A 65,526-nucleotide genomic window follows, 5' to 3' on the forward strand; every position below is an offset into this window, starting at 1 on the left:
ATTTTTCTGAGATGTGCCTTTGTCATTTGAAAAACATTTTCGAGGTTGCTTAGTTGTTGAATGTTTTCTTTTTGTGTGCTTTTTTTGCTGTCCATTTCAGGTGAATTCTAAACAATTGACAACATCAAAGAAGTGTCTTGCTTTTTTCTGTATTAGTTAAGTTTTAGAGTTTCTTCTTCTGTCCTACGTTCACAAGTTATTTTCTTGTAGAAGTCATGGGGCCTTTCTGGACCTTAATTTCTGTACGTTTTTTAGATGGAATAATATCTATCTGACATAATTTTTGAAAGTTTGCAGGATAAATCCAGAAGTGTTAAATAATACAAATTCTCTTCTTTTTTTTTTCCTTCTTCCTTTTCGTGTGTAAGTACAGTGCTTTATTTCAGCCTGATGTATCCAATTATTGCAGCAAACCTGGAAACCTTCTCAAAGTGTTGGTTGCCTAATTTCCAGGTAGTTAGGCTAGGTTATTAATCTTATTCTGTATATAACTGCCTTTCGGCACTTTCTAAAAATAGATTGCTGTTTGTTTAGTGCTGCTATTATTCTCAGTTGCACAAGCTTAGCTTTCTTTATGAAGATGGATCCCCTGGTGCATAACTAAGTCTGAAATCAGAAGTGTGCAAATCAGATGTATAATATCCTGTAAGGTTTCCTGCTGTGTTTTGCTTATCTTAAAAAATTCTTTCAGTGTTCAGAATTTGAGATCATACGTGATTAACATCACATACTGATTTGCCACAGAAATCACATTCTAGAATTCCTGTTTTAAGTGTCACTTTCCTTGAAATGACTTATTAGCCTTATATATGTATTTTCACATTTTGAGAGTAAATTGGTGGTTCAGAAATTGTCCCTAGCTTATCCTAAACCTTTTAGCCTCCAAATTTTCTTATAAAACAGGTAGCTATCTCTACTGTATTTGTCTTTCCTATAAAAACACTGAAACTTTGTTTTCTGTTCTGGATTTTTAGTATCTCTCCAGTCTAGCAATACAGGTCATAGGCAAGTATAGAATTACATACATTCATAATGTTAGAGATTAAAAAATTACTTTTTTGTTTTTCCTTCTTTACTGTTGGATCATGCTTTTGATGTAATTTTTTTTTTTTTTTTGGGAAGTTTGAGTGGGTGGCAGGCTTATGTAGAGAGAGAAGAGAAGGAAAGTGACAGAGGTCCTTTATTTCAGAAGTGTTTGTGATGATGGTGCGTTTGCCTTTGGTGATGCTTTGTACTGGATGGCTGGTCACTGACACTGGTTGGAACCATGTGAGTTGGAACCTCTTGTCCAAACCAAGCCCGGTTAGAGCAGGTTGCTCAGGGCTTTGTTTAGTCTCCATGACCTCACAGGTTAACCTGGTCTACTCTTGGGCACCCTCATGGTAAAAAATAAATTATTTAATTGAATTCTCTTTGTTCCAGCTTGTGTCCATTGCCTCTTGTCCTTTTGCTGTGCATCTCTGTGGAGAGTTTGGCTTTATCTTCTCTGTGCCTTCCCATGAGGTAGTTGAAGACAGCAAAAAGATCTCCCCTCCCCCCTTTTTAAGGCTGAATGAACCCAGCTCTTTTAGCTTCTCCTTATATGTCATGTACTTGATCCCCCTGGCTATCTTGACAGCCCATCACTGAATTTGCTCTAGTGTGTCAGTGTCCTTGTTACACTGCAGAGCCCAGACCTGAATGCAGTACTCTGGTTACAGTTTCATCTGGAGGTGCCATGTGGAGGGGAAGAGTCCCTTCTGACTGCTGGCTAACCTTTTGCTAATATGTCATGTGGTTGGCCTTCCTTGCCTTGGGGGTGCACTGCTGACCCATGTTCAATTTGCTGTCCACTGGGAACCCCAGGTCCCATTGAAGAGCTGCTTCTTAGACAGTCATCCCCCAGCCTGCACTGCTTCATGGGTTTATTTGGGCCCAGGTGTTGAATTTTGCCTTTACTTTTGTTGAATTTGATAAGGTTCTTGTCAGCCCATTCCTCCAGCCTGTCAGGCCCTTCTGAATAGCAGCCCTGGCTTCCAGTGTATCAGCTGCTTACCTCAATTTGGTATCATCTGCAAAATGGCTGAGGGTGGTTGGTCCCAACATCCAGATTATTAACAAAGACATTGAGCAGTTTTGGCTTCAGTACTGATTGCTGAGCGATGCCAGCAGCTGTTTTTGTACTGCTAGTCATCACCCTTTGACCCCAATGGTCCAACTGGTTTTCCCCTCACCTTCTTGTTCATTTATGCAATCCATGTCTCTCTAGTCTGGCTGCAGGGACCTTGTGGGAGACCATGTCAAAGCCCTTGCAGCACCTATTGCTCTCCCCTTACCTACACAGCCAACCATTTCACTGTAGAATACAGCTGGGCTAGTGGGGCACAATTTGCCCTTGGTAAATCCATGCTGGCTGTTCACCTTCTTCTCATCACGTAGCTGGGAATGAATTCCTGAAAGATGTGATCCATAACCTTGTCAGGGCTTGAGGTGAAGCAGACTAGCCTGTAGCTCACCAGATCATCTTTGTTGCCCATCTTGAAGATAGGTATGATGTTTTTCCCGTCATTTGGAACCTTTCTCGTTCCATGACCTTTCAAAGATAATGTATAGTGGCCTAACAGTGACATTGGCAAGGTCCCTCAGCACCATCAGATTCATCCTGTCTGATCATATGGACTTCTACATATACAACTGGCTTAAGTGTTCCTTAATCGTATCTTCCTCAGCAATGGGAGGTGTTGCATTCCTACAGATTGTGCTGGTAGAGTTGGATAACTGGGAAGGTCAGAAGGCAGAGCTTACTAGTGAAATCTGGAGGGGCAAAAAAAATGGATCAAGTTCTTCAGTTTTTCCTGTGTCCTTCCTTTGTCACTAGGTTCCTGTCTCATTGAGCAGCGAGCCTGTGTTTTCCTTGGCATTCCTTTTGCTGCTAGTGTAAATAAAGAAGCTCTCTTGAAGTACTTCTGCATTGCTCTCCGATGCTATCATAAGGGCAGCATCCTTGGGTGACACATCTACATCTCTATTGGGACAATCAATAGAAAAGGTCAAGAATTGCTAGTTGTCCATTGTGTGGTTACCACCTGTCTTACCAGAAAAACCTTCAAAGATATTACAAAGAAAATGTTTAACATACTTCAAAGCTCTATTGTCCTTTTATCCTCCTCTGTTACTCCTTGTTAATACTTAGAAAATGTTAAACACAGTCAGCAAATGTTCAAACTTAAGCAGTTCTGTGTTCCTGAGTCCAACCATTCTACATTATATTCTGCACTGTAAGCAACCCCATGAGTATGAAAGTCCTGAAGAAAAAAAGAAAAAGTCATTTATCAGAATGTGCAGAGGATTTTGCATCTTTAAACTACAGACCTCTTATGAATACTTGCTCTTTGCAAACTTTTTGTCCAGGAATGGATGCTCTGTATTTATCATTGGTTTTCTGTTGACATCGCGTTCTTGAAAGGCTGAGAAATTAAATTGCCTTCATATGTGAAAGAATGTCTGTACTTTGTATCCATTACACTGGTATCATAGAGCTTTACTACTGAACTCCATGATTCTTGCAATATCTCTCTTACTATCAATTTATGGTTACTGCCTATTATTGCAAGTGATTTTTGACAGATTTTTTTTGCATCTACAGCTAATTGGGGAAGAGGAAAGTTAAAGCATCTTTTAAGCAATAGATCTGTACCTATCAATGTAGGTTAGGTTATGGTTCCCTGCAGATTTCTTTGGTATCCTTAGTGCCTAAAACAATCTCAGTTCCTGGATGCCCCTTACCTCTGCTGTGCTGTGACAGTGGTGCTATGATGGTGTGGTTGAACAGAAAAGGGAACTGATAGGGTTGAAAAATAACTTTATCCCTCCCCTGCTGCTCAAGGTATTTTTGCCCGAGTTGGTTTCCTTCCCCAGGATTGCTTTCAGTGAAGAAACAGACACACGCAGGGTGCAGAACAGGAGCCAGAACCCCCAGCTTTTAGGAAGTGTGAGGGGTGTGTAAACCTGTTCACATAGTGCTGCATCAGAATGTGAAAATGCAGCCTCACTGTGGTGATGCGGGTGATGTACTGGAGCTGATGGTATCAAAGCTGCAAGATAAAAATCTATTTTGCATAGAAGCCTGTCTGAAAGAATAATTAAGCAACGGGGAAAGTAAAACAACTAAAAAATATTTCTGTGTCAGATTTTTATGAGTACTTGTATCCTCTTAACAATATATGTGATGACTCTTAATGAACAACAGATTAGAAAGCTCAGGAGCATTCTTTTTAATTTACTTAAATATGAGTCTGGATGAAGGCAGTGATTCTGAGTGCATTTGAATTAATTTGCATTTTTTTGTGTGAATGCTGCTGTATGTGGTAAGTTGATTGCAGTTGTGATGGTTTAAGCATTTGTAAGATGAGGCTTGTATTATTTCTTTCAGACCAGTTTAACTAGGGAAAAAGAATGTAAACTTCAGGTCCTCATGGAAAAACTCCTTGGTCCTGAACCAAACCTTGGGTTGATTTAGGTTTCGTGTTTAGGGTGGTTCTTGGAAACACAGAAAGAGATGGGATCTCAGTAGATGAAAGACTTGTAAAAGCTTCTGTGTGTTGTAATAGAAACATTAAAGTCTCTACTGCTGTATTCTGGGGGTGGTGGGGAGTTCTTCTGGCAATCCAGTGATACATCTGAAAAAGATGCTCTCCCAGAAAGGTTGTCCTTCATGTGGCCAGTAAATGCATCTGGCATTTGTGGCGAGTTGATCATGGCTGGATGCCAGGTGCCCACGAAAGCTGCTCTGTCACTCCCCCTTCTCAGCTGAGGAGGAAATATGACAAAAGCTGGGAGAGAAAAGGTGACAAAAGGCTTGTGGGTTGAGATAAGGACAGGGAGACATCATTTACCAATTACCATCACGGGCAAAACAGACTCAACTTGGGGAAATTAATTTAGTTTATTACCCATCAAATCAGAGTAGGGTAATGAGAAATAAGAAAAAATCTGAAATCTAGTTCATCTTTTTTTTAAATTGGCTTTTTAAAAATTGCATGTAACTGCTCACAGCTATATGTTAGATAGACCTGTTTAAGATGTCCATCTGCTTTCTAGGGCTCAGAATGGCTTATCCCCCTTAGTGAAACAGCACCGAAGGGAGCTTACAGTGAGAGGAAACATGATTTGTCATTGCTAGTGAAATCTGCTCCATCGTGCTGCCTTTCTTGGGCAGAGGCATAGCAATTGACTTCTGTTGGCTCAATATCTTTGGGACAGGTCTGCTTTTTTGAATGTTTTCACCTTCTAAGTATGAATGTGTCTTGCAGATTAAAATGGTTTTGGTAGTATACATAGTAAAAATTGCAACATAGAAGTTCCAGCTATAAAATAGAAACTTTGCCTGTGTGACAGATTACGTGTTATCCCTGTTTAAAAAAAAAAAATCCTGTCTAGAATCAGATCCCAAGTGACCTTTCTGATTAAGTAACTCGGGCTAACATGTTGGAATACTTCCAGAGCTGCATTTTTGGTAGGACCGAGAGTACTACTTGGAGTGGAGGTTGATCCCAAGCTGAGTGAGCAGAGCTGGGATGCTAAGACTATTCTTCCATGGACAACTGAGCTGGTCAGTAGCAGTGGACTGGATTATTGCAGAAATAGGTTGTTGAGATGGTAAACTTTGTAAAATATCTGAAGACTTGTAGAGAATGCAACAGAAGAGCTGGTAGCATTGGTGCACGTGATAGAAATCTTAGCATCTGAGAAGTCTTAGTAGGTGCAGGGCCACAAAAATGGACAGTTGCAATGTCAGAAAAAAATGTGCCAGGAAGATGAGTTAATGCCTGCAAATTCCTTCTTTAGAGAGGGAGTTCTGAGTGGTGGGGATGGATTTTTCTCAAAACGAAAACAGAACCAGTCTTGGAGCACCTAGAGGTGGGGGAGGCTGATACATGTGGCTAAAACTAAAAAAAATAAATAAATTTTAAAAAGTCCTGTACTGAAGTTGGTAAAACTAAGGTAGGATCTGATGTAGAACATCATGTACAAATAGTGTGATTTAAACAGAAAAAGAACCAAAAGAAGCCCCATAGAAAGAAAAGTGTTTGCTTTCTTTGTGTGAAGAAACCTAGAAAAATACTTAAAACAAAATGAGAGAACTGGAAACTGACAGAATTAATTAATTCAAAATTAGGTAGAAGAAAATCATTAGAGGGACATTATGACACATTGAGACTAAAGAGGGGCATTGTTGGAGAATCAGTTGTGTTGATTGAAGAAGTACCTCAAGTTCCATAGAATGTTCAAGTCAGATCAGGCTTAAAAAGCCCCAAAAATTAAATGAAATCCAGGTAGATTCAAGGACTATGTAAAAAATGTGTCATTGGAATTGCATTGCCAGTTACTTGACCAGGATGATGACTCCTGTAACCTCCTAAGAGAAACTCTCCGAGCTGCGGGGATAGCAGACACAGATACTGAGGGAAGTCTTGGTGCAACACTACTTTCCAGTCCTCCTTCTGGAGGAAAACATTGTGCAGGAAAAGAAGTGGCAATGTGCTTGGGCAGCTCCCTTCCATGTGAAATTGGGGCTCTGGGATGTGCTTGTCCTGCAACATACAGTGGGTGTTGTTGGAGAATCTTGCAGTGCGTTCATGAAGTGCGTAGTGCCCGGCGATAATGCTGAATTTCTAAACCTGAAGGAAATCCGTCTGATACAGAAATGCTTAATTCAAAAAAAGGACTACAGAAAATGTTAAGAAACTCTTTGAAAAGAAACTAAAAGATGCAGCCATAGTGTAAAATACTTGCAGACAGCTTGGGAGTTATTTAAAGAAGCTGTATTGGAGGCTTACAGGACTTGTGTGCTGCTTATTTAAATAGACTTTAAAAGGCCCCCGAAAACGGTGGCATGGCTAAACAGCAGGGTGAGAGGAGATGTCTTAAATAAAACATAATCCTTCTTGAATCTGAACTTTTGTCTGAATTATTAAACCTGTAATTCTAATGAGGCAGGCAAAAAAAAAGTAAAATTTGTGAATAACTCCCAACCGGCATAAAAACTATTAAATATTTCTTCAAAGTTAGCAGAAAAGTTTCTAGAGTATCTGTAGGGTCAGTAGACATCTGAATTGTAAAACGTGGCTTTGGAGAATTGCTTGCACCCACTTTGACAACACTTACAGAGGTCTTTATGCCAGAACATTTCTTCAGAAGGAATGTGATAGAGGATATGACTCAAAACAAAACATCAGTGGAAGAAATTGCAGTACCTTAAACAGTGAACAAAGCAGCAGGATCCTACGGCATTCATGCAAGTGTTGTAAGGGAATAAAGGAGGTAATGACTGTAGCGTGTTACAGTTAGCCTTGTCTTTCTGCTACAGGTAAAGAAGGGGAGCTAGTATGATACTAGCTTTTTAAAAAGGCAGTGGAGGTGTTTGAGGAACTTTAAGTAGATGAGCTTCCTGACCATACAACCCAAATGCATAGATATGATAATGAAGACCAGAATAAATTTCAACGTTTCCTCTGTAAAGTACTTTACCAAAGGCTTTTGGAGAGGCTAAGTTGCCTCTGGATAAAATGGAAAGCTTTGTAAGGAACAATTGTCAGCAGATGGAAGGAGAGGGCAGAAATAGTTCATTTGTTAATAGAAGGAGTAACCCATTGAATTCTGCAAGGTTCTGTGTTAACATTGGTGCACAGATATAAGGAAAAGGATTTAATAGTGAGGTGACAGAAGTTTGTAGATGTTGCAAACTGTGCTTGGGTTAGTATAATGGCTAGCTATTTAAAGAAAATTGCAGATGCTCAGGTTTTGGGTTATGTGGGTTGAAATCATATATGAAATTCAATGGAGGTAAATGCTGAGTAAGTGAATGAGAAGTAGGAAAGAGAATTGTTGTCGACAGTGATTGTCTCTGAACTAGTTCTAACCAACCATAAGTGAAAGGTGGAATTATCTGTTACATAAAGATCAATGCAGTTCTCCATAGCAGTGAAAAACAGCAAGACTTACTAGGAAAGGAATAAATAACAAAACATAAACATCATACTGCTTGTGTAGAAATTCATGGCATATGCATTTTGAATATTCCTCGTAGCGTTGGTATACTCTCCTCATCTCAAAAAAGGTGCAGTAGACTAAAGAGGTTCAGAGAGAAGCACTGAGAGTGATTTAAGGAAAAATAAAAAAGACTCGGCTTTTTTTCTTCTTCTGCCTGGGAAAAGAATGACTCTGAAAAAACAGAACAGTGATCTGTGCAATCATGAGTGAATAGTGAAGGTTTACTTATTACTCTCTTCCAAAGTACAAGAACTGAAGGAGCGAGCAGAGTACTATGTAGGAGCAAAAAATACCACATTGAATCAGGACAAACAAAAGGAGATACTTACTCATATAATGTATAATTAAGCTGAGGTACTATATGCTGCAAGATGCTGTTATGCAGTAAGTACCTCTGTGTGCACTGTTATATTTTGCTCTAGACATCTGCTATTGGTTTTGATTTTTTAAAAATTTATTTTCTGTCAAGACAGAAAACTCTGTAGAGTTAAAGTCATTATTTCTAAATGTATTTCCAACTACGTAAAGAAAAACATAGTAAGAAAAGACGTATTTAAATTATACCAAAATCAAAGCTGCTGCATAGGTTGTCACGTAGAAGTTGTGTGAGACAGCTCTTAGTTGCAATACTTAGGGCCCAGGGTGAAGAGTGCCTTGCCTTAATGAGTTCTGTCTCCAGGCTCTGGACCTCCTTCACTGAAGAATACCCCAATGCCATCATACTGTATGAAAATCACCTTACTGTTGGATGTTGAAGTAGATAAATCTGAAATTTGATGTAGTGTGACTGTTCTCAGGAAGTTCAGGTTTTTACTTAGCTGATGCTAACACTGAAATTTCAATTAGCATCAAATATTAATTCAGGTCAGTGTCAGATGTTGAATTAAAAAAAAAATGTGTATTATGTTGAAATTGTACTTGGGGCAGTTCAGAACTGTTGCTTTTATATGGAAAAATGAAATATGTGCTTGGGTACTAGGCATTTAAATAATAAATTTTAGGACCCTTTCTGCGTGTGGCACGTAGTTCATATCAGAGAAGGAACCCTTAAGTTTACAGGTGTCAGTAAAACAGTTGAAATCCTTGTAAACACACCTCACGTCATCATTTTTAATAGCTTGCTAACTTGTTGCATTAGTAATCAAGATGTTGACAGATACTCACCTGTATTTATTTAGAAAACTGTGTCACCACTGCATTGATGAACTTATTTTGTCAAATGATAGTTAAACATTGACATTAACAAACCAAATACTTGGGGAAAATATATACATCTGATTTACTCCTCTAGTTTGTGTTGACTAATAAACTCAGCTTGAAACCAAGACTTATCTTAACTTGTTCTCATTTCAGCTTTGGATAGATCACAGTCCAAGAGAGATGGAGGTTTTAAAAATAATTGGAGCTTTGATCATGCAGAAGAAAGTGAAGGAGATGCAGAGAAAGAGTAAGGATGCTTTTATCTAGGCTATTGAAAGTATAAGTGTCTATTTATAAATAAATACTTTTTTGTAATTTATTAATAAGAAACTATATAATATCTTAAAATTTTAAGTGATTAAGTAATTACTAAGTAATAAGTAATAACTAAGTAATAAGTGATTATTTTAAATAGTATTGTCATATAAAAACGCATTTTAATGTAAATTTAATTGTGACCATAGTGCTTACAACATGAGGCACAGCATGTTTCTGAAGTGTTGCAGTTGTGATCTAGAACTACTGTGTAAGTCTAAGGGCTACAGACAAGAAATATATTAACATGGGAAGTAAGGAAATGGAAAGGTGGGGTATCCGATCAGCTTCAGCTTTCCCTTTTAGTGATGACACTACTTAGCACTTCACAGTTATGATTAAGGTACTTCAGTAGCTGTAGGCCTACGTCAAGCTAAACTGAGCTTAAAAGACCTTAGCCTTTTCTCCCTCGTGCTTATCTCACTGAGTAAAGTCAAGGCTGTTTTTGTTCCCTGGTCATTTATTTCTTTAATTAGTATGTTTGGATTTTGACTCAAACTTACACCCTGTGAGTGTAGTTTGGTTACATACTTTGTCCTTGTGACATTCTATTGTTATTAATATGTTTTCTTGATATTAATGTATTTATTTCCAAAAAGACTAATGAATTGTTTAAAGAACAACAAGTTTCATGCATGAAGAATGCATATTAGGTTTATTGTTAGGTATTTGGAGAGCAGGACCTGCAAGTTTAAAAAGGATGCTATGGTTCTCTAAGAAGGAGAAACTGAATCCTGTGGTTAAGTGCAAAAATAATTCTTACATTAATTTACATCTTGACCTCTCTAATAGTCTAAATGAGACCACCATGGAGTTACACTTTTATTAGGCAGTATTGCTAAATATTGTGTATTGGAAGGGAGATGGGGAAGTAGACACATAAACACTTAAGTCTGTAGCAGTAATCTTAGAAAAACACTGAGAAATGTGATGTTTTAGTCTTTAAAAAATGAGTTCAGGAGTTCTTCAAAGTGTGAGGTAAACTTTTCTCAAAACAGGACTGCATCAGAAGTTAAAAGCACTTTTTAAAACGTTCTCAAACTTCAGGACATTTTAGTTTTATAAGATTAAGCATGTTTTAGCACTTTTGCATCCATTTCTGGTGCATAGTAATATGATTTAAGTATAGTGGCAGTACATACAATACAGTTAGTACTTGTGTTTTGCTTATCTTTGAAATAAAAGTAATTCACATTTGTAAGCATAGCAGCTTTTTTCTCCTAGTAATTTACTGCAGTTTTTTATCTGTCTCCAGCTGATGTTAAGAGCACAGAATGAGATAAGGATAGTGTAGTGATATTAAAAAGAAAAAAAGTTTATAGAACTGTTTATGGAACATCTAGTTTATATAATTTTATATGATATTAGGATGGTATTTCTGAGTGATTTTTCATTCCTTTCGAATATTCTGTATGATAAACAATTTTCATATAACCAGTATTGAAATTTCAATACCTGCTCGCATCAATAATTAATTTTTATACCTGTGAATTATGCAGAATCTTGTCTGGAAATATTAGATAAAAGAGTAGTTGAAAATTCCGGTGGAGATCTGGAGATCTTGCCTTTTTTGCTTACCCATCCTCTGATACCATTTCAGGCAACTTAACTGCCTCCAGACAGCTATATGTTTTCAGCTGCTCACATATTTAATTTCGGTAATACCTGTTTGATTTTTTTTTTTGGTCTTCATGTCTTTGAGCATTTTGAAATAATTTGTGTATTTTGCTTTTCTAATACATTTTTTCTTTGTATTACAAAATAGTGACAGAAAGGAATCTTTAGAAAACAAATGATTTGACAGTAAATTGCTCTTTCCTTCTAAATTCCCTTTGCCCTCAGCCAAACATTTCAAAGATTAGCAGCTTTAGTTAATAGAATTGTTTCAGCATAAAGCTTTGTGTCCCACCAATATTTTGAGTATACCATGCAGTAAGTGTGTATTCTGTTGATTTTAAGAAAAATGTCATTCTTATTTGCTGTGGTATGTGGATATTTACTAGCAGTGCATGTAACTTACTGCATTTCTGTGTGGAGAAAACTGTAAATCTGATGCATCTTATGCATGTTGCTGAGGCACTTGCATTTTAGCATCTGACCTTATCACAGCTTTTTACCCCCTTAATGGCAGACACACAGTAAGTTTGTTTTGAACTGGCCCAAGAATAACATTCCAGCACTTAAAGGATTGGCTGTATTCTTGTGTTACCATATGAGATCTGTGCTAATGTTGCTGCTCAGTACTGGATGTCTGCTTGGATTATCTTTCCTCAGAGAGACGAACACAAAATACGTGGCTATTGACCTCCTACCAGAGCAATTTTTGGAATAGGTAGATTATTTTAAAATAAGTGTGTCTTTTAACCTATTTGGGGAATTAGATGGGCTATGTCATAATGGTAAGGTGTCAAGTAATGAACACAAAAAGAGTAAAAAACTTCTGTAAACTGAGAAGATTTGTAAAAATTAATGATCATTAGTGATCACACTATATATATTTTAAAATGCTGCTAGGATTGATACTTGGCATGGAACCAGAGTTACGGAAATTCCAAATGGTAATTGGCACGTATCTTATGCCAAAGTAAATGCCTGCAAATAATCTTCTGTCCATTTGAAAGAATAAAAGTAATATTTTTGATGATTTACAAAATTTGATCTACTTAAGATAGCAATCAAGATGATAGCAAGCAGCTTGAGGCTTTTCTTGCTTTGTACTTGGACATCACACAGGAGAGGAACATGTAGAGTAATAGGGGAAAAAAACCCCCCCAGTTGGTCAGTTGAATACATGGAAAGCTGTGTAGACCATCACAGAATAAATTATGGAAATGATGTGTATCTTATGTAGCAGAAGACATGAAAGAATGTAAGTCTTATGCAAATAAAGTATTGTATTAATTAAATTGATTTCTGAAATTAACGTATTATAAGATGCTTTCTAGTTTTACAGATGATTGTTCTTGAAGTGTCCTGGATAATTTATATTTACTTTCTTTTTAATATCTGAGTAAATATTTTTGAAAGGTGTCTCAATATGCTCCACAGTGCTTTTGTAAACTGATGGACCTAGTTTTCTCTTGACTGTCATTCTGGGTTTTTTGTTGGTTTGTTTTTGGAGGTTTTTTCCCCAGTAGTCCAGAGTTGGGCCTTCCACTGAGGTTTGTTCAATAATAGCCTTATTAAAAAACTGAATACGAATACGTGGGTCTGATTATTTGCACTATGGTATCCTTCCTTCCTTAACTAACATTTTCTTTCAAAAACATTTTGCATTTTTTGCTTTCATTTTGGGGATAAACTGCTTGTTCCCTTTTATTCCTGACTGTGAAAGGAATTATACTTTTTTTTAAAATGCCTGTTTAGCTTTTTTTCAATACTTTTTTCCTTTTTATTCCTTCCTTACCCCCCCATGTTCATATAGATGTTTTATGCTTTTTTTTTGTGACCCTGTTAGTAAGACACTATAACATTTAAATTGGTAAAAACCTTTTTATTCAGAGCCTCAGTTCTTAATTTCTAGCAGTTTTACTTAAGGTTATTTAACAGGATAGCATTGTGCATGAGTTGAATAATATCACTGCTTCTCTTGTGCATCTGATATCAGGGCTTTTTTTAATGTGCTGCCTACCACCATGTAATTTAAAATAAAGAATGTACACAGTTCACTGCGAGGGGAAATATGTCAGCCTCCTGTTTTTATATATAAGAGTTTCAGGAAGAAGTTCCAATTACGTTTGAAACATGACTGGATCAGTGGGTGGTTGGTAGAAATACGTTTGCAGCTCACTGGAGGGTAACCTCAGTGACAAACAGAGGTTTAAAATTTGGGTTGCTTGTAGACAGTAGTAAAAACATGGTCTATTAAACTGAAGTATCTAACTAGCTATTGCACAGTTATTAATGTTTTAAAACATTAAATAAATGGTAAGTGATTAGATTTAAGTAAACAGATTTTTTTTTTTTCTCATTCAAGCCTACATTTGAATGTGTAATTATGAACTTCCCTTTGGAAGGAGCTCTGTTTACCTAAATTACTTGCTTCTATTTTTATTTTTTTTTTTTTAATTTTAGTAAAGACTTCATTTTTATTTGTTATAAAATTTTAATTAAAGTATTGAAAAGTTAGAAATTATTGTTCTAATGTGAAAATACCTCTCTCTAGTTCCTCAGTTAAAAGAGACAAAGTGTAGAGGCATAGCCTCTTCCCAGTCAGACCTCTGAAGTTTCATTTTAGTAGTGTTAAAAAATGTTACTATGTGGGAATGTGGTATAGGTGGGGGTTTTGTTGTTTTGTTTTGTTTTTTCCTGTCTGTATAAATTACATCTTTTAAACAGGCAACTGTAAGCATGTGATACCTGAGCAAATAGACATTACTCAGACGCCATGTATTCTGCTCTCTGAAAAATCAACCTTTCTGGTACCGATGGATATACTTTGCATTCCTTAAAATCTAAAAATATTGGTTCTTTCAGAGCTTCCAATTCCCACATATTTTTCTTGTTATGTCATCTTAGTTACATAAGAATTGTTCAGTTTGATTTAAAGGTTTTTCAGTGTTTTGTTCATTTGTAGTCTGTTACCTTGGCTTCTCTCTCACCCACCCAAACATCCAGTGGAGGGGAAAGTAAGGAGTAGTTACTTGATATATAAAGAGCTGAAGTCGTTGCTGTAGTACATCACAGTCAACACGTCATACCAGGAGCTAAGAAATGTTTCCTCCTTCACCTCCATCATTGTTTCTCTTCTGTAGCTCTTCCTTGGGACTCCTGGCATAACTGCTTGTGTTCTTAAGTAATTTCTGCCTGAATGATCTTAATCAAAACCCCCAAAACCATTAGGGACTTACAAGTTGTCTAAAGATTGTATTATGTTGTTGCAGCCAAGAGAGGAGTAACCTTATCAGGTACTAGTGAGAGGGGATTATCTGCAGGTTGCATCTCCTGGAAGCAAGAATGTATTAGCCTAATCTAGCTGCTTTCAGTATAAAATGTATGATTAGGGTTTTAATTTAAATACTTCAGATTATTTGAAGATGATTGCCTATTAATGAGGAGTAAGTTTTCAGAGTATTGTGGGATGGTTTTCTTTTTTTGTGTCTTCCTCATTATAATTGTTGAAGATTACAGACACACTGCTAAAGAAACACATTTTAGTGAGCAGTTGAGCCAAATTGAATACGCTACTTTTAGGAAGATTTCGTCATTAATTGCAGTGGGATAAAATACAGTTATACATGGGTTCTTCTAAAGAACGGTTAAGTTTGCAGTTTTAAACTACATATTGAAGATTGATATGCATGAACAAACTACGTTTTATAGGTTAATTTAGTATGTAGCTCACTTTATGCATAGGGTTATATAGAATCTTTTATGTTGTCAGTAACTTTGCCATAACAATATTGAAGTTTCAGTTGTATTCTCTGTTGTGAATTAATAACATCCTTTTCATTTTGTTTTTTTGTGAAATAATTTGAAGTACACTTTATGTTCAGGTTCACTAAATATATCTGGATCACTACGTTGTCTAGTTTATATTCCTGTAGTTTTGGGCATAAATATACAAAGTTTATGTGATATATTTAAATTTAAAGAGGGAAGAAAAAAACCCCATCCGTTTATGTGTTTAAAAATGTTTTGCTGGTGCTCTGTTTCATTACAATGTATCTACTTTTCTCTTCCCGCACCTATCTAGTGAGGCAAATCTGCTCAGCATAGATGACAGTGATGGGCCTTTCAGTCCCTATGAAGAAAGAAAGGTAAGTACTCTGTTTATCTCATGGTCAAAATGTATCTCTAAAGCTTGCTAGGTTCTTAAACAATGTTGCATAGTCATCTGTGCAGGATTACAAAATGAAAATTGTGTTTTGGTTTATATGCTGGAGCTGTTTATCTGTCTACCCTTAGTATTTTTTTTCCTCTGACTCTTGTAGGTCTTGTTGGTTTATATAGTATTCTGAAAATATGAGCATGAATAACTGTTTTTAAGTTTAGACAATTATCATTAATAGGATTATATTTTTAATTAAAAATATTAATCATTATATCCCATGACTGTTTACTGTTAGATTCCCAATTTTGTATGCATTTGTGTATGTATATGTGTGTGTGTGTATATATATAAAAGGAGAAGAAACATAGGCAAAAGCCATGCTTCTTTTGTTTTTTGATTTGCACAGAAATAGTGCACTTCTGCAAGATGCTTCATAATACTTTGAAAATATTAATATTTTGTTTAGTAAGAAATCATCGTGAGTGTGTAGACGTATATTTTACAGGAAATTTGGTACAAAAGCGGTCTGAAAATGAAGCCAAAGTAATATTTATTAAGTATTTTGTAATGTATTTTCTTTTAAACTTTTATACCAGTATTTTAATATATGTGAATTCTCACGTTACAGTCACTTCGTTGTCGGCCTGGAGCTGTCGGCACCAGTGGTGATTCCATAAAAACTTATGCAAGGCGAGGCAAAGCTGGAAGCTTGAGATTTTTAAAAGGGAACGCAATTGGCCTCAACATGATGGGAAATAGCAAGAAACTGAGGTACTGCATTTAGTTTTATGCACACTTACCTACTTGATCATTGATATAAATGGATGCTAAATGAACAGAATTAGATTGATAAGTTCTTTTCTCTTGCAGAATGTTAAATAGCACAGTAGTAAAATAGCAGAAGATTATTAGAGCATTCACTGGCATACTTGTCAGCGCCTTACCAATGTTGTCTGCATGTGCTATTGTTTACTCCATACAGTGTTAGCAAGTAGAAGAATATTTCTAACATCCCTATCAAGAATTTCATGTTTCAGTGGCTGTGAATTGCCAAGGTTAACTGAGGATGCATTGTCTGTTTTCGCTACTGCAAAATACCATTTGATTTAGGAGTCACAAAATATTCCTTTAAAGGATTCAGCAAATATCCATTTTCCTACATGATCACTTGAGATTGTTACTTGCATTTAGATCTGACAGGAACAATATTTAAGCATTCAGTGCTGTACTTGTTTGTTACTGCTGTCCCTAGATTGTAACAGACTCATCTCTTTAGTATATAATAAAAAATGATGTGTTCAGGTAACTTTGTCTGGGAGTGTTTCATATTGCTAAAACGCACTCAATTTGGTTACCTCTGCAGGCAGGAAAAATTCATAAGATAGCTAGTTATAGTTGGGCTAGTCATCAAATACCTAATCCATGTGTAGCTCTATGAGGGATGCCCTTGTCTTCATTCTTCCATGCTGATCCAGAGAGCATTGTTGATTAGTGGGACCACTTGAGAAAATAAATCCGTGAATCCTCTCCTGCTGTTCTGACCTTTGAGCCTGATGTACAGGAAACAAATCCAGAATTTCCAGTCTGGACCGATGGTCCATCAGTTTGATAGAGAAGAACAAATACAAGAACTGTATTTGTACTTTAGTCAAAATAAGGACTCTTCTTGCCTTTATGTTGTCATTGTAACCTGTTCTCAAATATTAATCTGTTGTGTTGAATTTCAAAACTTAGATGACTGTTCACCCGCTACTGTAACCAAATGTGATACACACCTCACTAATTTACTTTTTCTATACCTTTTGGATGGTCTTAAATTCATGCATGCTCTTAAATTTAAAAACAAAACAAAACCGCCCAAAAAAACCCAACCCCAAAACAAAACTAACCCCTGCAGATCCCAAGATCTTTTCTGAGGCCAGTTGTGAACATTTTCTTGGTAAGGATTCTCCTGTAAGGACCACATAAACAATAGTTTAGCTTACTAGGTGAATTAAAGATATTCTTATCCTGCATTCTTTTTTTAGTGGCTTAGTTTTGATAAAGAACAGTGAAACCTTCACTGATTAGTAAAATTCTGCACTTGTAGTAGTTCAAGTTATTATAACCAACATGGCATTGTATAGGGGATTGTTTGGGTATATGTAATGTGTATTTGGAACAGTAGCTACAGGAGAGTATGTATTATATACTAGGTTATTTTGAATAAGCTTCATTGTCTGTCTCTGATATTTTATTTACATTTTATTAAGTTTTCAATCATGAACTTGTCTGAAGAGTCATGATTTCTAGTTAAATGTTATATTAATGAAGACAAAAAAAAAAAGAGGCATGTTGACTTATATAAAAGTATTAATGTCTCCCATCCCATCTCAGTTTAAAAATTCACCTCTACCCATAGAGTTTTGTTGTATAGGGCTTGTTCATACAAGCCTAAACCAAAACCACTGCCTTTCCAGAGTCCAGTGAAACATAAAACTAAACACTGCATTCTCTCTACGGATGTTTCAGACCTGATCAGATCAGATTCACAGATCTGTGGTTTCTAAGATATATATTGTTAATAAATATATTGTGTATACATATATATAAAGCTTTATATATATAAATAAACTCTCTCTATATAACTTTCTGACTATTGCATTGCCATAGTTTTAGTGTTTTGTGTTAATTTTCTTGAAAATGCACTGAAACTTGCAAACCCAGATTTCAGTTTGGATATGCCTATTTTGCAACTTGCTAGAACTTTATGTTTACATTTTCTGGTGATTCTGTCTGCACTGGGTGTGTTGGATTCAAAGAACAGGATTATAGAGCAGATTGTATTTTACAACTGTCCTACTTGGAAGCGTATCTGACACCATATGAACCATTTAAGTGTGCCATCTAGAACAGTGCTTTGACTCAAACCTGATCACCCAGCAGGCTGCGATACACTATTCCAGCATCTGCTGGAGTTTCTCACTACTTGAGTGTGAGGCAGAAAGCAGAAGTGCTGCTTAACAGTTTTTTGTGCTGTGGGGGCACAAGACTTAAGAGTTTCCCTATCATGATAGTTTGACAAAGCTCAGGTACAACAAATAAAATGATAAAGCACGAGATAGGTTTGTTTATAGACTTGCTTGGTTGGCTAAAGTCTGTAAGTCTTAAGCATTTGAGAAGGCATTCCTTCGTTCTCCTTGTTTTCTTTTCTAATATCTCTTTCAAAGACATTAAACTGGAAGCCAGAGAGGATTTGAGGCACCCTAAAATATTTAGGGCAACTAGCTCTCAGCTTTTTATTTCTCAGGTGACAACATTAAACAGAAGATTCACTGTAGATTAGTCTGGATGATGACTGACCAGCTGGAGTTGCATAGTCTTGACTTCGAAGCACATGGGATGAGTGTGTTTACTTTCAGGAGGCTGGTGATTGAATGGAACGCTCCTAGTTTAGTTTTGAGAAAGTTGAACTGTTAACTAAGAACATTTGTCATGTTTCTAAACTTCTTATTCCAGAAAAGAGAGTTTTACTATTTGGTTGGTTTTAATAGGTCTTGTTCTGCTATGTTCATAATTATGTCATGATCAGTCAGATCATAACAGTTATCATTCAGAAATGCTCTGGAAACTTCTAATACTGACTTATGATACTTGATATAAGGCTCCCAAAAGAGTTTGTAGTGCTAAACTGAAAAGAAATTTAAAAAGCAAGCTATTTGGTCACTTTCATCTTTTGGAGGAATGTAAAGGAAGGATTAGGAATTGGTTGTCAGCTTTTGGAGAAGTTTTGGTACTTCAGGATTTTTTTATTGTTCACAATGACAGATTTCAGGAGCAAAACTTCTGCTGCGTAGTATTTCTGAGAAAAATTTTGAATCAATCAGAATGGTTTTTCACATTTTATTTACTGCAATTAAAATTTCCATGCAATTTTACAGGTAAAATTTAAGCGTTGCATTGCCATTATTTGAAGCAGTTAGCATTTATCAACAGGCTGTCTGTTAAAGGTTGCATGTTTTTTGAACACTTCAAATGTAATATTTTGTGTCCTGTCACAGAAGTGTGCAGGATAATTGTTAGGATCTAACGATCTTCAGAGGAGTACTATATTATTGATCTACTGTATCTTTATATCAGCTTTTACTGGAGAGGGTAATGGTAAGTAATCTTCTCCCCAGATTTACTTGTTTTACATAGTAATGAGATAAAAGTGTGAAAAGGCAACAAATGAAGAAACCTAAGAAATGCTAAAAGACATTGATGAATGTACTGTCTCTGTGGAGCGTCCTGCTGAGATATTTGAACACCTGGGAATTCTTCTCTTTTCTTTTTGAGATGTGTTGTGTTGTTTTAGTTACCATCTATCTTACATCCATAAATTTGCTGGTTTTATTTCCCTTTATTACTGATTCAGAAATACTTTGCTGGTTTTTGGGTTTTGGATGGCTGTTACTGTAAAAGCAGGACACTACAGTTTTTAGCTAAGACAGTGTACAAATGCACCAGAGTCTTTTCTTAAACCGTTTTTCTGTATGTTTGCAGTGAAAATGCTCAGAATGTGTCTTGTCCTGTAACTGTGGTACATGGTAGACGTTTTCACCATGCACATGCACAGACAGCAGTAGTAAAAACAGCAGCCCAAAGGTAAGACTACATTTGTTTCTCCAGATGTTCCAGTTGTAAAATGTCCTTTTTGGTTTTGTATGTAATGGTTTTCCTTATGTTATAAAGTGTTTTAAGGAAGCAAAAGTAATTACATGACGCATTATAGAATCATAGAATAGTTTGAGTTGGAAGGGACCTTTAAATGTCATCTAGTCCAACCCCCCTGCAATGAGCAGGGACATCTTCAACTAGCAGGTTGCGTTCTTGATCGTGACCTTTGATCTTAGTTACTAACGTTTCATAAAACTTACCATTTAGGACTTTGTGTATTATGTAATTCTAGAATTTACTAATTTTAAAGCACACTATTACACATATTCAGGAGGAGAGCGCCTGCTAATATAATTGTGTTTAAAAAGTACTTTTAAATGGACAAAGTAGTATGAAGTAGAAAATCACGTAACTGACAACATGATCATCAAATGCTAATTCACAGAAACTCTGGCTTGTATAAGATCTATCTGAAGATTAAGTTATAGATCTTTTGATCATATATAGTCTGTAAATACAGCATAAAATATATAAACTGGGGCATATCAGAAGCAAGATTTTGCATTTATATAAATAGTTGTTAGAATGGATGATTGGAAACTGGGAAATCTTACTCAGCTATTCTGAATTAAACTTAATTGTTTTGGAAACTTAAAACTACGTCAGACTTCTCTAAATTGCAGGGTTGTTTTAATTTTTTTACAGGGTTTTCACACCCAATGTGCATCACAAACATATGAGCTAACCATTGCTTTAAGGAATTTTCTTTCCAAATTTGTTCATTCCGAGCTCTTTTTATCTATAAATTTCAAGGATTTACACCAGCCCATGTGACTGCATCTTCTCAGCATTTTGAAGACTCCTTCTTCTTCCCTCTTTTTTCCTCTCTGTTTTTTTGTGTAGGTTTTTTGGGGTGGTAGGATCATACGTAGGCATCCCCCTCTTTTTTGTCCCACTTCTCTCACTTTCATTTGCTGTCTTCAGGAAAACAAAGCCCATATACTTATGTGAATGAATGATGTGATCCAAACGTGTATTAGAGTAATCTGGCATTGAAGAAACAGACTGAAAAATGGAATTTGCAGTCCTGTCCCTGAGGACCTACACCATTGTTGCCTCCTTCCATTTCAGACTGTACTATCATCTGTAAATGGAAAATAGCATGGACATTTCCTTCCTTTAGTAACAGCAGATGCAGCAGTGGAGATCTCCCTTTTCTTTACATTTCTTCCCATCATAGCATGGCAAGGATGACTAAGGAGGATTGGCAGAACTTTTCCCACAGATTAAACTGAAAGGCAAGGCTTATGTTAACAGTGTGGTTTAGGCTGAACCACCTGTGCTCTTTTCTTCTTACCTGCAGTCCTTTGTAGAATATTTTTGTTCAGTGTTCCATTGAGGAAAGCATGGGACATCTCGAAGCATTCATGCCCTTAGCTTTCACTTTTTTTTTTTTAATTCTAAGGGATAAAATCTTGATCTGCAGTGCTAATTAAAATGATCTGAAGTAAGCAAAATCATGTGAGACTGCTCTTTCTTGGATCTCTGAAAATTGCCCTTAATATTATTAGTGTGTTTGATTTCAGCTTTATTGTAAGATGGTTCTTTGAAACAGCCAGTCAGCCTGGATTCATTTTATCTAGTTAGGTGCTGTAAGCTTCTTCAGCATGCAAGAGAGCCTGCTCCAGAGGTTCTCAATCTTGAGAGGATGTTAGACTTGCCTGCTTGCTTTTCTCACCTATGGGACTTGCTTCTTTATAAGCTTACAATGTAATGGGGGTTGGGGGGAAGTAGTGACTCCGTATGTGTGACACATGGAAAGAAAACTAATGCATAATATAGGCAAGCTGAATATTGCATGAAGTAATTGAATACTTGTCATCTCAAATGTTTCTAAATATGTTTTCTTTTAGGGTTGTTACTGTAGTTCATTCACATTAACAACAGATAATTAACTTTTATGCTAAGAGTTTCAAAGGCAGGAAATATTCATAACAATTGCAAGCAGTGTTTTGCTGCTGGAGGATGGCAGAACCAGCATGATCTAATTGACTGAGAGTGAGTTTTATAGAGGAACTGTGCAAAGGATATTTAATTCCAGCATCTTTTGCTCTTTGACTCAATTGGCTACTTTTTGAAAGCTTTGTTTCCAAGTTAGAGGATTGAAAATGAATAGAACATGGCCATCTGTCATACTTGGTTTTTTTTTTATTAAGAAAAGAGGGGGAATCTCAATGCTAATCAATATGGAAAATGGAAGTTTATGAATGGGAAGACTATAGTTGTTCAGGGGGAGGGAGGGAAAGGACTATTTAAAACTGTCCATAATACAAAATTCCAGTGCATATAAAGTGAGTAATTTTTTGGTCATAGATTTCTAGTTTTTTGTGAATTTTTTATAACTTTTTTGCTAGTTTTTACTGACATGAGACAATAGTTGAGTTTAAAAATCAATTCTGATGGTGTGTCCTCAGAAAGGAGTATATTCAGAAAATGTGAGTGAGAAACCAAGAATAAAATTCTAGGTATATATCAAAAAAAGAAAATCTGGTAGCATGGAAGTTGAGTTCTAAGGTGTTGTGTTGTTTTGTTTTTTTTTTTCTTACACTAATTTACATGTTCTTTTACATTGTCTGCATTTGTAGAATTGTTTTATGGTAGGTGAGCAGTAACAACATGGGGAAAATAGTTTTATCTAACTTAACATATTGTTCTTAATTTTATAGTGGATTATTGAAAGGATAACCAAAAATAAAAACATGATTAAATTAATTCTGAGCAGATTGAGCCTCTGGCATTGACGTTACAGATTCTGTTATTTGTACTAGGTTCTTTGAGTGGGGATGGTGTCACATGGGGCAAGCTAATTATGAAACTCAGTTGTAATCTCTATCAGGTTGAATTTGGAGCTTGTGATGTGTACTGTATTTCTCATTTCTTTGTCCAACTTCTTTGCATATGCATGTTAATTTAAATTCTGGCTGTATATCTGTTGCACTCATATTTAAAATATAAGTTTCCGGTACAACAAAATTGGGCATTTCAAAATAATATTTTGATAAATATTATTCATGTTTTTTCCAGTGGAATCTGGGGATGGAATTAAAATTTGTTCACTTCTGATACAACAGATTTTCAGATACAGCTTCGCCTAGTGTTATAGTTGGTTCAAACAATTTTGCTTCATTTAATGGACACATAGTTCTGTCTTATGCTATTGGCTGACTGTTCTCTAAGACTTGGCATTGGAATAGCACGTATGTACAGCATGTCTAACAAATCTTATGCATGAGCTGCATGAAGCCATTTGTAGGGACACTGCTTGTTATAATTCCTGGATCTGTCCAGGATTCTTATTTCTTAATCTTTCAGAGATGTAAAAGGAAGAATGCTTTTAAATGCATTATTTTAATACAGGTTTTAAAACAAGCCAGTGAGGCATCTAACGTAATGACGGTGTACAGTATCAGGCATTCTGGAAAGTCTTTTCCTGCTTTTAAGTTTCCTTAGCATTAAAATTTACAATTCTTAACAGTTGGACTCTACAGCACCTGTAAACAGTTAATCTGAGTTACGTATTAACTGTGCCAAGGATGCAAAGGTGCTGTGTAAGGCTCCATATGGACATGGTTTGGATCTGACTGGATTTATAAACTCAGATGTGACTTGCACAAAACCAGTGTTTATTGTTTATAAAGGCTAGCTCCAGTTGGAAGCAATTTTTTTCCCAGTTTCATAGGGCATTGACTGATTACCCCCACCCCAGACTTAGTTGCAGTGATCACACTCAGTTTTGAATTCCTTTTACTGTCTTCTCAGAACCCAGAGCACTGTGGAGATAGAATTTGTTTTCACACTCTCTGGATTATCAGGATTACCTTCTTACCTGGTTTGCTTTCAATCCTGCCATTCGTCTGGGTAACAGAATTAGAGAGAGTTTGCTCTATTCTTGTGAGTGTTCTGTTTGCGAAAAGGAAAGGAAAATGAGTTTATATTACTCTTTATTACTCTGTTTAATTTGACTGGAGTGTAACAGGAAACAGTTTGAATTTGGTCTGGTTTAGAGTAGTGTTAATGTAATGCATATACGACAGAAGTTTGTTAGGCTTTTGATATTTGGGGGATCAGCTACGTAGATTAAAAGCTTACAGCATTCCGTATTGCAAATTTTGAAAGGCAGGGGAGATAAAGATACTGTTTTCAGGCTGTCTTCATGCTGTCCTTAGTTTGATCTATTTTTATATCAGTTTTGGTATACAAAGGCCCTGAGTTGGGAGCACCAGCTATTTTCATTGATGTTAAAGGAAACCTGGAACTAGTGGCCCTAATTCTTAGGTATTTTGGAGATTCTTTTTAGCCAAAACCTCAGGAGGAGGTTGATTGCTTCTGCTTATCCTGCTCTATCCAGTAGCTTGCTTGCACATGGTCTCCTAAATATTTAGATAGCGCTTTCTGATTTTTTTTCCTCAATTTAAACAAATATTTTTTTGAATAGTTGGAAACAAGTTGTTATGTAAATTTGCTTTATCTTCTTTTGCATGGCAATCGGGTTGGAAATGAGGCTTGATCCTAATTCATGTATTAGGATTCTGTCATGTCAGGTTCTGCATTGCAGTGAATTAAGTGAGATGACCCTGTTGAGTTCAGAATGAATCAGATCTTACACACTGAAAAAGAGGGAAGACAATGCAGCGTTTAGACCACTGACTGTTGCTGTCTGCAAAGTAACATTTGTTTGTGCGTTTATAATGAATGTTACAAAAATGCTGTGAAAAATAATAATGCTTATTTGAAAACTAATCCAGTGAGTGCAAGAGGCAATGAAACTGTTACAGTTCATATTTAATAACTTTTGAATTTAGTGATGTGCAATACATGTGGGGCTTTGCATCTTATGTTTTTTTTTCTTTTTTCATATTCTAAGCAATCTGGACCGAAAAGAAAGGTAAGCTTACTGTTGATGAAATGAGCATGACAACGAGCATTAAGAAAATTAACTGAATGAGTGCTTTATCAGTGCTAGGTAAAGAATATTCAATCCAGTCAATCATATCTGCTCATATATGAGGGGGGTCGGTTGTTTTTGTTCCGTTTCTGTGATTCACTTACTCCCTTTTACCCAAAACAGCCTTTTACCTCCATCTCTAAATACTGCCATGTTGATGTGAAATTTCAATACATTTCCACTGGAAACTCATCTATCTATCTATATTCAATGTGAAAATAGATAAGTTTTAACTTTATCTGGAGTTTAAGAATTCAGTGCTAATTCTTTTTGTAGAACAGCAAACTTTGTGTAGTAGAGTGGTTCCGAAGTATATATCTTGGGGTGTTTAACACCTTTCACTCTGTCTTCACTCTAAGGTTGGTTTGAATAGCATTCAAGGTTTTTACTACATTACTGTTTACCTTCTGTTCATGAAGTGTATATATTAAAGCAATTAACAGAAAATGTGTAGCAAAACCGGTCACACCGTAAAGCTCATTTCTCACTTGTTTTGCATCTGTTTTACTCTGTTAATGTTTTATTAGCAATATGAAATACCATACATTTGTTTTTCTTTCTATATAGCTTAAATTTGTATGTGAGTGTGAATGTTTTGTTGACAGTAATTAATTTATTGAGTTTTAAAATATCCTGTTTATGTAGGTGTTTTTTGGCAGTATTCACTTGATATCAGGTTGAATTGTTTAAACAACATTCAGGATTTTCTAGCTTGAGTTCAAATTCAGTGGTAAAATCAAGCCTTTCTGTTTTACTACCTTTTGTTATTTCTTAAAAGAAGCATCAAAGAGATACTCACCAGTTAGTTTTGGCCCTCCAAGAAGGGATTTGATCATCTTCTTGCTGCCTATTTTTTCCTGCTTTTCTTTTGTGCTACATTTATGTTATTAGTTAACCTTTCAGCTATTAACGTTTTAATTTGGTACTGTGTCTCATAGGAAGACTAGAGTTGAGTTGCGTGCTGGTGATCTTAATTTTTCCTTGGGGACACCTGCTGCTTCATAATCCAGTACTACTGGTTATGTTATTTTTTCCTTCCCTGCTTGTTGCTGCTGTCCCAGCAGGGGAAGATGATTTAGGCAGGAGATGTTAAATTTAGTTTTAATCATTACCATCATGATTAAGTGCAGATGCAACTCTTGACTTTCTGGGCCAAATGGGGCTACTGGTCTGTGTACTAAAAACCCAACTCCCTGTGCTGCTGCTTCTCTCTTTCAGCCTTTGACTTTTGTACTCTGCTTTTCCTATCAGACACACTGAAGGTAAATCTCACCTCAGCAGCTTGGTGCTTCCTGTCTTACCATGCTTTACCCTGTTTTTGTGTAATGATGTAGAAACCAATAGCTGGCCTGCAGCAGTATAACTCCAAGTATACAGAGGCCGAGTGAGGAAAGGCTGAATAAGGCAGCCTCAAAAAGAGCCAGGCTGTGCATTAAACACAGCTCTTGTGTGAGACTACACCTCAACAAAGTTAGGAGTTGGTGCAGCGTTGCATATACATGGTATTTTTGATGTGACTCAGACCAGATTGTGGTAGTTTTGAAAGCTCTGATCTAAACACTGTATCCTAAATTCCCAGATCCAGATGTTTCTTTAGGTTTATTTTTTTCTGGCATACACAGAAATAGTCCCCATCATGCCCTCCTCTCTTTTTTTTTTTTTGTTTTTTTTTGTTTCCCTAGGGAAGAGATTTTAGTATGAAAATTTCACTGTCTGGAGGGTGTCACAGAGGTCTGTCTGCTAGCCCGGGGTGAAGATAGTAGGGTCCAATTCAATCAGGAGAGGAGTATGGCAGTAGTCTTGAATGTGTACTGGAAATACTAAATCAGTAACACCATTCTTTCCAGGCAAGACATGTTTAGTCAAGAATGCTATACCATTTAGCTGTTAAGATGTGGCAAAAGTTCAGGACTCTCCACAGTGCAGACTACCTCCCTATTTTTGTCATGTCTCTTGCAGGAAGAGCCTAACCTTTCTTGGTCTTGTAATTAATGTTTTGCTGTTTAATGCTTTAGTACTTCTTGAGGTTGCTTTTATCAAATACTGGTCTACCTTCCTTGTACTTTAAGGTATTAAAATAAAAACTGCTTATAATGGATAAGATAAGAGGTGCCTGAAATGATTTAATCTCTGGGCATGGAGCCTTGTTCTTCAAGCAAAATATGAATCTCATAAGAAATATTTTTAGGAAGCCTAACAGGCAAAAAAAAATTGGTGCATTTTTAATACTTGCTAGGATGGCAGGAACAGCAATCAATTTTGTTTTTCTTGTTTTTTCTGTTACACACTTTAGTATGTAGATAGTCTTGTGCCTTGATCTGGTTAACTGTTTGATCCCTCATTTATTCCTCCCAGAAACAGGAGACTATTAGTTTAAGTTAGGATTTAACAGCAAGAACGCATTTGTTTTGTTCAAGTGCTTCATGTTTTTTAATTTTTATATTTTTTTTTCTTTTCCAAATAGTCCTTTTAAAAATAGATGTCATGTTTGATTTAAAAAAGCCCACTATATTTTCCATTCTGTTACTGCACTCTCACACACAAGTAAACTGCTAAGTGTACTGAGTACTTCACTAGAGAAGGTATCAATGGATCTGGAGCTGTTCAAGTGGCAACAAACATCATGCTGAGGGGAGAGGCTTTGTTTTGTCATCTGTAAAAACTTCATGGTGGTGGACTCTACCTTTTTGTTTGTGTGGGGGTTTTTCAGAGTGGGAGGTGCTTCAAGTAACAGCCCTCCTACAAGAGGGCAGCAATTGTCTCCAGGAAAGCATTTTTTAAGGTGAAATCTTGTGTTTTAAACTGGCTTCACTTTTGTTTCTAACTCAAAGCAACTTAAAACCTAACCTTGAATTGCTAATCAAGTAAAAGTGTTTTGGGAAGCCTCAGCTGACTTGGAGCTGTTTTTTGTAACTTAGGTTTGGGTGTTACTGGTTCATTGTGAGCCTATGAGTGAAAGTCTTATATTGTGGGAGAAGAACGATACTTGTTTTATGCTAGCCCTTGTGTATTCTTGCAAGTGGCCATTTAATAAGTATCAATATGAGTCTATGCTGATAACACAAGATTCAGACAAGAGTAAATAATGCTACTGTATTCCAGTTTATTGTCAAAAATATATTTCTAAATATATGGTTAAGTGATGAATTTATCATCTTAAAATGATACATACATGTTGCATGTTTAAAATGTAATACAAACTTGTATGATTTTTAGGAAAAAAAAAATCAACTTCCAAATGTCCAGAGACCTTGAATTGTCAAACTAAGTTTTAAAAGAAAACTTAGTATTCTAGATCTACCATATTGTTTTCATTGCTTTCAATTAAATGTAAATTAATTTAAATATTGTTTATCTTAAATATCAATTAAATATTTTATGTTTAAAACATTTTACAGAAACTAATTTTTCTAACTGGTTATGTTCACAACAAGATTTCTTGTTATGAAATACAGCTGGAAGGTAATTGTAGCATGTGTCAGACAGCAGTTGATGCATCCTCACTGCAAAGTTCATACTTTTAAAATCTCCTGTAATGATGTTATGGGACTTTTTCTACCCTTTAGAACATTATTATCATTGATTTTGATAGTAACAGCTTCTCATTGTGTAATGATTAGTTTGAGCTCTGCCTTATGTTTCCAACAATTCTGCCTTTAAAGTAATCCCTTGTGATTTAAATATTTAAAGAAAATGTTCAAAAAAAATCCTGCACTTAATTTATGAACAAATATTTGTATTGAGTTTCTGATTTTGGTTTAGTTTTTGTGTGTGCAGGCATTAACAAAAACTTTTTGGGGGAGCAGAATTGTTTCAGAAACATGTTTGACACGATCAGTAACAAATAAACTACTTAATCTGTCATCTGTGTTGTGTTTATGAGCACTCGTGTAAAGTACTGTGATGTCTCTATGTTCTGTGGTGAAATCCAGCCATGCTTGTTTCTCAGTCCTTCTTTCTGCCCCTTTGTGTGGCAGCCCCTCAACACAGAATCACAGAATGGTGGGGGTTGGATGAGACCTCTGGAGATCATCTAGTCCAACCCCCTTGCCTAAGCAGGTACATCTAGAGCAGGTTGCACAGGACTCCATCCAGGCAGGTTTTGATCTCCAGGGAAGGAGACTCCACAACCTTTCTGGGCAGCCTGTGCAATAAGATGTATTTGTGTTTAGTAGTGGGTTAATGCATTTAGCAGGCCAGATGTGGTAAGAAATACTTCTTACCTCCCCAGAGGGCACTGTAGATTAATCTTGTTCCAGAGATACTAGTTAATAATAAAATACGGAAAACCCTGAGAAATATTACCTAGAAGTGCAGAAAATGCAAAGGGTTTATAATTTGCTGAAAGAAAGACTGCCTAATGCTGACATCTGCTTCAGCCATAGCCAGATTTTTGTCAGATGGGTCCTCAAAATTTAGCTGTTAATTTGTGATGTTACTGCTTACAGCTGTTCTCTTTGCCCCCTTGCTGTTGATTAATATCTTTGTAATCAGAGGTAGCAGTATGGGATGTGTGTGACCCATTTGCAGCCCAGTACATTGGCTTAGCCTGCCAATAAAAACGGTTTCTGCTGAAGTTGTTGGCAAGGCCTCCTGTGTTTCAGGTGTGTGCCATCTTCTGTTATAACAGGAACAGTAATCTGCAGCTGCAGAGCAGGGTAAGACAGCTGAGAGAGACAACTGCCACGAACAGAAACTGAGGTGCAGTGAGCTTCAGGAATCTCAATTTGGTAGTAGCATGTTTTGACATGCTTGTGTATAAACTGAAAATACCTTTCAGGAGACTAAAAAAATCTTAGTATAATGCTTTATATTGCATTAATTTGCACAAAAAATATGTTATATGTACATTATACAAATTATACCAACAAAAGTTTTATTACCCACTAATTTGTCTATAATATATATTTTTAAAACAAACACATAGAAACTATGTCTTCTCCTGTCTTATTCTTTTTATTTTCTGACCGCAACAGTTTTTGACATCAGATTTCTTTCCTTTGTTTAGCCTCTTCTCTTCCTGTTTTTTTCAATTGTGGAACTTGTGGAATCTACATTACTATTAAAATAATAGTTGTTTCTATTTTTGGATTTTAAAAATGTCTATCTTGTACTTCATTAATCAGGAGGAGGAGATGCAGGCTTCAGTCTTTGAACATTTGGGTCTGAAAGTAAGGGACTCCTGAACTGTTGATTACTATCAAAGGGGATCTAGATCAAAAACACTTTTAAGACCTTTACTGTAGATGTTCCTAGTATTCTGGTAATATTTTTTTTAAGTGTACAATAGTATGTTGTAGGAGAGGTTGTTTATTCATAGCTTTCAGATACATTTCAGGTTTATTTTGTTAATGTATAATTGTGGCTAAATTATAATGGCGTCTGTCAAGAGTACAACTGTATATCTAATTTATTTTCCAGAAAAGAATACCCGCCTCAGCTTCAGAAAGTAGAAGCAGATCACGTTAGGTTACCACGGTCTCAAGGAATGGGTGAGTTATGTTTAGAGTTCTAATTTCTTTTAAGCAGGGTAATTTTTTGAATACTTGCTGTGGGCGGGTGTGACAACAAACTTTGTATAACCTTTAGTATATGTATTTCTATCCTTATATCATGTTTTTCTAGATTTATACAAGTTTGTGTATGAAGGGAGGATTTTGCCCTTTTTGACAGATTTCTGCATCCTGTTCGGACATGTTATAAGTAATTTTAAATTAGGCTTCAGTTATTTTAAAAACAACTGAAATCGCCAGCAGTCCTTTAATGAAAATTACCATCAGCGTAATCTAGCAAATCCCCTCTTGCTTTCAGTAGCAGATGTCCCATTCTAGTTGTAGTGAAGTTAGCATAGATTTTCAAGTCCAAAGCCTCCTCCAGAGATACTAAGCTACAAATTTTTACTGAACTTGTATCAATAAAAAAACATTTTCAAAGTTACTTTGGGGTATTTTTTCTTATTCATAAAACAAATCATAATACACTTGACGGAGCGTGGCTTGTTGGGTGTTTAAAAAGGTGGTTATACTTTGTTCAAGTTAGTGTATGTGAAGAAGTAAGTTGATAATTTAACAGCCTGTGGGGGTCGACATTTCTTGATAACATTTTGCATTTTTTCACTCCTAGACAGTATAATGGAAAACACAGAAGAGTCAGAGTCGGAATCAGAATCTGAAATTAAAAGAAAGGTGCAACAGAAACGTCACTGCAATTCATATCAGTCTGACTTGACACTATCTTCTACAACAAAAAAATGCTTAACCCAGTTAAAGGTGAGTTAGATTTTAAAAACGTGGACTTCTGTTTAGCTTTACAAGTTGACACGTATTTTAAATACAGGCATTCAGTTGTATAATAAGTTGATGTTCTAAAAATCCCTAAAGTTTGGTGAAAGATTTACATAAATTTTAAAAAAGTTTATAATGATGAAGACATTTAAGTGTTAATATTGATACTAGCCATGAAATACTTATTTTCCGATTTGAACAGACACTGCACTGTAAAGCAAAAGAACCTGTGTTGATTGGCTAATTGATAAACCAGAAACTGATAATTTTTGTTTGCTGTCTGTAAAATAGAGGAACAATATTTTACTCTGACAGATTTTTTTTTTTTTTTTTGAGGTGTCATGATTTTCTGTACTCATTGTAACAATAAAGACAGAGGTACTGCAAGGATGCAAGTACTGCTTACTAAGTTACTTTCTCAGTGAAACTAGTGCAGGTATCCAAATGGCATTCTCTGGTCTAGATGCAGCCAACAAGGATGTTTTGTTTGGAACTTTTCTGAATATCAGACTTAAGATACTTTGGAAATTCTTGTGAAACTCTCCATATTTCTTCTTCCTTCTTCCTAACCTTTTTCCCAGGTTACTATGGAAGATTCATAATGCCCACGTACAGGTCACACTGTATGACTATCAAAGCAAAATTTCCAATAAGGAGATCTTGGTTAAAAAAAAAAGTAGATCTGTAATTATTATATCTTATCAACTTGTGTTTGCTCCTGTGTGTTAGGAAGTAAGTCAGACTGTATTTCTTTGTTAAGATGAAACACTTGGTACTACTTTTAGGCATTTCCATTATATATTTAGTTAATAAGATATTCCTTGGAAATTTTTATAACTGAGTTTTTGATCTACATATGATATCTATATAGATATGATCTATAAAAACTAAGTAATGAAGTAGAAAAGCAGTTAAAAACAAAACAAAAGACATAACAGTTCTGTGGGTTTTGTTTTAATCATTACTTCAATAACTTTGCTTATGTTTGTTTAAAGAAGTGAAATAGTCATTGCTCATGTCCTGTCAGGTGAGGGACAAAGGCAGAAAACAATCCTCTAGATTGAAATGGTCACTAAAGAAAACAATTGAAAGATAAATGGAATCTTGTCACTGCCTTGATAAAACAGTTTTCAGTTTGAAGATCTAGTAAATGTAATCTCTTAATACACAGAGTTTCTTCCTTATAAATTGTGTGAATTGTCATGAGAGGAAGGAGACAGCCTCATAATTTACGGCTGGATTGTGATCTGTGTAGGCCATTTGCAGTCACTCGTAGCTCTAACTAGGCAACTCTGTGCACATGTAGAAGCAAGATGCGCTTCCAGCATATTCTCCCTAGTACAAAGCCATGGTCCTGACTTCCAGAACTACTTCGTGCATTGTACACGCATGGAAGGTGAGAGCTGAGCTGTATGTAGAAGCGTCAGCAGCTTCGTGTCCTTGAACCAGTCTGCGTGTATCTGACCACATTGCGAAAACAAGCTGTTCTCTGTCTCCCCAGTAAAAAAGCAGCAGAGTCGATTCCGTTGTTCTGGGGGCATGATTTCATTTCCAAAACCGTCAGACAGATTACACTTGTAAACACTATTTAATAATTACGTCTGGTACTTTTCCCCATGCATATCCTAAAAATGTGTAAATTTGAGAACACCAACAAGTCATGAAGGGAAACCAGTTACTTTTTTTCAAACACAAGAGCATGGTGTCTGTGGTAAAACTGTCAAGCAGTAAGCCTAAAAAAGGTGAAACCCTCATTTTTCACACGATCTATTGTGAGATACCAAAAAGGGATTGATAAAATATGTGAGGCTACATTGTCATTAAACAGGTTGATTTAAACTCAACCACTGATTGAGAAAATACCTAATTTTTTAATTATTACATATAGTAAGGAGGGTACATCCTTACTCTATTCTGTGCGCTCGCAACCACCTACCACTGGCCACTGTTGAAAGTACAGCTCAGGGCTAGATGAACCTGTAAGACTGTGTGGTTTGTGGATACACTTTCTAGATACAGAACATGTCTTGCTGCAAATTAATTCACTAGCACAACTCTTGGTTCTATTTTCTTCCTTAAATGGGTTGAGTTTTATCCTTTAGTGTAGTAAAGGGATATAACACAATGAATTATGCATTTGTCATGAACCATATGCATTTTCATGAGTCATGAGTAGCCAAAGTGTGTAGATGATAGATCAGAGGTTTATGGAACCTCTGAACAATTCACAAGTGTTGGTTGTGATTTTGTGCCAGAAGAATTGCAGACGTAACCTGCTGCTTGTAAGGCAAAGTGCAAATGGTTTTCATCTGACTAGACTACAACAGATTGCACTTTCTAATTGTTAAAAATATACATCATTTTGAAGGGAAGGAGGATTTTCTGCTTCGGATGTCCTTACTAAAAAAAAAAAAAGCTGAAAAATAACAAAAGCTTTGAATTCTGAAACTTTTAGAGATAGGGCAGAGTATTTGTATTTTACAGATTTCAAAGTTTAAAAAAATGCTGTGTTATACAAGTTATAAGGCAGACACATTTACGAAGAACTCAGGTACTTAAGTAGTCATCTTAAAATAGAGTCTAAAAAAGAGCATGCTCCTCTTAATTAAACACTGCTACCCCTACCATCAAGGTGCAGGCTCTGAAACCATGGAAAGAAACTTGGTTTTAAATTTTTGGTATGTGGTTGAGGTAGAGGGGTGCAGTTATTCTATACTTAAGATTTCTGTTTTGCTCTGATATGAGTAGTTTCGTTAAATTGCAGCAATTTTGTAAAAATAATATATTCTCCTTGTATGACTTTTGTCTTTACATTTGTTTTTAAAAATTATTGATGATCCCACACCTGAGGAAGTCCTCTTTATTGGGAAGGTGTTTGTGGTGGGGGGTGAGGGGTGCAAATTGTGATAGCTATGTTTTGATAACAGCTTCAATAAGTTTTTTGGTGGGATGTAGGTATTTATTTGTTATCTTCAGTAGTTCACAGTACAGTGGTTCTGTCATTTAAGCTCAGTGCTTTTCTTCTGCTCTCCTCCTTTTTCTCTTCTTCCTCTCCCCCTTTTTCTCCTCTAGTCCTCTGTCGATCCATAGGTTACTTTATTTTTGTCCAATTAAACTATTTTTACAGAAATTAGGTAACTGGACCTTCTTGCTGATGGATGTATATTTATAAACAGTGTGCAACTTTTACATACGGAAAGAAGAAAGACAAGAAGGAAAATCTGAATTGTCCAACAATAATCAGTTCTTTAAAATTGCCACAAATGATATTTGTTCCACTTAGAACATTTTTAATTTTCTTAACTGAAAATACCACTACGTTGTGTTTTAATGTTTGCTTTCTCTGCTTACTATAACCGCTAATACAGTGTTGTCAGTCTTTATTCTGATCAGAAAATAAATGCATCTTTTGGAAATGGTATCTCTGTACTTACACAGTTACTGATTTTGTTTGTGTGTGTGTGTGTCCCATCTAGCTTTTGGAACAAATTGATTATTCTACTGATTGCCCAAATTGTGGGCGGGCAAATGAAAACCAGACCAAATGCCGACATTGTGAAAGTGCTTCTCTAAAGGATTTGCAAAGAGTCTCCAGACAAACTGTGACATTAAATGAATCTGTGGGACCTTTATCACGTTCTTCAATACATCAGAATTCAACAGGGCAAAAATCTTCAGGTACAGGGTTCAACACAAAGAAGTTTTATAGTTCTGCTGTTGGGAAAGGTCCAACGGATATTCTACTGAGTAATGAAGTTGTAGGACATTCTATGTTACGACAGAATGGAAAAGTTGGTCTTATAACTGGGACAAAAAATCCTAAAATTACAGGAAGCTTAAGACAGAGGAGTACAAGACCATCTGAACTAAATGATCCAAGTAAGTACCTTTTTATGAATATAGACATAAACTGGAAACCCAAAATATTGTATAATGAAGGAACTGTCCTTGCATGTTTACTGAATCTGCATGGAATTTTTTTGTGGGTGTGTTCTTGGGGAAGATGGACAGTCAAAGACAGTCATTTTTATAATTTCCTTTTCATATACTGAGATACTCTCTGAGAAGGATGAACATTAGGGGAAAAAAATTATTTCATTAATCTGTTTGTTTTTGTAAAAGACTTACACTTTCTAAATGTAAAAAAAAAACATTCTTAGCAGAATTCCATCATTCATTCTCCCAAAGGGAAAGATAGTTGGGTTGGTTTTTTTTTTATTTTATATTTTTTCCTCTCTTATTGAGCTACACATCTGAACACTGTCCAGGTTTTCCCATTTATTTAAATTTCATATTTTTTAAATTGTTAATTTTTGTGCTTTCTTTGCATAAATTCAAATTAATTTATAAACAGAAAGAAACTGGAATTTGAGAAATTACATTTCTAGTTCCATGCTTATTTTACTAGACCATGTTGTCTTACCAAAAAATGTATGGCTTCACTTCTGTGTCTAGAGGCAGATTAATGATACTCATTTCTTGTATAGTTAGTTGTGAGAAATGAAAAATGAGGGGGAGAGCACCTGCAAGCAGATTCCAAATAAACATTAATAAAAGCATAATATAATGATAAATGTGGACTTTTTTTGGAACTGCAGGACAATTACATAATTTACTTTTAAACTATTGCTTGAAAAGAAACTTCTGTTATAGAAAAATGTAGTGGTTGAGAATTTAATATGTTCTGTTTAGTTGTTTTGTCTAGTGATGATGATGAGGAGGATAGTGGCAGCACTAGGAGAATGGAAAGCATTTCACCTCGTCCTGCAGATTCAGCCCGCTCCTCCCCAGCTCCTTCTACAGGAAAGGTGGAAGCAGCATTAAAGGAAAACAGTTGTGGAATAGAACAGAGAATAGGTAGTATAACAACAGATACAGAAATTGCAGTCACACTACCAAGAAAAGCAAGAATGAAAGATCAGGTACTATTTACTGCTTTGTTTAAAGAAAACAAAAATCAAATCATAAATGGAAAATGTAAAGGCTTGTCTTGCATTGTTAGAAGTTGACTATATTTGATAACTTTTCTTATTTAGCAGCTCATTGAGTAGTATTTCTACTTACATAATACTGGAAACATGAGAAAATGTGTCTTCATTATATTTTTACAGCCGTTCATAATGATTTGAATTATGCTTTTAACATAGAGACTTTTGTGTTGAATGTATACTCTTTCAGACCGGGCGGGGTATCTCTATGGAACTTAAGGGTTCACTTAGTTTGCAGAAGAATGTCAGTACCAGCATTTGCCTGGTAAGGCTTTGGACATACAAAGTTAAACGTGAAAAGAGGCACTGGGAGTAACAGTGGCCCTTTAAAATTAAAATACCTTGACAACTGTCCCCATTAATAGCACTTATTTTAAGGATTTCATGGTGGGGCTTTTGTTTTTTAGTTGAGTACCACTGCATGAATTGGATAAACAAAGACAAAAAGTGCACCATGAACAGACTCCTTAAGTGCTGTCAAAGGGGACGGCTTTCACGGTGTGTTAAAAACTTCACCACCTCAATAGTGAGCCATTAAGACGAATAAATTTCCTGTGGCAACTGATGTTGAATTAATAGTGCTGATTAAAACTATTCCTGGGTCACTTTTACAGTTTCACTATTGTGAGTATTGTTCAGCAAGAATATCTAATCAGATTTCCACCTGCAGTCTAAATCCTTTGTGGTTTTTTGAGTTAGAACGCTAAAGTAATGATGCTAAAACCTTCGTGCTATGTTGAGATTCAAAAGCTGACATTCTGGTGCTGTAATTGATGAAATTATGGATGTTTATAATGTGGTATATAATTAGTCACCACTATCAATATAAAGCTGGGAACCTCTAGCCTACAATAAAGCTGTGGGGCTAAAAGCTTGGATGGTAAATGGCTTTGAATTTCAGTTATTCTGGCATTATGTGCTGGATTAATTGAAGGCATTGCATCATGAAGGCAATAGTGTCTAAAGACTTCTGAAACTCTCCCAGATGTTTTCCTTTGTATATCCATATGTTCCTGTTCACTAGTATTTAGGAATCAGTTGTAAAATTGGAAATTAGCTGCATATTTTAAACAAAAGTAGAAAAGAGCTTGCTTTTGAAAACAAGGGAAACAGAATTTTTTTTTGTGTGAAATTTAATACAAACTTTGCATTGATTCAAGGAAACTACCAAGAATTGCAGGTATCCCAGTGTTTTTGTCACATGTAGTAGAAGAGGCTTTAAGAAGCTCTGTTCATTTGTTTTTCTCTCAAAATAGTCATTAATTCTTTACTGAAGAGGCTACTTGAACATGGCACCACTTTAATGTTTATGGTCTTACTGTTTTTCTGTGATTTGAGTTTTGAGCTTTGATTAATATTTAGCTTGTCCAGCAGACAAAGGTGGAAAGCTGTTTTCAACAAAAGTCCTAGGAAAATATTTTAATTACAAGGATTTAGAATCTCTGCCTTCTCCACTGTATTTAAATGAAGCGTCCAAAAGTATATTTTGAACTATGGCAAAGATAGGCTAGTGATTAGGGACTTGGAAATAATTGCCAAGATTTAGTCTTAATAGAAATATTGAATCCCTTAAAATATTTTTCTGTGGGAATGTAATTGTATTTTGTAACCCAAAAGAATGTTTATTAATGGACAGCTTTATGAAGCAATCTAAATACCAAAGACAAGACTAGTATATAGAAAATCCTTCATCAAAAGAGAGCAATATAAGCAATACAACAGATAAATGTATTAATCTGAGGACTATCTGCCAGCTTTCATTTTAGTAGGTTTTTGTAAGATTGTTCTGTTGGTGAACAGGAGACTTCATTTTGATTACAGCTTTGGTCAGCATCTAGAGACTTTCTTGCACTGGAGCCAAACTCCACGTGGCCTTTCAGTGTTTATGTCCTAAAATATGTAATGTATGGAATATATCCTAAAAACATCTTAATAATTCTGTAGAGTTGCTTTAAGGAATTTTGTTTGACTTATTTGTTTGTATTTCTTGAAGATTCTACTCCTGCTAATGTGGTGATGCGCTGCACTTCAGTAATAACTCAGTGTTTATCATCACCAAAACTTCAGACTAATAAAAACTGAAAGAAAAAATAAACCCACCAACATTGTGGTGCTTTTACAGCATCAGTGTTCTTACATAAATAAACAAATAAAATGTATTAAAAATAGCCCTGTTTTGCCAGGCTGCACAGTGTTTCAAAATGTCAAAAAGTAAATTGGTTTTAGAAGCATTACTTGTGATTTGGAAATGTTAACAAAATGTCTACGAGTGTCAGCTTATGTTTCTTTCTTGAATCTACCAACATTATCATCTTCAGGTATTCCAAAAAGTCCTTTAGGAAACTCCCTTCTGTATATGGTTGAGGTGGATGCTATAGTAAGTAATCCTGTTGACCAACAGAAAAGTAGCCAAAAAATCTAGTCGATAGTGTTTAACAAGCTTGTTTTAGCAATAAATCTTAGTGAGACATTCTGAAACCTTGAAAATTACCTTTCAGTTTGGGAACATTGTGTCTAACACTCCAATAAAACGTCGTAAAGTTATTTCTCAAGAGATTGTAACTGAGGCTGTACCTCTCAATTATCAAAATTCCTGTGAAAGTGTCATTCTGAACTGCCGAAGTATACGAATAGGAACGCTGCGAAGAATGGTGGTGGAACCTGTGATTGTAAGTAAACTCGTTATTTGATAAATCTCCTTTCAGTTTTTTTGTACTTGAACAAAACGTGTCTGTGGCTCAGTAAGTTTGCCTCTGATTTCAGAGGCTGTGATTCCTAAAGAATCCCAAAGTACTATTGCATACTGATGCATACAGTCTAGTTCTGGTGTTTTATAGACACATCATGCCTGCAAAACCCTTGAAAACTGTGTATTTGGTTGGGGGTGGGGGAGGGTTTATGGATTAGTGTGCATTTAAGAAAACTGAAGACAACAGTTACCAAAAAATGGATATGGATAGGTGGGAGGAAGAAACATGTCTGCAGGTGAATGATTTTGCTTCTATACAACAATTTTGGGTTTTTTTTTAACCTTCTAAGTGACATGGAGATTTTTGAGGAGACATTGAATGTTAGTTGCATGCAGTAAACCAGACAAAATGCCTACTTCTTGCTGAGTAACCAAATAAATAGCGGAGGGGTGTTACTTGTTCTTTCCACCTCTCTGCAAAACCCCATTGTTTGATTTGCTTAAATACTGATACTGGTAGACGACATTCTCTTTTGAAGATTTTTCCTCCTATAATTAATGGTATTTTTCAGAGTATTTTAAGCCTTTTTGAAAACAGAGTACTTAGGAGAGATCTTTAGTTTCAACAGTCAATATGACTGAAAGAGACATCGAGTAGTAAAGAATATATTTGCTTCCTTGAGTTGTGCTAAACTGTAGGCTTTGTTTTCTGAAAAAAAAAACAAAAACAAAAACATTTTTACTTTAAAATTCTCATTAGTCAGGTACTTAGTCCATTGCAATACGTTTGCTAGTAGTTAAAGGGCATTAAGTCAGTTTTGGTTTGGAGAAGAAGTAAAATCTTACTATTGTGTTGTCTTCCACAGTTTTGCCTGGATTATATCAAAATACGCCTAGAAAGTCAAGAAGGTGAGTACATCTTTCAGTTTAGGTTAGTATTCAATGTATATATTTTGAATGAAGTAATTTTATCAAAGGAATTAAGAGGTGAATCACAATGAAATGTCGATTCTGATTTTGTTATGTATGTAATAAATTATACTGACTGCCTGTTGTCAGGTAAGAGAAAAAAAAAAATTGAGATTATAAATTTGACCTGAACTGCCTGGTGAATAAAAAGCAAAATGATTTTGCATTATCTCTGCCTTCTCCTGACAGAAGGAAAATTCTCAGATAGCATGAATTAGCAATCTGTGGTGTGCATGCAACTGGGTCGTTAGTTCCTCCCCTTCATCCTAGTTAAAGAGTTGTAGATATTCTGATGATGACTGGCAAAGGTTGTCTTGAAAATGTTTAACAAAAGCAATAGGCAAGAGTAACCTCCTGTAAAACATTTCTTCTGTAATACTCTATTAGTTCTTTTATTTCAGATGCATAAGTAGAGAGTAAAAGCCACACAGGTGTCTTACATCTTTCCTGTCTATATCTCCCTTTACAATTTTTTATTCTCAAGCCTGTAGCTTGTATATTTCATGTTACTGAAAGAAATATGGTGACAGTTTAGGAAATGGTGAGCTGTTGCTCTTTTTCCTTTGCTTTCTTTTGTAGAGTTTTGCTTTGGGCCTGAAAAGCAAAGGTGTGTCTTTTATATAGCTTTGCCTCCTTTTGTTAAGTCTCAGTGAAGTTGCAGTCCTATTGAATTTTGCCTTTTGTTCTTTATAAATGAGAACTATAATATTTAGTCATTATTATATGCAAAAAGATGTCTCACAACTTGCAAAGATGAGCGTGGCCTTTGCTCATGTTAACTATTTAAGCTTCTGTTGCATCTAAAACTTAGATGCATAAAAACCTATGCATTCAATGCATTTGAAAAAAACACTAAAAAGCTTGTTAAAATTGTAGAAAATGTCTTATCAATTTTTAGTCAAAACAACTGCATGGTGAAATTACTTCCATGGGACTTGATCCCTCAATAGCATAAAAATGGGAACTCATTAAATGCTGTGTTTATTGGAACATTTAGCACTTTTCCATTTCATTTTTTTGAGTTTTGCATCTGGAGGAAGGTGGGTGTATTCCCAGATAGCTCCATTTCCATTAACATAATAATCATAGCATGATTTGTTTTAATACAATTAAGGGTCTTGAAAAAAATTGCACCTATTTTTTTTTTTTTTTCTTTAGATTGATTTCAATGGTCATGCTTTTTCAGGGAAAGACAAATGCTTTGAACAGCTATAGAAACACCAGTACTGTCCTGCCTTGAGCTTGTTTTTGCACGTATAAATATATGTAAAATTGTCAAAATTCTTTCTGCATCTCTTGTTAGTTTTCTACAACTCCCAACTGCTGTTTCAGGGAAACAGCTTTCGGTTTCTAACACGTAAAAACCTGTTCATGCTGCTTTTTATGTCCCATTGTCTGTCTTATGTCAGCATTACAGGAAATATTGTTTACAGGTTAAGGTGTTTATGGTGAAATGTATTATAAGATGCCTGTCTTAATGCAAAAGGATGAAAATTACTTAAATTTTCGTCTGAAGAGTAGACAGTCTTCCTCTCACATGACATTCATTATGCTTCATTGCAGTGCAAACACAGTTACAAGGATTTAGAGTTTTCTCCAAGGACTAACTACTAGCTCGTGTTTTGGCAAAGACTTTCTAGCTAGACACCATTAGAAGGACCTGTATGCCTCAGTTAAATGGATTGAGTCCAGTTTTAAGTTGGAATTGTCATTACTGCGGTCTCCCTCTGAAAGTGGGAATTTAGGTGAAATGAATTAAGGAAAGTGTGCACATTTAGGAAGGAGAAAACTGAAGTATTAATATAGAGACTGTGGTATGACAGCCTGGCCTTGGAAAGCTGTTGTTTGTTTTAAACACAAAGGAGAGAAGACTCTAGGAGTCATCTATAAACCTTAATTTAGTTACTAGCTTCATTTTCTCCTATGTAAGTCCTTAGGAAGTTAAAGGAGAGTCAGTGCAAGGAGATGGACTAGTTAGATCCATGTAGCATATTTCCACTGCTCTTTTACTGATGAGATGACAAACTACTCTTTTGAGCAGTAAATACTGCCCAGTCAGCTTGAAGGAAGCATGCTCTTGCTGCAGCCTGGTGCAGAGCTGAGCTGCTTCTTCCCCAGCTAGTGTGACAGGAGTATTGGAGGTTTAGAAGGAAGGAAGAGTTGCTTTGCTCTGAAGAAGCTGTGATGGCCACCACTTCCAGTCTGCAGCCAGTGGATACTTCGCTTTGGGTAACTGTTTGCCCTATCATTAAGAGCAGCAGACTCCCTTTCTGGCAGGCACAGGGGTGTGAATTCAGTTGCCAAGAAGAAAGGAGGATGTGGAGGGCTGCTGCTGGACATTGGCTACTAAATGCCAAGAGAAGGATAGGGGAGTGGAAACAGCTTAAAAAAGACAAAGGGGGAAGGGGCAAAAAAACACCCCCAAAACGCTGCCTTCACTAATAATACGAACCTCTAATTAACACTAGTAAGACAGAAAGTAATGGTGTGTCTTTTATATTTTCCCCCTCCCCCTATCATATGTTTTTATGCAAATATGATCAGGGTAATGCAAATTAAATTCTGTGTGGTAACCATTTACTAATTTTTACTCACCATCTGTCTGGTCATGAAATATTTACTAGAATTTAACTTAGGTCAGTGTTTTCAGGAATTCCCTGCAGTGTCTCTTCCCTCTTATGGGGAAAGGAGGAGGAGACTGACTTCATGCATTGAATTTTGAATTTATTGGAAAGACTTTCTCTTGGCTCCATTTATCTTTCTATCCTGTCTGTATTTTGTCCCTTGTGTAAGGGGATGTAGTTTTTCTGCTGGGGGCTGCCATCAAGCATGTGATAGAATGGTGGAAGCTGCCACTAACTAAAGCTTTAAGTGACTACAATTAACCACTTTTCTGATCTAGAAACAGTTACTGGCATTGCACTTTTGGGTCTTTTCACCAAATTTGAAGAACTTCTGACTTCACATATTTTTCCTTCCATTTTTATAACACATTAAAACTCATAAAATACTCAACATTGGCACTGGCAGCATAAGATGTAGTGTTGTAAATTTACCATGTTGCTGACATGGCTCTTTGATAGCAAATTCAGAGCAGTACCTTATCTTCCTCAGACAATTGAATAATTTCTCTGCATGTGTTTATTTTCCTCTTCATTTTGAAGTTATTTTTCATAAGGGAACTTGGTCAAAGGTAAATAGACAGAGTTTTACAAATCTGTTGTAAAATGTGTCATAGCAATAGTTGCAAATTTAAATCGTTGCTAGAAATGCCGTTTTCTCTGTGGAATAGTAACTAGATTGAAGTTGGTCAGAAGAAAACAGTTTGTTTCCAGCTACTTTCCTGAAAGGCGACAGTGGAGTTCAGTTCAACTTGTAAGTTATTAACAGGCATCATTTCTTGGATATGTGTTAATTTTAAACCTCTAAAAATTTCCTTAAAAGTTAAGGAGCACAAACTGATTTGTTGTTAAAATCAAGGGGTAAATTGTAGAGGAAATCTGCATGTTTTCACTCTAACTTAATATACTGTCATTATTTTCTTCTAGAATCAGAAAGCGATATCCGAGAGATTAACCTGAAAACTTCAGAACTTACCAAATGTGAATGGTGTAGTGTCCGAAAATTACCGGTAGTTTTCCTACAAACAGTACCATCAACCTGTAGTAGCCTGAGAGACCAACTTAAAATGAGTAAAGATAATGTCTGGTACGAATGTAAAGGAGACAGTAAGTAAACCATTTTAGTCTACTATTTCACTTTAAATTGTATTTTAATATTCTGAATCACGACTGACTGCGCTAAAGAATAAGACTGGCATCACTGGCTGGGGCAAGCGTAGTGTTTTTCCAGATCTTCCCAGGCTGATGAGGAGTACAGTTCAGAGCAACTTGGCAAAACTGTAGTCTTCTGCTTGTCCAGACACATGCTAATTACAACATATGGTCAGTTTAGTATCACTTTTTTTACTAATTTTTGTACTGAATGAAAGCAAGTTGATTTGTTTAGCTTTTCTATACAAGCCTTTAGATTTATATGACAGCTTTTGGTACACTTACTTCTGCTTTCTGTGCTGTTCTGCTTACGGGCCTTAGTTTCAGTAGGAATTGTGTGGGTTAGCTTGGGTTTTTTTCCCATGTGCTTGTAGTGATGTTGTGATGTACACAAATACCTGCCTGGAAAAATAAGTGGATTGTCTTTGTGTATCTTAAAATTAAGTTTAATTTCAGCATAGTTTTCCTCAAAGGTCTAGCATCTTCATAAGCACACTATTTTTTTAAATTAGCATAGAGTCCTCTTCCCTTTAAATACACTTTTCTTTAGGTTAAATTTAGTGGTTATTTATACTTGTACTCAGCTTCATAGATACATGGTGCATTCAAATGGAGGAAGAATGCTTTCAACGATCTCAGAACTGTGTGCTTCCAGCACATTATACTGTTATAATAACCTCATCCACCTTTTATAAGAAGTGTGAGCTGTAAGGAATATTACAATCACACAAGTAATTGGAGAGCGTGCAGTGGAGCTAGAGACAATCCTGGGAGCAGGCATTAGACCCCAGGTGAACAAAGGTGTTCACAAGTGAAAAAAGAAAAAGCTTGCTGAGTTGTTTGGGTAAGAAATCCTTCCCTTAGCATGTCTCTCGGCCTTTCTTCCCCCAGTTTTTCCCTCTAAGGCAGTGGTGCTGAACTAGATTTTACACCCAACTGCTTGATTGTACTTGATACTTAGGAGTACTTTGTGGTAACGCAGTTGGTATTTGCTTTGTGAACAATGCAATTACTTCAAGCCTGAATCCATAGCTGTGTAAGCAATAGGGTATAGATGCCTAGTTCCCAAAATAGGAACACCCAAGACCTAGTTAGACACCTAAATTCTGTGTGTGGTGAATTGGGAAATAAGCTGCTGAAGAATCACAACAGTTAGCATGTCGAGTTCAGAATAACCAAAAGGAAATGGTTATGCATGTGTCTGAAATTCCTCTTATAGAAAACGGGTCTCTGCAGCTCTGAGTTAGCAAGCTGTGTGAGACTGGGTTTTGCAGTCCTGCAAATCCTATTCCCGTATCTGACTACTTAGTGCAATTTACTGCTTTTTTTATTTTTCAGATGATGTGAGTGTATGATGGTATTTATCAATAGTTGATTGATCTGACTCACATTCTCCAACTTTTGGTAAAGGTGTAGGCTGACCTGTTAAAGCTAAGCCACTGTACCAAAAGAAATTCAAGATTTATTAGGGCTAGCAGGAGCAAGCATGAGAGAATGCCTGAGGCTTTTCTGCTTGCAGAATATTCACCAGGGGCAGAGAGGTTTTGATTTGTTTGTTATAGGACCTGAAAACAGGGCTTCACTGTTCTAGGTGGTGAGGTTTTTTACCTTTACCTGCGTAAGGAGATGAAGATTTTTATTACTGTGACATTTCAAATTCCTTTCCTTGTTCAGATGCATACTTTTTAGAAAAACTGGTTGCCAGTGGATTGGAGATCCTTAAGAGATTTCCATTTCCATGGTAACGGAAATCTGATCAGAGAAAAATAACTGTTTCTTTTGTGAAATTGCCGTTACAGGTTTTTGTACTTACGTACCCAACAACATGTGGTTAGAATCAGTAAGAGTAGTTTTGTTAGAACTTTGTGCTTCTGATACATGGTATATACAGTTTGTATCCCCTTTTTAAAAAGCGTGATTCTTATTTTCCCATTTAAAGTCTATAAACAGTTGTCTCAAAAAAATGTACTTATTTTCTCCCTCAGTATTGTATTCAGTTTAGTTTCTAAGCAGTGGTTTAAGTTTTGTTTCCCCCTTGCTTAGCTACCCCAAGTTAAAGTAGTATTTTTTAACCTGTCACTATTTCTGAGGATCTCTATTGTCTGAAGGAGCTGACGTGTGGATGTCAGAGCTTCACATCCACGTAAAAGTGACTCTTGCAGACTTTTTTTTTTTTAGCTGAAAGGCTGGGGACCTCTGGGTTTATATGCTGTAGTGGCTTTAATAAGCAAAATCTTCAAAAAGCAATAGTGATTTATAATGTAGCAGGACAGACCATGCATCTACCTGAATCATGGGGAGTCATATACTGTTCCTTGTTTAACGTAGTATGTATTGTCTTAGTTATCTTTTTTTTTTCCTTTCCCCTTTTGCAGTTGCATTTATTTGAAAGTAGGAGAAAACCAGACTGAAATCTTATAAAATAAAATACTATTTAGATGTTGAATTTAATAGCAGTTCTTTTCTAATAAATTTCCATAGATTAATGTATCTTCATTGAATTTTGAGAGAGCTGTTCTAGACTTCTTAGTGTTGACCTGGGAGAAATTAGGGTATGATGTTTCCCTATGTAGAGAGGAAATTATGCTGAATACATAATATCTGGAATTTTATTGAAACAATAGGATAGGAACTGTAATGAGAAAAAGATAAACTATTGATTACAGAGTCTTGCTGTCAGTAAGTAGAGGACCTCTTACTTCAAAACATGATTTGGCTTTGCATTCAGTGTCTTTTAAAAATTATAACATTTCTAGATTAAGGCAGAAGTTGAATTTACTCTTTTTGCACATGTAGGTAGAAGGGTTCGGTAGTTAATCCTTCCATCTCTCTGCATGCATGTGTATTACGGCTTGTATGTATTGTCAGCGTGTGCATGTGTTGGCCCATGATTCTTTGAAATCTGTTTATAATTGTGACAAACTTTATTTTGTTTCTAAATGAATAATTTTCTCTCTGCTTTTTTTGTAGGTCAAGAAGAACAGTACATCATTTTGATTTTTGAAACTGGTCTTGATCCTCATGCAAACTCAGTATTTGAAAAAATAATTACTGACATTGGTATTAGAAATAATATTTCTGACTTCTTTGTGAAAATTTCCTTTGAAGAAGCCAATGGCAGGCTTGTTGCATTCACTAAGTGCTTGGAAGACAATTCTAAAGGAAGCCCTTCTCACAGAGAAAACAAAATTAAAAATGTAATTATGTTTTTGTTTTAGAACAAAGTACTTCTATTACTTGGGTTACAAATACACTAAAGATAGTGTACTAGTCACTAGACCAAAAAAAGTTCCAACTTCTGCTGGCTTTTGTGTGAGGATTCCCAGACTGGTCCATGGTGGGTTATGAGAATATGGGAGATAGTCTGTGCATTGAGAATACTTTAGTGTGTTTAGTTTGATCGTAAGGTTGTACAGTGTTCCACAAGTAATATCATTTGAAAATTATTAAGGGACAAGAAATTTATACTGTAATTAGACAACATAATTGTTTCTAAATTCATCTACTGGTAAAATTATAATTTATCAAGCAAGAAATTAAGTTGCAGTGATGTAGTTAAATTTAATTAATACTTTCTTTAAACAAAACTACCTCTTAAAGAAAGGAAAAAAAAACCTAAGTCCTTCTCAAAAAGCAGTGGATATTACACTGCTGCACTGCACAAAGCTTTATTACCTTTTTGGTAAATTTGAGCACAATATGCAAATTAATTTTAACTTTATTCTTGTAAGGTTGCTTCTGAGTCCAAAATGCAGCAGCGAAATAAACAGTTACCCTATTTTGATGATGATGAAGAAATTGGAGAACCACATACAGTATTTATTGGTCCTATAGAAAAGTAAGATATTTATCTTTGCCCTATAACAATTTTCTGAGTTTTTTGGCATTTTGTATTTATTACTGAATGTATTTTTCTTTTCAGGTTGATAGTTTATCCACCTCCTCCAGCTAAAGGTGGTATTTCTGTGACCAACGAAGACCTCCATTGTCTAAATGAAGGAGAATTTTTAAATGATGTTATTATTGATTTTTATTTAAAGTAAGTTTTGTTTCAAATCACTTTTTAGTAGTCTTTTACTTTGAAACTGGAAAAGTTCTGACATTAAAAATTCATAGGTCAGTTGATAACACTTAGTTTCCAACTATATATAGCTTTAATTTTAAAGATTTGTATCTTTTGCAAGAAATTTTCATTCCTCTCCTGTCCTACTTGACAGCTACATTGCTCTCACTTGGAAAAAATGTTCTCTAATATTTCTTAGCATCTGAAGAGGAATTTTAACTGCAAGGGAAAAAAAAGCCTTCTTCAGATCGGTTGTTTCTTGCAGAGTATATGTGTTCCCTGGAATTTAATTAGTTTTGATTAACATAATGGGGACAAACTTTTTAGCAGGGCCTGTAGTGACAGGACGAGGGGTAATGGTTTTAAACTAAAGGAAGGTAGATTCCGGCTAGATCTAAGGAAGAAATTTTTTGCAATGAGGGTGGTGAAACACTGGCAGAGGTTACTCAGAGGAGCGTTAGATGCCCCATCCCTGGAAACATTCAAGGTCAGGTTGGATGGGCAACCTGATCTAGTTGAAGATGTCCCCGTTCCTTGCAGGGGGGGTGGACTAGATGACCTTGAAAGGTCTCTTCCAACCCAGACCATTCTATGATTCTACAAAAATACATAAATTCATTTTTTGATGTCACAAAAAATATTTTTTTTATTATTTTGATGTTGGAGATGTTAGAAGAGTATTAAATTGTTACATGCTGCTGTGTTTATGCTATGTGTAAGGGGTGTGTGTATAATTTTCAGTCTATTAAAGTATTTTTGGAGGTGAAAAGAAAATTAGTGCATCACTCTGGGAGTGTTTGGAGATTTAGTGGCTCAGTTGCTAAATATGGGTCTTTCCTAGGTAGGGTGTATGTAACAAACTCATTGAAAAATTGTTTTCCTGCACAGCAGCAGAACAACTTGTTGATTGGGCAGAGCACTTAATACCTTGAAATGTTGACACAGATAGTGCTTAAGTGGGTTCCTGTGGTTGTTTAGCTCTAATACACTCATAGCTGTTTTGTGAGAGGCTGCAGCAATTTGGCGGGGAAGTAGCAGTCCTTTTTTTGCTCTGACGATGAATACTTTTAACAGCTCCATGAATTTTTCATATTGTTTTTTTAACTAATTAGGTATTTGGTACTTGAAAAACTGAAAAAAGAAGATGCTGATAGAATACATGTGTTCAGTTCATTCTTCTATAAACGCCTTAATCAACGAGAGAGAAGAAATATTCATGAAACTTCAAACCTTTCGTAAGTCTATTGATAAGTCAGTTTTACTAAGAGCTGAGTACACTGAAGACTACAGGAACACATGCTTTACAGAGATAAAATCCTTACAATTTTATGATACCAGCAGAACTCTAGGAAGCATCCAGGCCTATAACAAACATAGGATATCCCTTGAAAAATCTTAAGAAGCTGTTAAGGTGAAAATACCTGGAAAAGTAGTCTTTCAATTGAAATAAGCCACCTTGCAAATCATGTGTTGGTTTCTTCTTACAGAATACAACAGAAACGACATGGGCGAGTAAAAACGTGGACACGGCATGTTGACATTTTTGAGAAAGATTTCATTTTTGTTCCCCTTAATGAAGCGTGAGTAAACATACCTTTTTATTGCATTTATGTGGTAAAGGCTTAAGCTTTATAATTCTAAAATTGAAAGTTACAGTGTGAATTGAAGTTAAAAATTAAGAGAATAAACATCTTTTTCCAGGTGATAAAACCAAAATTGTAATATAAGATCTTTAAGAACACTTTTGTAGCATAAGAAGTATCAGACAAGATAAAGGCTGAGAAAAAATGAACTTTTCTGAGTACTTTTTCTAGGTTTTGCCTGGTTCTCTGGAGTTCTTTCTTCTAAGCTGCTGTCATTGATAACTTTTGGATTTACTTTTTTTGGTCCTTACTTTTTCTTCTAACAACAAGATCTCTTTGGTATAGATGAGATTATTCTTTAGTTACAATAAACCTGTATCAGAAGAAAATGCAATTGAAAATCTCTACTGCCCTGTATGGGGAGCTTTATTCTTTTTCCTTATGTCCTTTTGTCCTGATATTTTTCTTGAGTCAGGAAGCAGACTGTTTGCATTCTAATGGTTTTTAAGGACTTCTAATAATGCTTGCTTTCCTTAAGTTCAGAGCAGGTTGTCACAAACACATTTGTAAGTTTCACAAAGGGAATGTAAACAGTCCTTAAGCCAAAATATTTAGGAAAGTACTGCATTTTAGAAATATACAATAAAAGCATAAATACAGTAAGGACAGAGAGAGAGGAGAATTGTAACTGACTTATCATAGGCATACCTAACTGATCTTTTGAACATTCAAAGAATAAGGTCTTTGTTTGTTGGTTTTGGTTTTACTTTTTTAATTAAAAGGTCTTCAAAGAAATTCATTGAGATACCATGCCATTGTGCAGTGGGAGAAGAATTTATGAATCTTCTCTTCTCCTGCTTCCTCCACAGCTGAATTCTGAGGCTAGCTGTAGAGAGGAAGATATGAGGTAGCTGACCATAGATCTGTCTTTATTATAAAGTCATAAGTAAATCCCTGAGAAAGCTGTTTCATAAGCACTGACTTCAGAATTTGAGATGCTGCGACCTCTGTGCAGCCATGGGAAGACAACCAGTCCTTAGGTGATGAAAATGACTCGTGTTAGATGTTACTCGTCTGCTGCAGACTTCATCCTTGCCATCTCTCTTCCCCAAAACTTTAAGTACCAGAACTTTGAAGTGTCTGTCGCTTAAATTTTTAGTTGCCTTAAAGCTTGTTATATAGTTTACTTCGCACCGTCCTCTCATGTGTCATTATATATCCACATTGGTTATGCATAGGAGAAATGAGACTGACCACGCTGCAAATACCAGACAGCATGACTTAGACATCACCTGAAAATGAAAATAAATAGTTCTGTGGGTGTACAAGAATTAGTTATATTGCTAGTAACTTAGCACGGGGTAGTTTTCACTGTCTTGTTCATTTACTGTTAAGCAACTAAAGCAACATCTGCCTTAGCGAGTATTGCAGCTCAGTAGGAGTGAATTTGTGGAACAGAACATTTTCTGTGGAAGGCATGATGTTCACACCGTGTATGGGTTGGGCCTACAAAAATGCTGAGGAGGAACTTTTTACAAGGGCAGGTAGTGACAGGATGAGGGGAAATGGCTTTAAACTGGAAGAGGGCAGGTTTAGATTAGATATTAGGAAGAAATTATTTCCTGTGAGGGTGGTCAGACACTGGAACAGGTTGCCCAGAGAAGCTGTGGGTGCCACCTCCCTGGAAGGCTTTGAGCGACCTGGTCTAGTGGAAGGTGTCCCTGCTGATGGCAGGGGGGTTGGAACTGGATGATCTTTAAGGTCCCTTCCAACCTGTACCATTCCATGATTCTATGATTTTGCTTTGGACTAGCTTGGTCTCATGGACTAGTCCAGTAGGCATTAGAGCATGAAAAGTGTACTCTTGGTGTGCATCTTTCATCTGGAAATCATTCTGTTCACACTTTTTGGAACTGTCCTTCACTGTGAACTGAAACTTGGTAAGTGGTGACAGTAGGACATTCGTTTGCAAAAGTGGTTTCCCGATATGTACAGTAAGAACATTGCAGAGCAGAAAAAAAAAAAAGGGGGATGAGAAAGTGGTGGCTTGGCAGGGGGGGAGTAGGTTTGGTTTTTTACCTGCTTTATGGCAAAGAAAGCATAAAACAGATCTTCTCTATTTCTTTTTTTTTTAAATTTATTGTTATTAGCTGCTACTATTATTCTTGTCTGCACCTTGCTATTTTGTCTCCCCTGAAATAAGTCACTTCCCTCATCTGCCAAAACCCAGCATTCAGTTTTGAGGAACAAAAAGCTGAACTTTTTTGGGGAGATGCTAACATGTTTTGGAAAGAATAAGTGACTCAACAATTAAATACTCCCATTATGATGAGTAATTGGTTCTGCAAGACAGAGAGGAGACTGGGGAGCTACCTGGGAAAGAACACAAAAAGTGGCAAGTATGGAAGCTTCTGGGCCTCTCTCCTAGTAGCAGAGCTGTCACTTGCTCAGTGTCTCCTCCTTCCTTATATTGTCATGACACAGAAGAATAGCAGGTTTTACCAAGTTACTATATATTTGACTGCTCTTTTCCCTGTATTCTTCCATTTGAAAATGGGTCAAGAGCAGAGAATGGGAGTCATCTTAACTTACTTTTTTCAGTCAAAAATATTTACTGTTTACTTTATTTCAAGTATCTCTCTTACTGTGGTATGTAGCTCTTGTGTTTGTGGAATTGACATGTAAATCCTGTTTTATTTTCATTAACTTCACTACAGTACCACTTCAAGTGCTTCTTAGCTTCTCTGATATAAAACCAGAAAGTTCTATTTTTAAAACTAAATATACTGCTGACAAAAGAGGCTGATTTTTGTTCCTTAATGGCAAAACACTAATCTGAAGGATTTCTGATCTGGTTAGCAAGCACAATATAGATCCTGTTTGTGTAGGTTACAGCGTCAGGTGGCATTCTGTAGCTGTGTATATAATGTGCTATTAAATATATGGCCCCTGGACTTTGTTAATAGGACTGTGAAAACTTGCTTTTGTGCCAAATACAACATTTTTATTTATTTGTGGTGTTGATTTGTATATTAGTTGGCTTCTTAACCTGCAGTGAGTCTTTTGGATATGCAAGCCCTCTGATGAAGGCTGTGGGCTGGGACCTAACATCTATACCAAGTTGCAGTTTTTTTAGAAACTCCGTTGTGCGACTTCTTTGTGTTAATGTAATTTCCCCAAACTTCCCCATGCTCCTGTTCCTCACTTGCAAAATGAGTACTGTCACGCTTTGTGTTGACAAGAGTGGAGATATTTAGATGATATTTGTTCATTAGAATATAATTTCCAGCTACTTGGTGTGTAGCTGTCTACTTTTGTTTGGTTTTGGTGTTGTGGGTTTTTAGGGGTTTTTTGTGGTTTTTTGTTTGTTTTGTTGTTGCTTTTTGGGGGGTGTTTTGTTTTGGTGGGTTTTTTTGTTTGTTTGTTCCTTTTTATTTTTTTTTTGTAATCGGGACATTGCCTTGTAACTTCAGGGGATTAGTGGAAATGCTGGGAGCGCAGAGATTCACTGGTGAGGAGGGACAGCCAGCCAGTGCCTGTGGTATATAGAGAGCAAAGTATGTGCTGTTCTGGGTGGTTTTTGGAGAACCTGGTTTTCAGAATTTTTTTCAACATGCCTTTGCCTGGACATTGTATGTGCAACCTAATATAGCCTAGTAAGGCTTTCATCATCCACTTCTCTTCCATCAGTTTATTCCTTGTCTTCATAGATGATGATCATAGAACTCAGATAGAGCCTTGAGTTGCCCAGACTCTCCCAGTGTTTGCAGCCTGACACATCTCAGCGCTGCAGGTATTTTTCAGGAATTTGCCACCGGGTTTGATGCTCATAATGAGTCCTTGTAAACAGAACTTTCTCTGTGTGTTACAGTAGCAGATCAAAGGTATGGAAGAGTTTCTTTGGTTCCAGTGAAAAATCTGCATTCATTACTATTTATAAAAGGTCTCCAACTTTAATCTGTGTTAAAATTAGTCTGCTTGGGAACCAGCCTCAGAGTTTCTTTTGTTGCCTTGTGTCTTGAATTAAGCAGTATGTGAAACAAGTTCTAGGATTTAAGAAAACTTGAGAGCTTATCTTGTGTTACAGGAATGCTGCTAATGGTTGTTCCTGATAAGCTTCTCCTGTGCTGCTTAGAATGATGCTTTTTTTTTTCCTTTTAGGACACAGCTATTTATTCTGGCATCTGGTTTAAGAATACATTCTATAAATTATTGCTTTGGAGTTGCTGGATGTCAGTATCTACCTCCAGAAAGTCCTTCCAGACTCTCCCGTAACCTTTAGTTTAGGGAGCCTGAGCTCATCATCTAACAAGTTTTCAAACTGCAGTAACTGGAGGTGGGCAGGATGAATCCAGGGGAGAATTAACTTCAGAACAACATGGCTGATTTAACCATGGCTGCATCAGTGTCCTTTGGTAGTACAGTCCTTTTTGTTCAAGTCTCCAATGGAAATAGGTTGCTCTTTTAAAATTTACAAGCTATTCTCCTTTTAGATCAAGGTTAATTTGCTAGTCTATTTACATAATTGGTACGTAAAGCCTGTATTAATAGAACACACACAAATTCCAGGGTTTGGCAATGCTTAATGTGTTAGTTTACCAGGTGTGGTGAATCATTCAAGACAAAATGCCTCTATTCTTCACATGCTGCTTTCAGAGGCCACTTACTGTAACTTCCATTGAGTTTTGATGGAATTCAGGCTTCATAATAATATAATTAATTTTATGTGGTGATTTGACCCACAGTAGGACCATGCAGTCCTGCACTCACCCCCCCACCCGATGAGATGGGATGGGAGACACAACAAAGGGGGCACAGGATCGAGAATGAAGAACAGGGGCAGCTCACTCACCAGTTATGGTCTCAGGCAAAACAGGTTGAAACTTGGGCAAGAAAAATCAATTTAATTTGTTGCCATTCATCTGAGTAACACAATGAGACAAAACAACATTACAACACCTTCCCCCACCCCTCCCTTCTTCCCAGGAGCTGCCGCTCTTTCTGGCATGAAGGTCCAGGAACAACATGTTCCAACACAAGCTTCCCATGGAGTCATGGACCTCTTTGGGCTCAGCTCACAGCTCCAGCACGGGGACATCCACAAGCTGCAGACTCACCCCCCACTCTGGGGGTCCACCCTTGCTCTGGCAGCGAGCAAATCTCGGGGTCTCAATTCTAGTCACACTTGCCCTCAGGCTCAGCTTCTCTGCTCCAGCGTGGAGTCCTCCATGGCCTACACATGGGTCTCTGCTCTGCTGTTGAACCTCCATGGGCTGTAGAACCTTCTTTGCCTTCTCCTATTCCATGCGGTTGAACTGGGTGTCTGAGGTCCTCTGTCTTTCCCCCTCCTCCTCCTTCCCCTGGCAATGAAGCTCTCTCTCTGTCTGTCCTTTGTTTAGGCCAATGGTTGTGTTTTGTTCAGGTCAGTGTCTCTCCTCTAGGTTCACCACACCTACTTCTTTTCAGGACAGTCCTTCCCGTCACAAACACGGGTTCGCAGAGGCATTTCTCTGGGGCTCATTGGCTCACTTGCGCTGGGGGCTACACCTTTGGAGCCAGGGGAGCTCTCGAAGCCTATCACAAGGTGGCCCTTCCCCACTACCAAAAAACATCCCCCCCACTCCTCCCCCCAACCCAACACATTCCACCTACTATGTCAGTTAGAATGCAGTTTTAGCTACTACTTTTTAATTTTTCTAAAAAACATTGAAATGTGGCTTCACTTGCATAGGTAGGTTCTGTTTTGTTATTTGCTGTAGGGAATCAGACAACCTTCAGAAAACTTCAGATCAGTCATTACCTACTTGCAATGCTTCAATCTGTGAATTTACTGCTGCTCCATTTCTGTTTGAGTGGCAAGTAAGTCAAGTCTGAAGAGGCAAGGAAAGGAGATAAGGAGAAAACTGAGGCAAAACTTATCTCCTGTCTTATTTTATGTTGGGGGGTATAACTATTTTTGATCCTGAAAGCATTAGAATGTCAGTTCTGTGAAGGGTGAGGAGGACAACAGGGTTGTGGTGATGGCATTACAAACATGCTTTTCTTCCCTTCTTTTAATTCACTGTTGACAGTATTTATTTAAAAATGTGAAGTGTCATATACAATTGGAAGATCTCATAGGTGGAAGAATATGGGCAATTCAGCTATACCATTAGATCTGACTACTTGTGCTGCTAGTGCTGAACTACTAGAAAACTTTATACAGCCATAAAACATGAACTCTACAATCTTAATTCATGCAGTGATAAAGAAAATGTTAAGAAAGAATTAAGCTTTAATTCAAAGAAGGAAAAGAATGTATAAAGTATGAGCAAATTGAAATAAATATTTAGACAGCACCAGTTTTCAACTAACTGTATCATATTAATGAATTTGGTGACTACTTGCATGGAGTGATCTTCCCTTTAGAGGAGACTCTGAAGACTTGAGTAAAACCTGCTTAGAAGAGTGAAGAGCTACTACAATCTATCTTCGATGACTATGGGTGGCAGGGTTTGGTTTTTTGTGCGTGCACGCACATTCTGTGTTTTGTTTGGCTTTTAACAACTTCAGGTTTAGCTGTGAGTGTTCATGTAATTGCTGATTTTTAATGTATTTTTTCCTTTGCAGTGCCCACTGGTTTTTGGCTGTCATCTGTTTTCCTGGTTTGGAAAAACCCAAATATGAACCAAATCCCCACTATCATGAAAATGCTACAGCACAGATAAAATCTTCCTCTTCAGATGGAGAGAGCAGCACACCATCTCCTTTGCCAAATGAATTAGATGCACAAAACTCGCCTTCAAAGTCCACAGCAAAGAAGCCGTTGACCAAAAAGTATAATACAGCTTTAATTGACCCAAACAGTGAAACAGAGGACAGTGAGTCTTCATGTTGTAGAAGAAGTCCCTGTAGGGGAAAAAGTGCTTTCAAAAAACTAAATCAAATAGACAGTGATGTGGAAGAACCAAACACTGTGGAATCAGCTTGCCATAAACTAGACCATAGGACTCCAGATGAAAATGGTATACAGGGTGAATTCACAACTGCTTGCCAATCTATGGGTATGTAATTTAAAAAAAGAAAAAAAAAGAAAAAATTGGAGATTTCACATCTGTTACAACTTTTGCAATTGTGTAAACTTCTTACTTTGAAAGTTTAGTATGTGGCTGAAGTTTTGAGTGCTTGCGATACAAGCAATTTATAGCCATTGCCTACAAAATAATTTTGTGGCTGTTGACAACTCTTATGGCAAAGGACTGGAGATAAAGCACTGTTTTCCTGAATCAGATTAATTTTTCAGTTGTGTGACCTTTTTTTCACACAAAGTAATTTTGTAGTTATCACTTTGCATCACTTAAGGCTGTAATTGTTAAGGAAAGAATAGTAGTTGACCATGGATCCTCATAACGTATGTGCCTGGGGGAATTGAATTAAGATTGTGTGAGCAACCTTAATTCCAGTGTCTTCTAGAATTTGAGGTTTTGCTTCAATACCATTAAGTTCTTTAGTGTTGTGATAGAAGGTATTTAAAAAGAGTAAGAAGAGAAGATTTTTTTAAAAATTCTCTCACATGACCTCCATGTTATATTTAGAGGGGCATTCTCCATGCATCATTGTTAGAAGAAGCTGATTTCAGTGATCTGCAACAGTGTTTGTACCAAAGTGAACAAAGGAGCTGACATACTTTTAAAGGCAGATGAAGGAATTGGGAAGAGGTTTGCTTTCTCTGCTCACTGCAAGGTGTGGATCCCCTTGAGGCATAGAGTGCAAAACATCTGGTTGTGCAAAAACTTTTACTTTAGTTATTGATAGTATTCCTACTGACTTAATTTACACAGTGAGTAATTGCATAGTTTATAGTACGAGATCTGAAAAGATTATCAGTCATATGGTCTAATCTGTGTACTGCAGGCCATTACAGCCTTAGTAGCTTTATGGGTATAAACACTCTCTTGTTTTCTAATCTAAACTTACTCATAGGTGATAACATTGTCCCTTCTAGAAGGTCTCGGGAGGGGCTGGGGGTGTGTGTAGGTCTACTCTTGTTTGATTTGATTTTTCATTTTTTGTGTGATTTTTACTGTTTATGATACTGCTGCTGACACAGTTCTCACTCCTGGATGCTGCTACTGTTACCTGTCTGTAATTAGTTGGAAGGTACTTTATGACATTTTTTTGCTAGGATTACTTTTTTTTCTTAAGGCTGCATTGTGTTGATGGCTGATGGTCATTCTGTTGCTGACTGAAACACTCAGACTCTCTTACTCAGCTATTGCAGGTGATGCGCCCTTTCATTAATGCAGACATTCTTATGGGTTACAGTCCTGGTTTTAAGGCTGAGATTCAGTTTGAGATTGACACTAAGCATGTGTTTAGGCAGCTAAATTTAGATGCACTGTGTATCTAAACTTTCATTTCAGCCAGATGGAAGATGGGGATGTAGGCCTTGGGTTTCCTGCCCAGCCTTCAGCTGTTGCTTCAGAAGGGTGTGGGTCTTGACTCTGTGAAATCCATACATATGTCCTGGATATCCTAAGATATCTCAGAAATAGCAGGTGCCTCTTTGATAATATAGTTAATTAAATGAAGAGACCTCTTCTCACTCCAAAGCAGACACAGAGTAGCTGTTTAGTTGAGTAGCTCTCTGCTCTGATTATGGTCTCCACTTAACGCTTAGATGCTTCTTATACATGAGAGCCTAAACTTAGCTTTCTTGGTCTTAAACAAAATCCTGGTGATGGACTTGTAAATCAGTAGGAGTTGGTACCTAAATAACTTTGAAAAAAAAAATTTAAAAAAAATATTTTTTTATTACTTGACTAATCCCCTCTTTATTGCTCAGTTCTTGTGTGAGATGTGATTCTTCTTGATACCAATTTTTATTTTTTAGTAATCTGTCAGCAATAAGTCACATTAGTATATGACTTTGTTCTTGTGCTAAGGTCTTTTCAAAGATACTGAGTAAGACTAATTCCCGGGTTTGTCCCTGTGGAACTTCACTGATAACCTCCTTCCAAAGTGTTACTTCAAGTTGTTTATTGAAGTATTGTCAAATGCAGGTCTTCTCTGTTTTTTCATTAGCTAGTTCATTGCCCTGTTTACTATTGTTACAGGAATCCTGTATTTTTTTTAATAAGTAACACATCCTCCAGTGACACCATAACCAACACTTACATTTTTGTGAATGTTTAGATATATTGTATAGCCGCCTTCAAGGAAAAGTTGCTTAGGAAGGTTTCTGGGTTTGCTGACATGAGTTATTAATTTTTTATTTATTCTCATATAGTTTATGATTTTTTCCCCCTCAAAATCTGTTCTGAAGTCTTTTATGGTAGTGTAGTAAGACTAGTGAGCCTGTAACTGTCTGTATCTCCTTCTTTCAGAGGTATAGCTATAACATTCATTACTCTCTATTTCTTCTGATACTGTTTCCTAAGTGTCTAAATACATAGGAGTAGGGAGTGAATTTACAGATACTCTTTTTATGTAGCCTGCAGTGAAGTTTCACAAACATTTCTAAGCTGCTGCTCCCAGGAGAGCTGATCCTGCATTCTACCCTCCCTCGCAGTGTGTTCCCAAACTGCATTTTCCCTTTTACCAGCACAAGCCTTCGTATAACTGCACAGTGAATCTGATCAAGGAACTGATTCAAGTTAAAAAATAGGCTTGTGAGTGACTTTCTTGGTCTGGTCCACTGTATGTGGATGTATTCAGTGGAATGTATGTGGATGTATTCAGTGGAATGTATGTGGATGTATGTGGTCATGGAAGGAACCAGCTAGGAATGGGAAGAAGCGGTTATGTTAGGAACCAGATGAGACTGCCCCTTTTGGTAGCAGGACCAATTTAGGCTGTTGTAAAGGCTTTATGGAACTACTGGGCAGTTTCAAGGTGGGTTTTCATCTGGGTCTCTAGGATTATTTTTAGGCATTTCACAAAATAAGGAACAGTTTCTGCTGTGTTACTTAAACTTCTCACTTTTGTTCAAGCACATGTCAGCTGTATCACCGTTGTTGTGAGCAATCCTGAGCAAATCTGAGGTATTTAAAATTAGTTTGGTCTTCAAAGATGACGTAATATTTAATGTTTAAATTTACTGCTATCTGTGATTGATACAGATGGATTGCACAAAATCAGGCTAAACTATAGTGAAGACTCGGCTGATGGCAGTAAATTAAATGAAGATGAACTTATAGATTTTTCTGAAGACCAAGATAACCAGGTAAAGAATTTAGCAATTTTATTTGGGAAATATGAACTGTTGTGTTGTATTTTGAACAGGCAGCTAAAAGCTGTATACACGTGGTAAATGTGCGTTGTCTAAAGTTAGTTATCTTTACAAGTGTCAAATCCAAAGACTGGTTAGCTACAAAAATTTGCAAATTAGCTGACAGGAGAGGATTGTACATTAATTCATTAAAACTGTTCAATAGGAAACTGCTGTACTGATCCTGTATTTAATTTTGTGAGTTTTTTGCACAGTGACAATATTATGAAATGGATTTAGTGGAAACTTTGAAAGTCAACACATTTCTGTCTTTCATCTCCCTTACCCCTATGTCTATCTGCCAGACCCAAGAACAAGTTACTGCTCTGTCAGCTGCTTTTCCTGGATATAAACAGACACATTTCTAAGTTGGTGCTTCTTTGCTCTTTTGTTTCATTGGTGCTTCCCCTAATGAAATTTAAACGACATGGATTTCTAATCAAGTAGTGTTCTTGTTCAAACTGGAAGACATTTAGATTTTGGAGCTGTGGAAATACTGATCATTAAAATGTCCTTTACTGACCTGCTACTGGGTATGAGGGCATTATTCCATATCCCTGTTGCTTCTACAGTGCAAGTTCTATGTGAGCAAGCTAGGAGTTGCACATTTACTCTTTCTAATTGGCCTTCCTGTTCGTGTTCCAGGTATGTGACTCCAAGTTGTTTGGAATAAAAAATCAGAGGCTATCAAATGTACAGTCTAGGAATTATCTATTTTTGACTTTTGAATCCAGAACTAACAGTTACTTTCCAAAGTCTGCAGCTTTCGTAATGGCTTCCAAATAGTATGTGTATTTGTGCACACATAAAAAAGCTCCAGTTTATGTTAAAACCTAACTGCTTTTCATACAAACTCAATCCACTTCTCCTGTCATGCTACTTGCATACACATTCAGTGATTTTCAGCTGATGGAAGTGCCTTTCTGTCTGTTTTGTAGCAGTTAAGAGTTCCCTGAAGATAGAGAGTGAGTAGTGGAGTGTTTCCAATCTGAAGTACATGGCATTAAGGCAGGGAAGAAAGCATGTGGCCAGCTGTGGTCATTGAGAGGAGGAAAAGATGCCTAGTTCCCTGGTTGCAGTGTAGCTTAGAGCTTAACTCAGGCTGAAGCTGTCACTGGTATCTTCTAGAACACACAAAGCAAGTATAGGAATGGTAGACCATGACAAGCTGAGTGCGCCTTCACGTCTGCCAAAAATGGAGTTGAGGCTGCAACAGAAAAAAGTGTATTAGGAACTAGGCAGTAGTTTCTTAATATGGTAACGTCCTCATGGCATAGCATGAGGATTTCAGTCATAGGATCCTGTATTTTAGTGAAGTGTACACAATTCTCATGGAAAATGTCACAAATCATGCTGATACGGGGGTCCCATTTTTGGAAAGCATCTCTTTCTCTATAATAATGGTTTGTGGTAGCAATCGTGAGCTCAGAAGGGTAAAAAATTATGGATCACTGGTATGCTTTTTGATACAGTAACTCAGTGGTTTTGTTCATAAAACTTCCATATCCTTCATAGCAGTCAATATCGAAATCAAAAGGTCAGAGGATATTCACAGGTTTGTGGCATGACTCTTTTTGTAACCTGTGACATAATATCATGGTGGTTTAATTTCCCTTGCTGTAAGAACCAAGTAGGTGCATTCTGGAACAAAGATCAAATTTTACCTCTGTTCATTGCAGATTTTGTCTCATTTCATCCAGGAGGTAACATCTGTGAAACTGCCAAGCAAGTTTCTGGTAATCATTAGCAAGGGAAACTGTGGATAATTTGGATTATAACCAAAAAATGGAGATGCACCTCTTTAAGTCAGCAATGCTTTGAGACTGTCAGATGCAGCTTTTTTCTAGTTTTGGTGGTCATTAAATAAGCAGCACCATTTACTCTGTGTCATTCCAGCGTGGATTTGAGAAACTGTGATTAAAAGTTGGTAATGCACATTTTACAAAAAATGGATGGTTTCAGATTAAAACTACAGCTTCTTTATTAAACTTATTTTATTGATCTTTAATAAAAATGGTAAGTATAGCAATAATTTCTTTTGCATTTGTTTGAAAAATATCAGCTTTTAAACAACTGTAAACATGTTGCTTCTGTAGGAAGACAGTAGTGATGATGGTGGCCTTGCAGATGATAACTGTAATTCAGAAATGGGACAATGGCACCTGAAGCCTACTATCTGCAAACAGTAAGTGTTAAAACAGTTAAAATGGAGATTTCATAAAAGTTTATGAAATGTAAAAGACGGTAGTTATAGGAAATAGTCATATATCGGTCTCCAAACACTTTGATCAGTAGGTTATTAGTGTTTGAGAGATAATTTTATACTTTGTAGTATCATCATCTTCAGTGAGCACAAAATTTTAATGAATGCAGCTAGGAGTGAAATAATACCTTTTGGGTTTCTTTCAAGCCTGTGTGCTGCTTCAGGCAATTGAAGATTGTTTCTTCAAATAAGGCTGATTTTTGATATCTTGCACTTAGATTCCTACAAAAATCAGGTGCAGAAGCATGTTTAAATGTATCCTTCATATTTAAAAAAAAAAAGTGAAAATAATTAAATTAATACTGAATAAAAAACCTTTGTCATCACTCAAATTAGTACAGGAAAATGGGAACGATTTTTAACTGCTCCCATTTCTTATTGAAATGTGTGTTCTAGCCATTTCTTTTTATTGTCTCTTCCTGTTCTTAGTATTATTCTTTTTTTACTCTTTCTCTGTTCTTAGTATTATTTTTCTTTCTCTAATAAGAATGTTCCACAATACTAAGTTCAGTTTCTTTTTTCTTTTTTTTTTTTACTTTTTCACCTGTTTTGGATTTTAAAACTCTTAAAATTTATTTTTTCATATTTGAAACCCATAAACTATTTATTAAGCATCATTGACTTAATTTGCTGGCATTTTGGTGTGACAGAAATGCATGATTCCAAATACAGAAATATTATTACTAGTATGGTGTATTGACAATTTCCTTTGTATTTTTTCACAATTTATTTATCCATTTTTATATTTTCTTCTTTGTGAATATAATGGTTACTAAAGGTAACCATTTAAGGTAAAGCCTTTACCATAAAAGGTAAAGGCTTTCACAATACATTCTTATGGTGCAGGATAAAATTATACATGAGATGGAATGTGTATTAATTATTCCTAATACATTTTCACACAGGGGTAAAAATACATCTATGTTGTGAGTTTTAAGAATATTTATGAGCTGCTGATTATAGTTTGGCTAAATTTGTCCTATTCTGATGATGGATTATCTGTACATAATACTTTCTACCAGACAATATTTTCATCTAAACATGCAATTTCAGAAGATCTTTGACACTGAAGTATCAAAAGTCATTAAGGACACTTAAATACTATTAGCATATTTTTAAATTACATCTATATGAAAAGGAAAATTACCTTGAAAAGGTTTTCACTTCTTCCTTCCCCACCCCTCCGAAGTATGGAATTGTGTGTTTTTAAAGAGCATTGCCTATATAAGTAACTTTATTTTATCAGAAGATAAAACAAGTACAAGTAAAAGCAAACATTGTTCTAGTGATTATATGCTTATGCCTAAAAAAATTGCATAAATGTAAATTAATTCATAAATGCAAACAAATCTTTACATAAATGCATGCAGCTGTTTTGTCTGAATTCACTAGTTTGCAGTTTCTATAAAGGACACTATTTCTCAATGTGTGTGTGTGTGTTAGAAAAGAGAAAGCAGAGATTTGTGAAAAGTAATCTGCATCCTATTTATCCCTCAAAGTACATCCTACATCTAATGCTGAGATTCTAAACTCAGGTGTGAGTTAGCTCTGATGTATAAATCCAGCTGTTGCATATAAGGCAGCTGATTATGATTGTTATGTTTATAGCTACTGCAAAGGTAGTATCCTCTAGATCAAGTGACAGGGTGTAATAGGCATCTGTAGTGTGAAAGGGAGTGTTCAAGCAGACTTGGTTCTCTAGAAAATGTTTGTTTATGTGTATGTTATTTTTCTAAAGTCTTTCAAATAGAGTAGGTTTGTGTTTTGTGTATAATTATGAGGTAGATTCCAGATTCAATGGCTGGGATAGTGTATTGAACATACTTACCTGGTGTCTTAGGTGCTGTGGACTGTCTCATCTGTCCTCCAGCTGCTACTCCAGAAGAATGTTTATGGGTTCTGTGCCTTACTTTCTAGTCTTTTGCTAGTGTCTCAGATACCTTGTGCATCTAAAAGAGCACCAGACACCTGAGGAGGTTTTAAGCAGCTAGATTTTGCCTGTAACAAATGCTTTCAGTCTGACAATACTGTATTTTCTACATGCATTCCTAAGGGTACTTAGTGTGTGGTTAAATCTAAAGGTAACTGCATTCAGCTATCTCAATTAAGGGATTATAGCAGCGCTGTATAAAAAGGAAAAACTTTATAGTATTGATCTGGTTTTGTTCCAAGTCACCCCACAAACTATTTCATAGCTAGCTGTGTAATACTGTGTTTTCCAAACTGCTGTAAAATATTGTGTATTTAAAAACTGTGTTCTCTCTTAGGCCCTGCATTTTGCTTATGGATTCACTGAGAGGCCCTTCCCGGTCAAACGTTGTGAAAACGCTAAGGGAGTAAGTTTCATATTTGGGTTTTTGGGGGTTTTTTTGCAAAATTCTTCAAGGAAAAAAAAAAAAAAAAAGCTTTAATTTCCATGGTCTTTTATCATAGGTACTTAGAGGTGGAATGGGAAGTCAGAAAAGGCAACAAAAGAAGCTTTTCCAAAGATGTCATGAAAGGTTCCAACCCAAAAGTGCCACAGCAGAATAACTTCAGTGATTGTGGAGTGTACATACTGCAGTATGTGGAGAGCTTTTTTGAGGTATGGGTACCTGTTTGTGTAACTGTGTGTTTTGTCTCCTGCAGCAATTAAATATGAGCTGTTGAGATGACTACAGCTATAAAAGGCCATCTAGTGTAGCTCTTATAGCTATTTATTAGAGTATGCATTCTAAACTAATTTGTACATTAACGTACATAATAACAAATACTTTTTGGAAAATAAACTAATTATCATTGTTAGTTACACATATGTACCAGAAATTGAAAGCCATGGAATTTTCTCAGAAAATGTTAAGAAAATCTATTTAGAGACTTCCTGTATGTTCTCATAGTGCATACCTGTTAAAATTATCTGGTAAGAAACAGAGTTAAAATTTTAGTTCAAAATGTAAGCTAAAGATGTATTACAAAAAGCTTGTTCTTTTTGCCTGTAAGAAGTGTGTCTCTGGACATACTCGTTAATACGACAGCACTAGTGTAGACTTTTTTTACTTGCATGAAAACATGTAAGTGGAATCATTACAGCTAAAGGCCAAATCTTGATTCCACTGAAGAAATTGGTTAAACTCCTATTTTAACTGCCTGGGCCTTTGAGTTACAGCTCCTTTCACAAGTGTAACACCCTCTAATCTGGGTTGGGAGAAGAGATGATGTTGCCTGCATGGGACACTAGCTCTGTTCACAGTCCGTAGTACTTCAGAGCACTGTTCCTAAACTGTCCTGTAACTAACCCTTTCCTGGGAAAGCTGGTAGTTTCTTGTCCATTCCTCCACCCTCCCCTTGTTCATACTTTATGTGAGAGCAGGAAGGCTTTAGCAGAGCGTGTTTATGCAGAAAGAAGCCAAAACACGTAATATGCGTTTACTTTACCAATGAGCCTGTGAGAGCTTAAGCGCATCCTTGAGCGCTTCCTGTTTTGTACATGGGGGATATGAGGAGCAACCAGGTTTTGATAAACCCCTTCCTTCTTGCACACTGGTTGCTGAATTACGTCCCGCTGAATCCCCTGTCCTGCCCGGTGCTGCAGTACGCAGCAGCAGGGGACAGGGCTGGCAGGGAGCCGTGTCCGACCCCAAACCGCACTGCATCCCCAGCAGCAGCAGCACTGGCGGGGAAGGAAACCCTGTGCCGGCTGCGCGGGACTGGGCTGTCGTGCCCT

General features: G+C 36.4%; 1 protein-coding gene across 1 annotated transcript; it reads left to right on the forward strand.

The window, feature by feature from the left end:
* The first annotated feature begins 2,058 nt into the window (after positions 1–2,058).
* Positions 2,059–47,708, forward strand: SENP6 (SUMO specific peptidase 6). The gene is made up of 16 exons (XM_029084212.1): positions 2,059–2,082; positions 9,375–9,478; positions 15,242–15,305; positions 15,948–16,090; positions 19,844–19,945; positions 30,384–30,454; positions 31,086–31,231; positions 34,822–35,125; positions 35,939–36,168; positions 38,733–38,903; positions 39,790–39,823; positions 43,441–43,624; positions 45,082–45,089; positions 46,636–46,862; positions 47,397–47,503; positions 47,588–47,708. The coding sequence occupies exons 1-16, from the start codon at positions 2,059–2,061 to the stop codon at positions 47,706–47,708; spliced, it is 2,040 nt and encodes a 679-aa protein (XP_028940045.1).
* The last annotated feature ends 17,818 nt before the right edge of the window (positions 47,709–65,526 follow it).

The sequence above is a fragment of the Antrostomus carolinensis genome, unplaced genomic scaffold (assembly GCF_000700745.2).
Source record: "Antrostomus carolinensis isolate BGI_N321 unplaced genomic scaffold, ASM70074v2 scaffold17420, whole genome shotgun sequence".
NCBI classification, from domain to species: domain Eukaryota; kingdom Metazoa; phylum Chordata; class Aves; order Caprimulgiformes; family Caprimulgidae; genus Antrostomus; species Antrostomus carolinensis.

What these genes read in the sequence shown, in the direction of transcription:
- SENP6 (XM_029084212.1), top strand. Translation starts at nt 2,059, where the DNA reads ATGGCTGAGGGTGGTTGGTCCCAA. An exon ending in GTCCCTATGAAGAAAGAAAG is followed by an intron (nt 15,306 to 15,947) that starts GTAAGTACTCTG and finishes CTCACGTTACAG; the next exon opens with TCACTTCGTTGTCGGCCTGG. An exon ending in TATCAAAATACGCCTAGAAA is followed by an intron (nt 39,824 to 43,440) that starts GTCAAGAAGGTG and finishes ATTTTCTTCTAG; the next exon opens with AATCAGAAAGCGATATCCGA.